General features: G+C 42.9%; 2 protein-coding genes across 10 annotated transcripts; both read right to left on the reverse strand.

Annotated features, from left to right (window-relative positions):
- Positions 1–203: 203 nt before the first annotated feature.
- Positions 204–29391, reverse strand: ZNF667 (zinc finger protein 667). Of its 9 annotated transcripts, none has more exons than XM_082436469.1 (8): positions 28450–28574; positions 22993–23245; positions 22493–22653; positions 21679–22069; positions 17567–17658; positions 15922–16048; positions 14524–14616; positions 204–2085 (listed from the first exon to the last, which is right to left on the reverse strand). In XM_082436469.1, exons 4-8 carry the CDS (start codon positions 21698–21700, stop codon positions 2069–2071), a joined length of 351 nt encoding a protein of 116 aa, XP_082292595.1. In that variant the 5' UTR covers positions 21701–22069; positions 22493–22653; positions 22993–23245; positions 28450–28574; the 3' UTR covers positions 204–2068. The 9 variants fall into 9 exon arrangements, with proteins under 9 accessions (XP_082292595.1, XP_082292588.1, XP_082292594.1 ...); XM_082436462.1 differs by lacking the exons at positions 204–2085; positions 28450–28574 and adding exons at positions 3732–6596; positions 29073–29391; XM_082436468.1 differs by lacking the exons at positions 204–2085; positions 21679–22069 and adding exons at positions 3732–6596; positions 21078–21186 and having other exon boundaries at positions 28450–28572.
- Positions 29392–32188: 2797 nt separating this feature from the next.
- Positions 32189–56902, reverse strand: LOC309648320 (sulfotransferase 2A1-like). Its single transcript, XM_082436823.1, is given in 7 exon segments — positions 32189–37170; positions 38933–39110; positions 40928–41022; positions 46211–46337; positions 50787–50849; positions 50853–50995; positions 55835–56902. Coding segments are annotated over 7 exon segments (849 nt in total). The 5' UTR covers positions 55965–56902; the 3' UTR covers positions 32189–37057.
- Positions 56903–70082: the final 13180 nt, after the last annotated feature.

The following is a 70082-nucleotide window of genomic DNA, read 5'->3' on the forward strand; positions in this document are numbered from 1 at the left end:
CTCACCTTTTGGGATCTTAAATAATGAAGCAGGCGAGGTAGATGAGCTTTTGTCTGTCAACAAAAAGAAGATCATTAACTTTAAATTCATAGTCAAGAAATGTCAAAAGCAGAATTAATGACCATGGAACATAAACTGAAAAACTTGTATATTGCAAACGAATTTGAGGAAATATACAAAATAGGATTGAGTGTACAGTCTACCTTGGCTTTTTCCAAATAGCTCCTTGTTCTCTTCTAAATGACTCAAAGTTCATTCCATTTTTCGGCAACGTGGCAGGAGTACTGGGAATCAAACATACTGGGGCAGTAAGAAATGACCGAGGCGAACTCAGCACAAGGTCATCAAGCAGATACCCACAGGATGTAGGTTCTGTGTCATATGGTGCCAGCGGTGGAGGAAAAGGTGGGCTTGCTCCTCGAGGTGGCGGGGCCCGAGGGGGGTGGCCCGAGATGCAGCCAGAGCAGTGGAGGGGTCTGCACTTTAAGAAGTTAAATTACATGTCAAGTTCTTGACTTTAAAATCAGGTGGGAAATTGGGGGCTTTCTCATTTCTAACCTGTTACATCTGCCTGAATTGCCTGAATTTCTGCATATGTATCTGAGAAAGAAGAAACTGCTGAAGAAAAACCCACACGTTTGAAGATTAAATTACTTGATGCTTATTAGCCAATTTCTGAATTCTTATGTATTTCCAGGAGTGTGTGACATATCAGAAAACGGCACAGAAACTATCACATAATGGTTCTTTCCCATCATGATTTAAATCCCAGCATTTTCAGTTACTTCTGTGATTCCTCTGTACTCATTACAGTTGACCCCGAATCACTTGGGTCTGAACTGCATGGGTCCACTTATTCAATAGTAAATTTAATTCTGTATCTATTAAAAAAGTGGAATTTGTAATTTAAACCTTCCAAATATTTTCAGATACCATGCTGTTATTGCCAGTTTAGTTCTGTATGAACAGGGAATATACTTTATATAACTAAATTTAAAAAATTTATTAAGATTTGTTTTACAGTCTCTCTTGGTGAAATGTTCCATGTGTACTTGGAAAGAAAGTATTCTACTCTTGTGGAGTGGAATATTTTATAAATGTCAACTCATTAATTTGGTTGATCATGTTGTTCAGTTCTATATTCTTACAGATTTTCTACTTGTTCTATCAGTGACTGAGAGAGAAGAGGTGAAGTTTCTAATGATTATTGTAGACTATTTACACTTTTTTTTTTTTCCTTTGTGAAATTTGCACCTCTGTAGTTTGATGCATATACGTTTAGGATTGTTATGTTTACCTGGAAAATTCATTGTTACGTAGTGTTTGTCTTCTTCCCTGATTATATTCCTTACTCTGAAGTCTACTTCATGATATTAAAAGTGAACTCAGCTTCCTTTTTACCAATGCTTGCATGATCTATCTCTCCCCACTACTTAACTTTTACCTATGCCTTTAAAGTGACTTTCTGCTAGACAGCATATAGCTGTGTCCTGCTTTTTCATTCAATCTTATAATCTGTCTTTTAACTGGTGTGTTTTGACCATTTATATTTGATGCAATTTTTTATATATTTGGATTAAAACCCATCCATCCTCTTAACTATTTTCTAATTGTTCTGCCTATTCTTTGGTTTTTGTTCTCTTTCTGCCTTCTATTGGGTTAACTGAGGATTTTTAATTATTCCATTTTATTCTATTAACTGCTTACATCTCTTTAAAATGTTTTAGAGGTTACTGTAAGGTTACAATATGTCTTTAATTAACCAGAATATATCTCAAGTAATGTAACATTAACAAGTAAAGATATTACACAATGTATTTCTTAATTTCTCCCTCACATCCTTTGTGCTTCTGTCATCTATTTACACTGATATATGCTATAGCATACTGTTTTAGACAGCTTTTAGGTATTTAGATGTTAAAAAAAAAAAACTGTCTTACCTTTATTCCATTTCCAGATCTCTTTCTAAGTGCATCTCCTTCTGTTTAAAGAACTTCATTTAACAGTTCTTTTAGAGTAGGGTCTTCTGGCAATGTATTTTATGCTTTTTCCTTCTCTGAGAAAGTCTTCATTTCTCTATCAATTCTGAAAGACATTTTCATGAAAAATTTCATAAAGACAGTTTTTCCCCCTTTTGTTCCTATGTAACGTCTTTTTAAAAAAATCTTTCCTTGTACTCTTTGAGCTTTATAGATTTTTGTTCTGGTGTCATTATCCATTGTTTATTCAAGTATTTCTTCTCACCCAATTTCTCTATTCCTTCCAGGAATCCAATTCTGCATGTGTTGGACCAACAGATCTTTTCCCACAGCTCTTGGACGATCTGTTCTTTTCTGTCACCCCTGCCCTCCTCTGTGTTTCAGTTTGGCTATTCTTATTGACTTACCTTCAAGTTCACTTATTCTTTCCTTGGCTATGTCAAGTATACCTATGAGCCTGTTGAAGGTATTGTTCCCATCTCTTTACTGTGTTCATTTCAGTATTTCCGTTTGATTCTCATAGTTTCATCTCTGATCAAATGACCCATCTAATTTGCCTGTTGTACACTTTTTTCATTAGAGCCTTTAACATATTATTTAAAATTCTGTGTGAGGTAGTCTGGGTCTAGTTCTTGACTGCTTTTTCTTTTGGTGGGTGGTGATTTTTCTTGTCTTGTAAATGTTTATTTTTTGGCCCAAACCCAGGTATCTTGTGTAGGACAGTAAAAACAGAGGTAAACAGATTTAAGCCCTAGAAGCGGTCATGTCATTTCTTCTGTTATGCCTTTCATGTAGGAGGTTTTCATTAATATAGTTAAAAATTGGACTAGGTTTAAGGTTGCTCCTTGCTGTGGTTACCCTAAGTTCATCACAGCCTTCAAAATTCACTAGTGATTCCTTAGAGTGAGGGCATGTTTTCCATGGGTTAATCTCAATATCTGGGTGACCTTCAAATTTCAGTGTTCTCTTTAGATTATGCCTCAGAGACAGGCCAGCTAAACTAAGATATTTTCATTCATTCATTTAATATTATTGAGTGCTTACCACTTCCTATGTGCCAGTCACTGTACTAAATGCTGGAACTTGTAACTCCCCTAATACTCCACAACCCTCTGCCTTTAGTTTGTACCTCTGTACTTTCTCTCTTGCCTTCAATAGCCTCCCAACTTTTGTGTGCCTAGTAAATATCTATTCTCCCTTTAATACTATCGCTGTCTCCAAAAGTGATCCATCACCATGGAGTTCATCATCCTCTATATTACCTGTGTACCTTATATGCTTCCATATTTAAATATCCTGTATTCCCTAAAATGTAAATGCCTGCAGACAAGAACAGTGTCTTATTAGTACATATTAGGTTTGTGACCATTGATTTGGAACCAACCTCTATGGCAGATTGACAGAGGACTTAACTAAGTAGAGGGATGTGTGTATAGAAGGATAGGGAGAAAAGACATGCCCCTCCACGAGCCTTCTCTATGCTGTTTGCTCATCCATTTGCTTGAAGTGTTGATTTTTTATGCTGATCTTGCAGACTGATATGACAAGTTTAAATGGAAAATTGTTCTATTATCCTACATGCATGCTCCCTTCACAAATCCAGTTGTTGTCTTCTCAGCTGTGGTCAAAGTTAGAGGGACCTAATCCATGTGGTCAAACATTTCACAAAGTTGTCTTAGATACAGGTGCTTTCAAAAGTAGCTTTTGCAATAGAAAAACGCACACAGAAGACTCCAACTGTATATAACCCAATTCCAAAAAAGAATTCTGATTTTATTTCTTACACATTTTGCACAAACTGGAAAGAAGCACTGAAAACTATTATATATATGGTGAACAGCTGACATGAAAGAGCCTGGCGCATAAATGCAGGGTTTTTCCCAAGTATTAGTCAGTTTAGGTTGCCATAACAAAATACCATAGACTGGGTAATGTAAACAAAATTTATTTCTCACAGTTTTGGAGGCTGAAAGTCTGAGATCAGGATGCCACAAGGTTGGATACTGGTGAGGGCTAGTTTCTCGGCTTGCAGATAGCCACCTTCTTGCTGTGTGCTCACATGGCAGAAGTCTCTGGTGTTTCTTCTTTAAAAACACTAATCCTATTATGAGGGCCCCACCCTCATGACCTCATCTAACCCTTATCTCCCAAAGGCCTCAATTCCAAATACAATCACATTGGGGGTTAGGGTTTTAACAAATGAAATTTTGGGAGGACACATTCAGTCCATGACTTCCCATTCTCCACCAATCATTTGTTGCACACCAGTGTTTTCACATGAAAATACCAATGTTTATTCATATAAATATAAATTCATTTTCAAACAAAACAGTAACAAATGATTTCTCCTTGTTCTGCAGCTCCTCATTCTTCAGTACATCCTGGTTTTTTTCCCCCCCATTAGCTTGTCCCAGGCTTGTTAGATTTTTCACACCATTAAGATCATATGTCTTCATATCCATAGAGACAGTATGGTAATGACTCTATTGCTCCACACAATTATGAGTGCTATCTTTACTCAATCTTCTTTATTCTCAACCAGAAGTTTCTGTCAGCTGAAAATGGCACCCTGGTTTGTGAGGAAATCTCGTCTGTGTGATACTTTTAGTTCTAAGGGACAAACTCAAACTCTTTCTTCACATGACCTTAAATCAGGCTCACAGCTCCATCCAGAAAAATGGATTTACAATTCACTTTGTTGTACATAACCAATGAAATAGCTTTAAAATTACATTGGAAATGAAGTACCAGTTATTTTTATCAAATGAAGAATACTCTTCATTAAAAATGACTGATCCAATCATCTGAGCTTGCTATTTTGAAACAAAGAACTATGATAAAGTCACTGCGTCAGTTGATTTCTAATCCTCAGGTCAAAATCACCAATGACTTTTGCTCTTTGGCTTTCAAAGTGGGACACATCATTAAACGGTCCCATTTTTACACAATTTATGTTATAGACAAATGCATTTTCCCATGCCTCTGTCTCTGCTACTTTGCTAGCCTCCCTCTTAGCTTTTACATATTTAAAACAATCTTAAGCCTTTTCCTCAGAATGTGTATTCTGATGTCGAATCAAGGATGAGCTCCGACTATATGCCTTCCCACATTTACTACACTCATAGGGTTTCTCTGAAGAATGACTTCTCTGATGCCGAATAAGATCTGAGCCACTGCTAAATGCCTTCCCACATTCATTACATTCATAGGGTTTCTCTCCAGTATGACTTCTTTCATGTAGGATAAGGGATGTGCGTTGGCTAAAGGCCTTCCCACACGTTTTGCATGTATATGGTTTCTCTCCAGTGTGAATTCTTTCATGTTGGGCTAGGTGTGCACTCTGACTGAAGGCCTTCCCACACTGATCACATTCATAGGGTCTATCTTCAGTATGAATTCTCTTATGTCGAGTAAGAGATATTCGGTGACTGAAGGCTTTCCCGCATTCCTCACACTGATAGGGTTTTTCTCCAGTATGGATTCTCTGATGTTCAATAAGAAATGATTGGCGGCCAAAAACTTTACTACATTTATTGCATTTGAAAGGTTTCTCTTCAGAATGAATGTTTTGATGTATTTTAAGGTTGGCAGTTCCAGAAAACATCTTCCCACACTCCTTACATTCAAACAGTTTCTTTTTCTTTGTATGAACTTTCTGATGTTGAATAAGGGACGAATGCCGGTTGCAGACCTTCTCACATTTATTACATCTGTATAGTTTCTCTCTATTATGAATTCTTAGATGTAGAGTAAGGGTTGAAAGCCGCATGAAGATCTTCTCACATTTATCACATTTGTAGGGTTTCTTTGAAGCGTGAATTCTCTGATGAAGCATAATGGATGAAATCCTATTAAAGGATTTCCCACATTTTCTGCATTTATAAGGATTCTCTATACGGTGACTTCTCTGCTGTAAACTCTGACTTAAGGCCTTCTCACTTTCATGAGTCTTCTCTCCAGTATGAATTCTTTTATGTATAACAAGGACTGATTTCTTACCGAACCCTCTCCCACATTTATTGCATTTATGTATTTTCTTTCCATTGTGAATTTTCTTATGAAGTAAAAAAGATGACATTCGAATGAAGGCTTTCTCACATTTTCTGCACTGGTAGACATTTTGGACAAGGTGGATTTTCTGATGTATACTGAGAGATTGGCATTGACTCAAGGCCTTCCCACAGTCAAAGATTTCCTTTTCATCATGACTTTTCCCATGTAAAATAAGGGTTGTTCTTTGAATGAAGCTTTCCCCACATTTATCACATTCATAGCTTCTCCTTCCATTGTGAATTTTTTGATGAAGAATAAGGGATGAGATCTGTCTGAAAGCTTTTCTACAATTACTGCATTCATAAGGCTTCTCTCCAGTATGAGAGTTCTGATGAAGTTTAAGAGCTAAGCTTTGACTAAAGAATTTCCCACAGTAGTTACATTTTAGAGATTTCTTCTTTGAATGCACTTTCTTGGGTTTTATTAGGACTGAATTTTTCTTGCAGCCTCTCTTTCCTGTGGGAACTTTTTGTGGTGCAGAAACTGGTTTCTGATAGATGCTTTGCCCAGATTTGTTGCACTGATATGGAGATAACTTCTTGGTCTCACATTTAGACCCTAAGTCTGAAAGACATCAAGAAATTCAATTTGTTTTCCTGTGCTAGAAAAATAAAGCTATTTGCAATCATTATCATAATAACGATGATAATCAGAATAACTTTTTAGTGTCTTATTACGGTTTTAACACAGTAAGGGCTTTATAGAAACATTTAATAACTGAAATTCAGGGAAGCACAATTGGAAATTAATAAATAAAGGTTTTATCTAGAGAATAAATGTATACCATATACCACATTAAACTCCATAAATTGTTCAGTAGATGAATGTAGTTTTATTATAGGAAATGTCCAGAAAAGGCAGAAGGTAAAATACAGACAGAAGGTAAATTACTGGTTGCCTGTGGCTGAAGGTGGGAATGGGGATTATCTGTAAATGGGCACGAGGGATCTTACTGAGGTGACAAAACTGTTCTAAAACTGGTTTATGGTGATGGTGGTACAACTTGGTAAATTTAGCAAGAACTACTGAATTATACACTTAATATGGATGAATTTTACAGTATGTGGCTCAATAAAGTTGTAAATTTTTTAAATGTATTCTTAAAATCGAATCTTAAAAAAAACCAAACTTGACTTCTGGTTTCTGGCTCCTCATGTATAAGTTTGGAAGTCACCATTTTGTCCTACAACTCTTCTTAGATCCATTATAGAGGGGAGGGCACAGGGCGAACCACTTCCTCCAAGACTGGAGAGACAAACTGAAGCTTACTGGAGCAGAGACTCACAAGCACAACCACCACGGGAACCTGTGCTGGGGCAGGAAAACCTGAACTATAATTAATGAATTGTTGGAGGCTCAGTGCCAACAACTCTGAGAGTTAAAAACTCCAGGGGGACCTAGTCAAAGCAGCCCACACAATATGGCGAGATTTACCTTTAGGAGTTTGATCAGATTCTCACCTTAAATATAGGAGAAAAATTCTCTTGGGCTGCCTCCAGGGGGTGGGGAAAAGGAATCATTTTGAAATATGCCAGATCAGTCTGTTCCTCTTAACAAGGCCTGCCCTCAGGGGACACTAGGTAGGTAACCAGAGCCTACTAGGCTGAGGTATTATCAGAGCTTAATTGACCTGGGGAAGGAAAATATCCAACTCCACCTGGCTCTAGCCAGCTTGTCCCACCTAATGTGGGAGGGAAAAACAGAATCACTTGTGATGTTCACAATCCAGAGAAGTCTCACTAAAAGACTGAAAACCTAATCATAAGACTAAAGACTTCTCCTCTCCCCCACCTCACCATCACATCACTAAAGGCCTATTTAGAGCAGTTCCTTTTAAATGGTATATCATGGCTGACTATCAAGAAATAATTAGAAGACATACCAAAAGGCAGAAAACACAACCTGAAGAGACAAAGCAAGCATCAAAACCAGATTCAAATATGGCAGGGATGTTTGACTTATCAGGTCAGAAATTTTAAACAAGTATGTTTAATATGCTAAGGGCTCTAGTGGATAAAGTATACAGCATATTAGAAGAGATGGGCAATGTAAGCAGAAAGATGGAAATCCTAAGGAAGAACCAAAATGAAATGTTAAGAGATCAAAAACACTGCAGCAGAAATGAAGAATGCCTTTGATGGGCTTTTTGGTAGAGCTGACACAGCTGAGGGAAGATTCTGCGAGTTAAAGAATTTATCAATAAAATCCTCAAAACCTGGAAAGCATAGAGAACAAAGACTGAAACAACAGAACAAAATATCCAAAGACTGGAACAATTACAAAAGAAATAACGTATCTGTAATAGAAATACCAGAGGAGAAGAAAGAGAAAAAAGAACAATGACTGAAAACTTCCCCAAATTAATGTCAGACACTAAATTACATATCTAAGCTGCTCAAAGAACACAAAACAGGATAAATGTTAGGAAACCTATACCTAGGCATATCATTTTTAAACTGCAGAGTATCAAAGAAAAATTCCTGAAAGAAGCCAGAGGGAAAAAAGATCCCACCTACAGAGGAACAAAGATTAGATTTACATTCAACCTCTCAGAAACCATGCAAGCAAGAAGAGAGTGGCATGAAATATTTAAATTGCTGAGGAAAAAACCCCACCAATCTAGTAGTCTGTACCTTGTGAAAATTTCCTGCAAAAGTGAAAGAGAAAGACTTTCTCATATAAACAAATATTGTGAGAACTTGTTGCCAGTACACGTGCCTTGCAAGAAATGTTAAAGAGGTCCTTTGGAGAGAAGGAAAATAATGTAAGTCAGAAACTCAGATCTACATAGAGAAAGGAAGAGCACTGAAGAAGGAATAAATGAAGGCAAAAAAAAACCCTTTTATTATTTTTTCTTTATTTATTTATTTATTCGTTTTTGGCTGTGTTGGGTCTTCGTTTCTGTGCGTGGGCTTTCTCTAGTTGCGGCAAGCAGGGGCCACTCTTCATCACGGTGCGCGGGCCTCTCACTATCGCGGCCTCTCTTGTTGTGGAGCACAGGCTCCAGACGCGCAGGCTCAGTAGCTGTGGCGCACGGGCTTAGTTGCTCCGCGGCATGTGGGATCTTCCCAGACCAGGGCTCGAACCCGTGTCCCCTGCATTGGCAGGCGGATTCTCAACCACTGCACCACCAGGGAAGCCCCTTTTATTATTTTTGATTAGTCTAACAGATAACAGTTTATTCAAAATAATGATAGCAACAATGTATTTGATTACATATGCTTATGTATTTATCTTATGTGTGTGTGTATGCTAATGTATACTTATATATAAGTGAAGTAAATGACAGCAATGATAGAGGGGATGGGAGGAAGGAGTTAGCATTATTTTAAGGTACTCATGCTAGCCATAAAGTGGTACAGTGTTATTTAAAAGTGGACATGGATTAACTGTAAATGTGTATTGTAAGCTCTAAGGCAACCACTAAAAAGAGTTTAAGAAGTATAAAAAAAAAAGTATAAAAAAAGAAAGTATGCTAAGGATAGAAAATGGAATCATATGAAATGTTCATTTAAAATCACAAAAGGCAGAAAAGAGTGGAAGACAAAAACAGAACAAAAAATAAAGGTAACAAATAGAATACAGTAACAAAATGGTAGATATAAATTCAACTACATCAATAATCACTTTAAATGTCAATGGTCTAAATGCATCAATTCAAAGAGATTTTTCAGAGTGCATAAAAAACATGACCCACCTGTATGCTGTCTATAAGAAACCCACTTTAGATATGGAGACACATATGGATTAAGAGTAAATGAATGGAGAAAAGTAGACCAAGCTGACACTAATCAAAAGACAACAGGGCTTCCCTGGTGGCGCAGTGGTTGAGAATCTGCCTGCCAATGCAGGGGACACGGGTTCGAGCCCTGGTCTGGGAAGATCCCACATGCCGCGGAGCGACTAGGCCCGTGAGCCACAACTACTGAGCCTGCACGTCTGGAGCCTGTGCTCCGCAACAAGAGAGGCCGCGATAGAGAGAGGCCCGCGCACCGCGATGAAGAGTGGCCCCCACTTGCTGCAACTGGAGAAAGCCCTCGCACAGAAACGAAGACCCAACACAGCCATAAATAAATAAATAAATAAATAAAATAAAAGACAACAGAAGTAGCTATATTAATTCTAGACAGAGCAGGCTTAAAAACATGGAAAGTTATCATGGATAAAGAGGGGTATTACATAATGATAAAGGGGTCAATTCTTCAGGAAGACATAATAATTCTTAACATGTATGTACCTAACAACAGAGCATCAAACTACATGAGACAAAAAGTGATAGAACCACAAGGAGAAATAGATGAATCCACTATCAGAGTTGGAGACTTCAACACCCTCCTCTCATAAATGGACATATCCAGCAGACAGAAAATCAGTAAGGACATAATGGAACTCAACCACACCATCATTCAACTGGATATAATTGACACCTATAGTGTATTTCATCCAACAGCAGAATTAACATTATTCTCAAGCTCACATGGAACATGCACCAAGACAGACCATATTCTGGGTCATAAAACACACCTTAACAAGTTTAAAAGAATAGAAATCATACAATGTCTGCTCTCAAACCACAATGGAATTAAATTGGAAATCACTAACAAAAAGATGACTCGAAAATCCCCAAATACGTGGAGATTATACAGCACACTTCTAAATAACACATGGGTCAAAGAAGAAATCTCAAGAGAAATTTTAAAATACTTTGAATTAAATGAAAATGGAAACACAACTTATCAAAATGTGTGGGATGCACTTAAAGTAGTGCTTAGAGGGAAATTTATAGCACTGGATGCATATAATAGAAAAGAACAAAAACCTAAAGTCAAAAATGTAAGTTTCCCCCTTAGGAAACTAGAAAAAGAGCAAATTAAATCCAAAGTAAGAAGAAAAAAAAGTATTAGAGCAAATCATTGAAAATGAAAACGGGAAATTAATAGAGAAATACAATGAAATAAAAAGATGGTTCTTTGAAAACCAGTAAAATTGTTAAGTCTCTAGCTAGACTAACTAAGAAAGAGAGAGAAGACACAAATTAATATCAGAAATCAAAGAGGGGACATCACTACATATTCCATGGAAATTAAAAGTATAATAAAAGAAAACTGAACAATTCTATGCCCACAAATCTGATAATCTAGATGAAATTGATCAATTCCTTAAAAGACATAATTTGCCAAAACTCACACAAGAAAAAGATGATGTGAATAGGCATATATCTATTTAAAAAACTGAATCAGTAATTAATAAACTTCAAAAACAAAAAGTACCAGGCCCATTATGTGTTCACTAGTGAATCCTACCAAACATTTAAGGAAGAAATCATTCCGATTCTCCATAATCTCTTTCAGAGGACAGAAGCAGAGGGAATACTTACTAACTCATTGTATAAGGCCATCATTACCTTAATGCCAAAACCAGAGACATCACAACAAAGTAAAACTACAGACCAATATCCCTGGATAAATACTGATGCAAAAATCCTAAACAAAATACTAGCAAACCAGATTCAACAGCACATTAAAAGGATCATACACATGAGCCAGTGGGATTTATACCTGGAATGCAAGGATAGTTCAATATGGGAAAATAAATGTAGTCTATCACATTAACAAATTAAAGGACAAAAACCACATGATCACCTCAACTGATGCAGAAAAAGCTTTTGACAAAATTTAACATGATAAAAACACTCAAAAAAATAGGAATAGAAGGAACTACCTCAATTCCACACCAAAAACTGTTTGAACCAATCAATGAATTCAGTAAAGTGGCAGGATACAAAATCAACACCCGAAAATCAGTTGTGTTTCTATACACTAACCATGACCACTCCGTAAAGGAAACTGAGAAAACAATCCTATTTATTATAGCATCAAAAGAATAAAATATTTAGGAACAAGTTTAACTAAAGAGATGAAAGACTTGTACACTGAAAGCTACAAACATTGCTAAAAGAAATCAAAAGATACAAATAAATGGAAAGGCATTCTGTGCTTCTGGATTGGAAGACTTAATATTGTAAAACTGTCCATACCACTCAAAGTTATCTACAGATTCAATGCAATCCCTATCAAAATCTCAATAACATTTTTTTGCAGAAATAGAAAAAAGTCCTAAAATTCATATGGAATCTCAAGGGACCCTGAACAGCCAAAACAATCTTGCAAGAGAGGAATGAAGTAGGAGGGCTCAGACTTCCTGATAATTAAGATGGTGTGGTAGTAGCATAAAGATAGATATGTAGACCAATGGAAGAGAACAGAGAGCCCAGAAATAAACTCTTGCAAATCTGGTCAAATGATTTTCAACAAGGGTGCCAAGACTATACAATGGGGAAAGAACAGTTTCTTCCACAAATGGTGTTGGGAAAACTGGGTATCTACATGAAAAAAATGAACTTGGACCCCTACCATACACCATATACAAAAATTAACTCAAAACAGATTAAAGACCTAAGTGTAAGACCTAAAACTATTAAACTCCTAGAAGAAAACATAGGGGAAAAGCTTCAGGACATTGGATTTGGCAATGATTTCTTAGATATGGCATCAAAAGCACATGCTACAAAATGAAAAAACTGACAAATGAGACTACATCAAACTTAACTTTTGCATGTCAAAGAAAACAACAGGGAAAAGGCAACCTATGGGTATTGTAAATCATATATCTGATAAGGGATTAACATGCAAAATATATAAAGAACTCCTACAACTTAAAAACAAAGGACAAATAACCCTGTTAAAAAATGGGCAAAGGACTTGAACAGACATTTCTCCAAGACAGACAAATGGCCAATAAACACATAAAAAGATCCTCAACATCACTAATCATTAGGGAAGTGCAAATTGAACCCACAATATCACCTCACACCATAAGGATAGCCACTATCAAAAAAACCCAGAGGACTTCCCTGGTAGTCCAGTGGTTAAAACACCATGCTCCCAATGCAGGGGGGCCCGATTCAATCCCTGGTCAGGGAACTAGATCCCACATGCCTTAACTAAGAGCCTGCATGCTGCAACTGAAGAACCCACATGCTGCAACTAAAAAGAACCCACATGCCACAAATAAGACCTGCGTGCTGCTACAAAGATCCCACAAACGGCAACGAAGATCCCGTGTGCCACAACTAAGACCTGGCGCAGCCAAATAAATAAATATTTAAAAAAAAAAAATAACAAGTGCTAGTGAGGATGAGCAGAAGTTGGAATCCTTGTGTACTACTGGTGGAAATGAAAAATCATGCAGCCACTGTGGAAAATGGTATGGAGGTTATTCAGAAAATTAAAAACATAACTACCATATGATCCAGCAATCCTACCTCTGGGTACCTACCCAAAGGAATTGAAATCAGGATCTCGAAGAGATATCTGTACTCCCATGTTCACTGCAGCATGATTCACAATAGCTAAGAGGGGAAGCAACCCAAATGTCTATTGACAGATGAATGGATAAAGAAAATGTGGTATATACATACAATGGAATATTATATAGCCTTAAAAAGAAGAAAATCCTGTCACATACTACAACATGGATGAAACCTTGATGACATTATGCTAAGCAGAAAAAAGCCAGTCACAAAAAGTCAAATACTGCATGATTCCATTCATATGAAGTATCCATAGTAGTCAAAATCATACCAAGGGCTGAATGGAGAGGTAGGAAGAACTAGTATTTAGTGGGTACAGAGTTTCAGTATTGCAAATTAAAGTTCTAGATAACTCTTGGTCAACAATGTGAATATACTTAACAGAACATTTAAAAATGGTTACGATGGTAAATTTAACGTTATGTGCTTTTTACCACAAAAAATAAACTCATAAATCTGTAAAAAAAAAAAAAAAAAAACCACACAAAATTTTAGAAACCCATAACTTGACCAACCAAAGAGGAATCTACAAGAAAAGGGAATGAGTTCTTGAAAAGCAGTCAAAATACACAGTTATGGAAAAGATTTTTAATTTTTTTTTTTAAGGATTGAAGAAAATGATGCAAGTTTGATCATTTGAAATGCTATCATTAGAGAAATCAGAACACACTTTCTCTGAAGGGAAATATGAAAGCCGAGGCAGGGGACTGGATAGGTGGGGATGAGGCTATTAAAAGCTGACCTTCTGGAACTGGAAGCTGGGGTTCAAACTCCAACTCTGCTGCCACTTCCTAGCTGGGTGACCTTGGGCAAGTCACCGAACCTCTCTGGCCCTCAGTTTCCTCATCTATAAAATAGAAATAATAATACTACCTACCTTATAGGGTTGTTGGGAGGAAACTGTACTTAAAAGAGTACCTAATAAGGAGCTTGTTAAATGTTGGTTATTCTCCCTCTTGGGGCTCATACTGAAGAGACTTGCGTTTTCTGCACAAGCCTGGGGCCTCTGAGGTGGAGAAAGTGTCTCTCAACTATTATCTTAAAGATGCTGCCCTCTCATGATGGAGGGCACCCTTACAGAGAATGCCAGCTTCTAAGCCTTGGTTCTCTGTCACTCACCCAAGCCTCCACGTCTTTTCACTGGCTCCACCATCCAGGGTGCTTTCCCTTTTTCCAATAAGGTGATCACATTTGGCCTCCGAAAGGAAAGTCCTGCACACAGGAAAAACACTGGAACTGAGCATGATGTGGGCACCACAGCTGTTAGAGCCAAGCTTTGTGTCAACAAAAATGGGGTTTATTAGTGCAAGAGGAGCACAGAGGATGTAAAGGATAGACGGAGAAGAAGAAGGATGAAAGTTCAGTCATAGCCAGCAGAGTTATACATTTCTAACTCTACAAAGCCAACTATTTTCATGAAAAGTTGGACCAGAAACTCCTGAGGCTGGTTATTCAGCTACTGCCTTTCTGCTCCCAAGCCCACCGTTCTCTGATCTGCTGTAATCCACACTTCTGTGCCAGTTGCTCCGTGTCAGCATCCACCAATAGGGGTACTGGCGGTTTCAATTTATGCTTTTCTTTTTTTCCCTGCACTTCCAGAACTAGCCTCATCTTGCGCCCTCAGGAGGATAAACCAGGCAGTGCACCCCTCTCCTTCAGAAGTCTGAGTCCCTTCCTCAAAGTCCTAAAAACTCTAAACTCTTCCCTCTGTCCTCCCAGCCCTAGGATGGTGGCTGTGTCCTGCAGTTACCATGTGTGTCTAATATTCACCTTTTAATAGTACCTGTTAAGTCAATACTTTAAATTTTTTCTCTTAAAAAGCACCCAGGTGTCCTCAAAAGGTTACATATATAGTTACCATATGACCAGCATATACCACTCCTAGGTATATACCCAAGAGAAATGAAAATATGCATCCACACAAAAATTTGTATGTGAACATTCATAGCAGCAGATTCGTAACAGCCATACAGTGGAAATAAGCCAAATGCCCACCAACTGGTGAATGGATAAACAAAATGTGGAATATTATTTCGCCATAAAAAGGAATGAGGTGTTGATACACGCTACCATGTAGATGAACATCAAAAATATTACCTTAAGTGAACGAAGCCAGACACAAAGGACAACATATTTGATTTCATGTTTATGGAATGCCAAGAATAGGCAAATTCATAGAGACAGAAAGTGGATTAGTGTTTGCCTAATCTGGGGGGATTAGTGGGCAGGGGGAAATAAAAAGTGACTGATGATGGGTATAGGCTTTCCTTTGGGGATAATGAAAATGTTCTAAAATTGACTAGGGTAATGGATGCACAACTCTGTAAATACATTAAAAAAATCACTGAATTGCATACTGCATATGGGTGAATTGTATAATATGTAAATTATACCTAAATAAAGCCATTAAAACAACAACAACAAAAAACTGGAGTGGCTTCTGTTTCCTTGACTAGACTGATTGATTCATGCCCCACGATGGGCCAGCTGTGGATTACGGGAGCAGGAGAGCCTTACCGAGAGAAACCAGGTTCTGGTAGTTTTCCAACATGACATCTTCATACAGATCCTTCTGAATGGGGCTCAGCCATTCCCACTCCTCCTGGGAGAAGTAGATGGCCAAATCCCCAAATGTGACTGGTGCCTGAAATGGAAAATCACATGTCCTTTCACCGTGGGCTTGTGCTTCCACATGGCTGGAGAAAACGTTGGACTTCCAAACGTGGGAGATACATGGTGCCAGGATTCTATTAAGGAAATATTTGCGGTTCTGAGATCAAAAGGGGCAGGTGTATTAAACAAAACACAATGCAACATGATAAAGATTTTGTTGCACAAAAAGCATGTCAACTTGGATTTACGGGGCATTGACAAAGACAAGGCATTTTTCTAAGTACTCTGCATGTACTGGCTCATGTTAGCCAGTGACTGGGGACCACAGCAACGTTACAGATGAGGAAACTGAGGCCCAGAGACGTGAGGTGACTTACTGAAGATCTAAGAGCTTGTAAATGAAGGAGCTGGGGTTCAATTTGGGCAGTCTGGCTTCTGATTCATGTCCCCAACCACATGGGACTGCGTTATACATGGCAAAAGTTTATTTGCAGATGTAATCAAGGTTACTCATCAGTTGACCTTAAAATAGGGAGAGTAGCCTGCATTATCCAGGTGGACCCGATGTCATCACAGGAGCCCCTAAGAGCAAAGAATTTTCTCCAGCTGGTGGAAGAGGAGAGCAGAAAGGGAAGTCTGGGAGATGTGAAGGATGAACGGGGTGTGACCTGTTGTTGCTGGTTTGAAGACGGGATGAAGGGAGCCACATGAAAAGCGGGAGGGGGAACTAATTTTGCCAATAACCGATGAGTTCAGAAGAGGACCCTGAGCTTCAGATGAGACCACAGCTGCTGACCCCCTGATTTCACCCTTGTGAGACCCAAAGCAGAGGATCCAGCTAAGCCAGGCTGTGTCTGAACTCCAACCCACAAACGGTGTGGCAATAAATGTGTGCTGTTTTGAATGGCCAAGTCTGTGGCAATAGGGAATGAATACACATAACTTAGAGGGCAAAAGTGTCTATTATGAGAAACTGCACTGAAGAGGCTTATTGTAGAAAATCACTTGATCATCTAAAGTCTTGAAACGTGCTTATTTCAGGGGGCGGGCTCACTGGCCTGGCTCCGACTAACTCAACCTGAACACAGGGTTATGGGGAGTCTCTTAGAGAGATGTCCTCCTGGTGAAAATGGGGGGTACATGTAAAGACAAAGCAACATCAAGAGATTAACTCTGGAGCACAGCATCCAATCCTCCTCTGCCCCAGCAGGTCCCACCTGGGCACTCATGTGCACCTCGAGAAACCATGGTGGCTCTGGTCTCCTCTCTGGGGAGAGTATTCCTCCCAGCACAGGCAGAGACCCTGGAGATGCTGAATGAATAGATGAACGGTCATGTGCACACTGAGAAAAAAGGACAGGGGGCCGCTGAGTGGCTACCTTGGTCACTGGAGCCCTTCTCACGCTCCCACGCCCGGTGGTGGTGATGGAAGGAAACCAGGGACTATGTCTTGGTTGGGTCTCTGTGGGGTAGGATGTTCCCATGGGAGGAAATCAAATGGTTTCTTACAAGATGGAACTTTCCCAAAGGACGAGGAACCACTACTTACCTTGGACTTGGATTTCCCGCGTGCAGCAGGCATCCTTTCCTCCCCCTTGAGGGTTTCAATTTGGAGAGGGGCAGAGTGCTGAGAAGGTGGGGCTGGGAGAGAAGAGAAGTCATGAGTCGACTGGGCCTTCTGGGTGGTCCCAGGGTCTCTAGGATAAGAATCCCCTGGCCCCACACCCTGGTCACACACACGTGCACAGACATGCACATTGCGGGAGGTCAGAACATCTTCTGAAGCATTCCTGCCCCTTCTCAGGATCAGGGAGGGACCACAGCCAACACTATCTGTTCTTAAGACCACAGGAGGCTCCAGATCAGGAGGCAAATGAGACAGGCAGACACCTGTTCTTCCATCTGACAAGGAATTGTGGAGTGCTCACCAGGTGCCAGGCACCGTCCCCGGTGCTGGGGAGAGAGCAGAGTTAGAGCAGAGAGCTACCGGCTCCCAGGTACCTTACATTCCAGCAGGGAAGACAAGTCCATATAGAACACAGTGTTAAAAAAAACAACAACAACAAAAAAAAACACAGTGTTAGCTGAGATCACTGCTATGCAGAAAAAAAAGGACCCGAGCAGGGGATGGAGTGACGGGGTGGCAGGGAAAGGCCTCTCAGAGGCAACATTGAGCCGAGGTGTGAATACAGTGTGAGCCACCTGGGCACTGGGAGAAGGGCATTCTGGGTAGAGGTACAACAGGTGCAAGGGCCCTGCGGCAGGCACATGCTTGGCATGTGGAGGGAAGTGAGAAGGCAGGTGAGCTGAAGCAGAGTGAGCGAGCCGGGCAGTGGTGGACTAGGAGGTGTCTGAGGTCAGGAGGGGCCGGATCACGAAGGGGTGAGCAGCAGTTTGGAATTCATCCTAAGCGTGATAAGGCATCATGGGGGGCTGGTGGCTGAGCAGAGGAATGATGTGGCTGACCTAACATTTCACACACTTTTTCTCGGCGGCTTTGTGGCAAATGAACTGGGTGTGTGTGGTGGGGGAGGGGCGGGGGGAAGCAACAGCTGGAGAAGGGACTCATTAGATAGCTATGCAGAACTCTAGAAGGGTAATCTCAATGGTGTGCATTAGTGGGAGAGGAAAAGGTGAGATGTCAAGTACCACCTCCACAGGAGGCCCTCTATCACCCTGGGTCACTCTATACCTGTGCTGCCCAACACATGCCAGCAGCCACTTGAGACATGGAGTTCTGGAAATAAGAAACTGTTTAATTTTGTTTCAATTTGTTTATTATTAAAATCATAATAAATGATAAATAATAAAATCACTGAATTAAAATTTATTATTAATCTAAAATTAAGAATTGATCCTTAATTCAGTTACTGTAAAACTTTTAAGTATGTTTGGAACAACTTGGGTGTGTGAATCTACTTTTCCAATGGTAAATTTTACGAAATTTAAATACAGATCAATTAAGTGTCTGGATTGAGGTGCACTATACATGTAGAAGACACACCTGACTTTAAAGACTCAGTTAAAAAAGAAAAAAAGAATGTAAAAAAATCTCACTGGTAATTGTTTATATTGATTATGAATTAAAATGGTAATATTTCAGATATACCGTATTGAGTTAAACAAAATGTATTATTAAAATTAATAATTAATTTGTTTACTTTTTTCAATATGGCTTCTGGAAAATTAAAAATTCTGCCTGCATTATGTTTCTACGGGACAGCACTGCTTCCTACTGTAGAGTCTACGCCATTCTACTGCTCCATTTTCCGTGCAGTACCCCCGGCTTCCTGAAAATGGCTTGTTTACGCAGGTACCATCTCCCCCATGGGACTTGGGCTCCATGAGAGCAGACACCTTAACTGTTTTGTTCACTCTCTCCTCCCGTGTCTGAGACCATGCCCTGTGCAGAGCGGTGCTCAGTAAAAGTTACTGACTGACTTAGTAACCAGTCCAGAATGCTTCCTGGCATGCTGAAAGTGGGGCGGAGTGCAACCATTTTATGTTGAAACCACAGCACAGACAACAGTTCTGACAGCAGTCATTCCAAGCCCTCTTGTCTTTGGAAAAGGGCAGGGTCTAAAAAAGGCCAAAATGGGAACTTTGCAGATATGATGAATTGAAGGATGCTGAGGTGGGGAGATGATCCTGGATTATCCAGGTGGGCTCAATGTGGTCACAAGGCCCTTACGAGAGGGAGGCAGGAGGTCAGAGACAGAGAAGATGATGGAAGCTGAGTCAGAGAGAAAAAGGTCTGGATACACTGTGCCACCAGTTTTGAAGATGCAGGAAGGGAATGCAGGTGGCATCTAGAAGCTGTAAAGGGCAAGGTCACACATTCTCCCCAGAGCCTCCAGAAGGAACATGGCCCTGCCTAGACCATTTCAGACATCTGAACTTCAGAACCATAGGAGAATGAAGGTGTGTTGTTGGAAGCCACTAAGTTGGTGGTAATTTGTCACCAAAGCAATGGGAAACAAATACAGTGACCCTTCCATTTGTTCCTTCCCATTCATGTGCCCTATAAGTGGGCTTTTCTTCTCTTCTGTCAATGACCTGGTGCTAAAAAAATGCATAATTCAGAGGAATCTCAGGGATGCGCTAAGGCCAGATGAAAGGGGCTGGTTGGAGATCACTGAGGTTAGCCTATGAGGTCACTCCAACAGGGCAGAAAGGAGCCGTGGGACACCAGCCCTGCCTAACTCAAACTCACAGGTCCAGAAGGAGCTTGGAGCCCTGCCCTGTCTTCACCTGGGTTACAGGGAAGGGCTGGGTGGCCTGGTGTGTGTTAAACACCTCACTCTGAAGTTGGACCACCTGGGCTTGACGACTATTTTTATTAGCTGTGTTACCTTGGGCAAATTACTTAGCCTCTCTGTGCCAGTTTCCTCCCCTGTTAAATGGGGACAACACAGAACTACTTCTGGAGTTGTTGTGAGGATTAGGTAAGAGTCTACATGTAATATTTGGCCTTATTTTCCCTCCCATGAGCTATGAATTCAGGTCTTACAATTCTCCCCTTCCTCACACTGGCCTCCTTGCCAATCCCTGAATGAGCTGCCACAGTCCTGCCTCAGGACTCAGCCTGCAATGCTCTTTCCCCTGTCTCAGTTCCTCATTCCCTTCAATCTTTGTTCTAACCTCACCTTCTCTGTGAGGCTCACCCTAACCATTCTATTTATTACTGCAACCTACCTCTGACCCTCCTATCCGCCACCCCCCACCTCGCCCTTTCCCAGCTCTGACTTCTCTTTTCTCCACAGTTCTCCTCACTAACACACTATGCAATTTGCTTCTGGTGCTTACAGTCTGTCCCAGCCACGTGAGCATAAGCCCCATGTGCCCTGGACCAGGACCTGGCACGTGGAAGGGGCTGGCTAACTATTCGCTACCTGAGTGACTAAATGGCCCAGTAGTAAATACTTCCTTTACCATCACTTCTTCAAAGAGCCCTCCCTGGCCCCCTTAGCTGGGGTAGGGGCCTCTTGGACATGCAGTAGGTGCCACTTCATTACATGGGGAACTAATTCTATTGTTACTACATCCGCCTTTGCCTTCACCTCCTGTTCTCCACTGCACGCTGTGAGTTGACCAACATTCCTGTGTGTAGCTGTGTGACCTTGGGCAAGACACTGAACCTTACTGGGTCTTTACCTTGATCCTTTACATCTGCAAAAGGAAGGTGAAGGGCTGCTGCTGTGAGGAGCAGACAAGACAGTTATCATGGTAGCTGTATTTATCATTATTGTTGTTATTAGTGTGGCATGTGGCCAGTGCTGTGGGCTGTGAGTCTTCTGTTCTGAACAGTCTACTGTCCCTCTGTTCACATGCTCTGGGGAAGCCCTCAGGTGTGTGCATGTTAAATGTGCTCAACCCCTGGTGACAACAATGCCTCCCAGTTAATAATAAGTATGAGATAATAAGGACTTACTGTATAGCACAGGGAACTCTACTCAATACTCTGTAATGACCTATATGGGAAAAGAATCTGAAAAAGAGTGGATATATGTATATGTATAACTGATTCACTTTGCTGTACACCTGAAACTATCACAACATTGTAAATCAACTATACCCCAATAAAAATTTAAAAATTAAAAAAAATAGTAAGTATGAGACTGAGAGCTGTACTGGATATTTATATGCATTATATGATTTTACCTTTAGAGCAAACTGACCACATGGGTTCCAGTTTCCATTTTGAGGATGAAAGAGGGAAGACCTGCCCAATATCTCAGAGCTTTAAGTGATGAAGCCTGGGTTTAAGCCCCATCCACATGCAGCACAGTCTGCCCTCTTGGAGCAGGATAAGGGTCTACACGGCAAATACTCCCACTGTCTTCTCTGGCAGGGTTCGGGAGATGTCAATGTGGCACCACAGTTACGAGATATTCACCTTTGTTATATCAGAGTGCCACAGCAATTGGGGAGCTTTGGAGCAGACCACATTAAGGTTGAGGAGTTGTGGCTCAGTGACAAACCAAGTGGCCTGGCCTTCAATTCTCTGTGCTGAGCAAGGCTTCCCTTGTGTAGAAAATGGTGACAAAGAATCCTGGATGCCTGAATTCTCTCTGTATTCAACCTTGGGACAGTGATGTGCTGGGTAATTTGCAGTGTCTGCCAATTTCCATGGTGTACATACTCCCACCAGGGCCCACTGTAATATATCAAACTGATGTCACTGAACATGGAACTGGGGAGAGGTGTGCACAGCGGGTTCACGTGAGGCAGGGCAAGCCAGCTCCAGCACTTCACTGACACGTGGCCTCTGAGAACTTTTGACTAATGTCCCTGCACAGTAGAGGAGGGTTAATGGCTAGCTCTGTGGCCTGAGAACATCCCACTGCAGCTGCCCCATAACATAAAACTCTTGGAATCTTCTGTTTTGTTCTGAAACATCCATATAACTTTTGCATCCTACATCATGATCAATCTGAGTCTGTGTTAATATAAAACCATGTTTTAAATCCTTTACCAGAGTCTTCCCTTCTGATTCCTCAAGTAAAATGGATTGCTCCAGGAAGTGGCAACGCATCCATCCTGTGGTTTCTCATGGCGGTTTGCCCTTGGCACACACCCCAAGGTGAAGGAGCACGATTCTTGTCCACAAAATAATTTTCTCCAAGGAACTCAGCACTGCAGGGGAGGAAAGAACAGCAGTTTGATATTAGATAATTCTGGATTCAAAGCTTGCTTCTGCCAATTATTGGCTGTGGGAGAGCTACACAAAGCCTGTCTGCTCACCTGTGCGATGGGGTAAACAAAACCTGCTTCACCCTCAGCTGTTAAAAGTTTACATGAGATATCTTCAGCAACAGGCACACGGTTAATTCTTGCCTTCCTTTTCCTTTCTAATTCAGTATACACCACGCATCACCAAGGAAGCCTGACACTAAGAGGGCTGAAGTAAGAATTCTCACACAGTGTTGGTTGGAGAGAAATTAACAATATCTTTAAGACTGAAGGTGCACATACCCTTTAACCCAGTAACCTCATTTCTGGTATTTGTCTTCAGACGTCCTCGTATGTGTGTAAAATGACAGGGTTTGTAGGAAGAGGCAGTACAGTCCTACAGTGAAGGGCATCCATCTGGAGCCAGGCTGTCTGGGTTCAGCTTCCAACTCTGCCGCCCCCTACCTGTGTGACCTCAGACATGCTCCCTGTCTTCTTTGGGCCTGAGCTTCCTCAACAGTCAAATGAGGCAAATAACAACGATGACTCCACAGGGCTGTTGTGAAAATTAAATGAATGAAAACATGTAACACGCTTAGAGCAGTGCCAGTGCTAAACAAATGTTAGTTTTTTTATTATCATTATGTTACTGAGTCCAATCTCATAGTGCTCGCCCTACGACAGGCCAGTCAATCGAGAGACGAGTTGTTGGGGCAAGGAACAGTGACTTTATTTTGGAAAGCCAGCAGACGGAGATGACGATGACTCACGTCCCAAAGAATCATCTTTCCTGAGCTAGAATTCAAGATTTTTTTATACTAAAAGGGAGGGAAAAAAGTCAAACATTTCAGAGGGGATGTGTTAATTTCTTCCTTCCTGCAGTCATTCACAGGTGGGTTTGGTCAGGATGTTTCCTACGGGCTAAACAAAGGTATTTTAGCTTAATGCTCATTACCTGGGAGGCAGGGTTTCCCAGAGAACCCCATTATGTGTAATTCAAGCTTGTAGGCAACATCCCTTTAGTGATTAACTTGTAATAGAATACAAAGGTTCTGGGACTTCCCTGGCAGTCCAGTGGTTAGGACTCTGCACTTCCACTGCGAGGGGCACAGGTTCAACCCCTGGTCGGGGAACTAAGATGCCACATGCCTCGCAGTGCAGCCAAAAAAAAAAAAAAAAAGAATACAAAGGTTCTTCCCTATTACAATTACTACTCCTATCAAGAGATTGGAAACAACTGCCCATCAATAAGAAAATCAGTGAATGTTACACGCACATATGGGACACTGTGTAGTCCTTAAAAGGAACAAGGCAGCACTACCTCAGAGGTTCTTTATTGGGGGCAATTTTGCCCCCGGGGGACACTTGCAATGTCTGGGACATCTGTGGTTGTCCCAACTTGGGGGTGGGGAGTGCTCCTGGGATCTAATGGGTGGAGGCCAGGGATACTTCTAAACATCCTATAATGCACAGGACAGCACCCAGAACAAAGGACAATCTGGCCCAAAATGTCAACTGTGCTGAGGTTGAGAAACCTGCTCTACATGTACTGTGTGAAATGATCTCCACGATATGGTGTAATGAGGAGAATAAAGGTATAGAGAAAATGCTTAGAAAAAACAAAATACAGGATACAAATACATGAGTTTGAAAAGGAACAGAGAAGTTCTGGAAGGGAAATAAAGAAGTTGGTAGCAGTGATTGTCCCTGAAGAAGGGAACTGGGTCACTAGGCTTGGAAACTCAAAACTCACTTTTCCCTATCTACACTTTGGCGTTCTGTATCATATATATAATTACCTTTTCAAAACACCATCACCACCACAAATAAAGAGGCTGGATCCCACACCACCTCAGGGCAGTGCTGTAAGCCTGGCCTCTCTTCCGAGTCCCAGACCTTAGGGTGGGAAGGGGCTTTGCAATTTAGCACAAAGCTAAATTCCTGCTCCTAAGGTAAGGATGGCTAGAAGCTGGATGAGAACAAGCTTAAAGAGTTACTGGAGGGACTTTCCTGGTGGCACAATGGTTAGGAATCCGCCTGCCAGTGCAGGGGACACGGGTTCGAGCCCTGGTCCGGGAGGATCCCACATGCCGTGGAGCAACTGGGCCCGTGCGCCACAACTGCTGAGCCTGCACTCTAGAGACCGCTGCTACAACTGCTGAGGTCCTCGCGCCTGGAGCCCGGTGCTCCGCAACAGGAAAGGCCACAGCGATGAGGGGCCCGTGCACCACAATGAAGAGTGGCCCCCGATCGCCGCAGCTAGAGAAAGCCCGTGTGCAGCAACGAAGACCCAATGCAGCCAAAAAATAATAATACTAATAAATAAATTAAAATAAAAAGAGTTACTGGACAGTGGCCATGCCTCCCCTCGGGGCACAGCACCCCTGTGATCCTGGGGGCCTGTGCTGGGTGTTGAGTTGGGGGTGGGTCCTGACATACCTGAAAGCCAGCCATTAATGCACCCACACATTGCTTCCGTTCAGCCAGTTTGTTTTTGCTATACCACCTATCTAGTATTTTAAGATCACCTCTATCCTGAACCTGCCAGCCCCAGAGGCCGGGGATATAGAAAGGTACTTTCTCCAAAGACCCAAGCCCAGCTATAGCAGAAAACATAGGCTTTGCATCTGAATGTCAGACCTGCCCTTTCTCCGCTGGCACGGGAACAGATCTGATTTCCTCACTTGTAGGATGGGGCTAGGAATGTCCCTATTGCAGGGAAGTGCAGCTGTCGGGACTGCCTTTGATTAAGATATTGAAAACACTCAGAACTAATTTCTTTCATTCTGAGAAGCCCCAGAGGAGCCCAAAACCTCTCACAGCTGTAGCTCTCAACCCTGTTTGTACACAGGAATCTCTTGGGAGCTTTTTAATAAATACTGATGGCTGGGTCCCATGCCAGAACCATTAAGTCAGAATCTCTGGGGATGGAGTCCAGGCATGTCTTATTTTTATCTTTTAAGATTTCTAAATTATATGCAAGGCCATAGTTTAGAACTAACGCCCCAGTCTACAAACCTCAGTCGCGGGCTGGAGATCTGACCTCTCCCTGTTAAGAGTCCAGACCTCAGCACTGGGGAGGAGAAAAGTCTTTGATAAGCTCAAAGCCAAATGCTTATAGATTCCCTGATCAGAGGATTCCAAGGAGTCACTGATGGTGGCCATTCTTGGCTTTGGAGTTGACTGAGATGCCCATGGGAAGCCTGGGTGTCGACACTGAAAACAGCACCCACTGTCACCCTGTAATCCCTTCACCCTGCTTTCCTTTTCAAAATAATTACTGCCACCTGTTAAAAATTTAATTTCATCGCTCTACTAAATGCTAGCTCCAATGAGTAGAAACCTAGCCCATCCTGACTAGCAAGGTGCTTGGCCCATGGCAGGCATCTGACTGCTGAATGAATGAGTGCCTCTCAGAGCCTACCCAGGTTGCAGGCCTTGGACACCCTTTCTTCTCATCTCAGAAACATTATCCCTTTATCACCTCTCTCATCCAGCCCTCTTGCTCTCCTCCCCACCCTCACGCCCTGAAAATGTTCATGGTGTGCCCTCATCATGGTCCTGTACACCAGTGGTTCTCAACTGGGGTGATTTTGTTCTCCAGGGGATACCAGGCTGTGTCTGGAGACACTTCTGCTTGTTAAAATTGGGGCAGCAGGGGTATGCTACTGGCATCTGGGGGGTAGAGAACAGGAATAATTCTAAACATCCAACAACATATAGAACAGCTCTCCCCCGTCTCTCAATTATCTGCCCCAAAGCATCCAAAGTGCCAAGGCTGGGGCTTCCCTGGTGGCGCAGTGGTTAAGAATCCGCCTGCCAATGCAGGGGACACGGGTTCGAGCCCTGATCCGGGAAGGTCCCACACGCCGCGGAGTAACTAAGCCTGTGCACCACAACTACTGAGCCTGCGCTCTAGAGCCCGCAAGCCACAACTACTGAAGCCTGTGTGCCACAACTACTGAAAGCCCACGCGCCTAGAGCCCGTGCTCCGCAACGAGAAGTCACTGCAATGAGAAAAGCCCGCGCACTGCAACAAACAGAAGCCCCAGCTCGCCGCAACTAGAGAAAGTCCACGCACAGCAACGAAGACCCAACGCAGCCAAAAATAATAAATAAATAAATAATAAATTAATTAAAAAACAAAACAAAACAAAACAAAGTGCCAAGGCTGAGAAACCCTGGTCTAGACACGGAGATGTCTCCAGATCGCTGTGTTATCAGGAGATACTCCTCCTCAGTCTCTACCACTGGGTCTTAACCAGTGGGCTTCTCAGAATGAAAGAAATTAACTCTGAGTGCTTGGGTCTTGACCCCACAGGCTCCCTAGGGATATCTCCATCTAGGAAGACCCTCTGTTCGTGCCCTCCTAGGACCCCGACTAGAAAATTCTGAACCTAAGCTCAATTTAGCCTTTAGGATTACTTTATCTCTTAACCTGCAACTTTTTCTCTGAGGCTCCACTTCTTGCTTTTCTTCCTGTGGATTTTATTCTCTGGGTGTGGAATCCTTGGGGTTATTAGGTTAATAATAAAGCAATTAGCATTTATTCGTTGCTTACTTGTGTCTGGCACTGTTCTACTTAACGCTCACCACAGGCCTAAGACTGGTACTATTATTATCCCCATTTTGCAAGTGAAACTGAGGGTCAGCAATTTAAGCGACCTCTCCCAAAGTCACACAACTACTGAGTGATGGAACCAGAAGTCCCAGAGTCCCCCAAGCTACACTGGTTAGGAAGCAGACACACAACCATACGCAGCCTCAGGTCCCAGAGACCAGGGCAGACACTGCCCTCCCTTCAAATGCACGAACGCAATAACAGACAACAAGGCGCAGCTGGGCTACTGGGGCACCGCTTCTCAGCTAGAAGAGGTCAGATCCCCAGCTCTGAGGAGGACTGCTCAGTCTCAAGTTCAGAGATGCAAATTTCTCCAGCGTTCACCACCGCGCTCCTACCTCTGCACGGGGACAAGGAAAAACGACCACCAGCACTCCAACAAACACCCAGCACCTACACAGGGCTTGGTGAGTGCCAAGCTCGGTACGGGGTATTTCACTACGTTACCCCATTTATATAATTTTCCCAAAACTGACGCGGGTGTTGTTATCCTGTTTTACCGAGAAGGAAAGCCTCCCACAGCCGCACACATACCTCCTTGCAGGAGCCTGTACGCCCGTAAAGCCGCTCAGAATCCTCCCCACAGGGATCCTCCTTCCACGCTTACAGGGAGAGATACACCTCGACAGCGCAGTCGCACACTGCCACACACTCACAACCGCAAAGCCACTGAAGCTCAGTCATACAGCCACCCGGTCAAACCACGCAGCCACTCCAGACGGCGATAAACGGCCACCTACATCAGTCGGTCACACACACACACACACACACACACACACACACACACACGAACGCGCTTCAACAACATAAATTCTCTCAGCCACACTCACATACCCACTCCCGGCCCCCCTCCCACAGGCGCAATCACCTCTTCCTCACATAAACACCACAGACCTTGCGGTGAAATGCGAACATGGTCCTGAGGCACGTCCCCGTCACCACACGGCTGGCTCCGTCACAGACACACGCAGAAACGCCACAACCCGCTCTCCTCTCACAACACAGCGACGCCACCACACGCTTCAAACACAGTCCCTCACCTCACACTCCGTCACCACACAACCAGACAAAAACCCCACAGGAGGTCACGGGCGCAAAATTCCAGGCAGCCGTGGGCGCACACCCACAGCCACACTCACCCTGTCCTCCAGGGTCGCGTCCCGACGGCGCCCACCCCGGCAGCTGCGCAGGCACGGCGCGCTCCCCGCGCTCCCCGCGCCTGCGCACTCCCCTCTCCGGCCCTTGGTCGGCACTGGATGGCCCCGCCCCCTCACGCGCGAGACACGTCGGCGAGCCGCGGCCCCGCCCCCAGGCGTCCACGAGAGCGCGAGGCCCCGCCCCTAAATAAAGCCACGCGGTGCGCAGGCGCTTACTCACCTCTCCCGGGACCTTTTCACAGGCACAGACCTGAGGCCCCACCCACTCACACGCCGGCGTACGCAGGCGCGCTCGCGCACTCGGAGCCGCTCTTGGGGGCATCGCCGCTCGCTTGCCCGCCCGAGGCCCCGCCCTTGCGCCAGCCCTCGGAACACGCTGCGCCGCGCGCACGCGCAAGGGCCGCCTAGCGCTTCCCAGGGCCTCACTTGTTGCTGTCCTTATAAAATCACGTAGGTGTTTTCAGGTGCTGAGGCCCTTCCTTGATCCCTGCAACCAAACCCAGCCTCCCCAGCATCCACACCTACACGTTCCCGTCCGGGGGGTTCTAGCCCCAACACCCTCCCCTTTGCCCCTGGCGCTCAGAGGGGTTTGGAGCCAGGCTCACCGGCGGACCGTAACGCACGCGCTCGCGCATGCGCACTGCGAGCTCAGGCTGCACTTCCCAGAAGCCTCCGGAATGTGGCGCCGTTCAGGACGGCCACGCCCGGATCGTGAGGTTGAGGGATTCCGGCCCGCGCTGGCTCCGATCTGTCCGGCCCGGACACGAATGGACCCAGAATAGGGGCGAAGGGATGTTGCTCCAGGCCAGGGGTGGGATATCGCTTGCGCCTTCTCTGAACGAACAGCCCCAGAGTCCTTTGCGCGGCGACTTTCCAGGCCCCAGACTACATCTCCTAGGAGCCCCTGCGGCCCGTTTCAGCCTCGTGTAGCGACGCGGCTGCGCGTCGGCCGGGCGGGTACGCGAGCGACCTCCTGTGGCGGTGCGTGAGGTGATCGCGAGTCTGAGAGAAGACGGGAGGTTTGAGCCCGCCCCTGAGGTCTGGGCGAGCGGGTCCCGGGTGGTCATTGTGCATTTATGTGTGTGAGGTCCAGGTTGTGTTATTGTGTGTATGTGTGAGAATGAACCTTTGTGAACGCGTGTGACCGGATTTTTGTGGTTGTGTACCCTTGTGTTTTGCGTGTGTGAGAAACCCAGTTTTTGTGGTTGTGTACGTGTGTGTGTAAATTCATTTTGCATGTGTGTGCTCGTGCACCTCGATGTGTCATGTATGGCTGTTTTTGCGCAATGCAGAGCTGAGCAGTTGCCACAGAAATTGGCCCACAGAGCTTAAAATACCGACTCTGTAGATCCCATTTTTTGTGATTGCGTAGTTGTCTGTGGACCCGCAGATAGTGAACGTGTGTAGAAGCTACCATTTCTGGAAGTGTGCGTTTGTACACGTGTGCGTGTGGCCCACTTTTTGTGGTTGTGTATGAGCGTATGGGAAACCAGTGTGTGTGTGTGTGTGTGTGTTTGTGTGTAGTGATCCAGTTTTGCGTTTTTAGAGGTGTGTGTGTATGTATAATTCTGATTTCAATTCCGGTGTGTGGATTTTTTTCCCCCCACCATCAAGCAATTTTCTGAAAGCAGCTGGGAGTCCTAACAATTCAACTCAACTCTGACACTGTCTAGCTGGTGATAGAGGCAGATTCCCATAGGTTAATTAAAGGCTGGGTCCCCAAGATGCCCCCACCCCCCACAGGTGCCAGTCACAAGTCCAGGTATCACCTGTGCTCTGACTGACCCTCTATAGATCGGAGGTTCCAATGACTGCCGCGCCTCCCCCTTGGGTTTGATTAGTTTGCTAGAGCAGCTCACAGAACTCAGAGAAGTGTTCACTTACTTTACTTACTAGATCACCCACCAATTTTTATACAAGGATATAACTCGGGAATGGAAAGATGGAAGAGATACATAGGGCAAGATATGTGTGGGAAGGGGCACGGAGCTTCCACGCTTACCACTCTTCCAGTGTGTCCATGTGTTCACCAACCCGGAAGCTCTCTGAACTCCATCCTTTTGAGTTTTTGTGGAGGCTTCATTACTTAGGCATGATTGCTTAAATCATTGGCCGTTAGTGATTGAACTCAGTCTCTAGCCCCTCTTCCCTCTCTGGAGGTCTAGGGGTGGAACTGAAAAGTTCTAACTACTGAGTAATTGGGTTGGTTCCCGTGGCAACCAACCCCCTACTAGTCATTCATTAACATAACAAAAGACACCTTGATCTGGCTCCTCACAAAGGAAATTCCAAGAGTTTGGGGAGCTCTGTGCCAGGAACTGGTGATGAACGTATTTCTTATTATAAATCAGAATATCAGGGTATGTGTAGGGGGAACCCAGGGCTTGTGGTTGTGTGTATGACCCTGTGAGTGTGTGAGTTTCTGGGAGTAGGTATCAAGAGTGAATGTGTGAAGAACTAGTTTTGGTTTCCTAATTCTGTGACTAGGTAGTGACAATCAAAATAGCAGCTAACCGTACTATAATTAGGACTTTTACTATTTCTACCACCACCACTTCTACTAGCAGTTAGCACTTAAGTGATTGCTGTCCCTGGTCAAAAGTATATTGTCAACTGAAAAAACCTAAAAGTTGAGAATTATGGTTTATTTGGCAGACTGATATGGCAAGCAGCATTTTTCATTCACAATGGCATATTGATTATTTTGAAGGAAAGTTACATAAGAAATAGCTGGTGAAAGAGGGATGCTTTGACCCACCTCTGTTTCCCTGAAAGCAGGAAATCTCCTGTGTGAAAGGCGCTTTTCCTGTACCAGAAGGTAGCGAGACATCCTTATCAACAGAGATGGAATTTAGAGCCAAGAGACCTGTATAAACAAACCTTACTACTTCTTTAATTTACCAGCCAAACCTAATTCTGTTTAGATTCTTCACTAACTGAGCACTCAAAACCTAAAATTCTTTGTCCTGTCATTTCCTCACAAATTTATTGTTTCCTTGTCTAAAAAGTATAAACGCTGCCTGCGTTGGCCACTTCTTAGGTCTCATTTCTTTGAATTAAAGTTAGTTTCTTTTTCTCCTGTTACTCTGTCTTGAGTCAATTGTATTATTAGTCCAGCCACAAGAACTCAAGAGGGGGAGGGGAGAAATTTCCCTCCCCTCCCCCCCACAGTCTCCAGAGTCATGGAGGTCACAGTCAAATAAATGACCCTTACAGTAAACAAGCAAAAAGAAATACAGTACAACATTCATAAACTATAACACACTGTGATGTAAGAATATTCTGATCATTCATCCACTACATCACAAAAGATGGGTTGAGAGAGTTTTGTGCAATTTAGACAATGTGTTTTGTATCACGTGATTTAAACTATAAGAAGAGTACAGGGCTTCCCTGGTGGCGCAGTGGTTGAGAATCTGCCTGCTAATGCAGGGGACACGGGTTCGAGCCCTGGTCTGGGAAGATCCCACATGCCACGGAGCAACTGGGCCCGTGAGCCACAACTGCTGAGCCTGCGCGTCTGGAGCCTGTGCCCCGCAACGGGAGGGGCCGCGATAGTGAAAGGCCCGCGCACCGCGATGAAGAGCGGTCCCCGCACCGCGATGAAGAGTGGCCCCCGCTCGCCGCAACTAGAGAAAGCCCTCGCACGAACCGAAGACCCAACACAGCCAAAAATAAAATAAATAAATAAATAAATAAAGTAGCTATAAAAAAAAAAAAAAAAAAAGAGTACAGATTCACATTTATATCTCTAGGGATATTCAAAGTTAGAACCTTCCTTTGGAGCTCCTGAAATTATGCATCACAGGACTGTGGGGCAGTTGATTGGGAAAGACATGCGCTACATAGATGTCATGATTAGAGGAGTTCCCATTGGGTTTCAAATGTAAACACCAAACCCATATTTCCTCTGAATTTTAAGTGCTGATTTGTAACTGAGCTGCTTTCCACGTGGACAACTCAATGTTGGGCACTTTACACTAGGGGGCAACAGAGATTTATTACTTAGCTAAGGAAGACAAAGTGTTCTCTGGAGCAATACCGAGGAAATTATCTAAGATACAAACATGCCACTTTGAACAATGTTTTCTGATATGCTCACTTTGAATCAAGTTTTAATCTGTCCCACAAACAGAGTACAACCAGAGATGTGATCCAAACTGACCTTGCATTATTAGCTCACCTTGGCCTTGGAATTGAAGAATGACTTGGGAAAGAGTTGAATGGGGAGGGGAGGTTTAGAAACATGGTTATTTCTCATGCCTTACTTGTCCTTGCCTAGATTTATTTCCTGTCTATGGTGATTGATCCCAGTTGATGATTGTTCCCTTCTTGCTGACGTCAATCCAAACTTTTCATTTTAAAAAATCTGCTGTTTTCCTAACATGCTTTTGAGATGCAATTGTTTCTATATTGTTCACCTTATGGTTGTTAACAGATCGTTTTTATACTAATTTTAAATGTCAAAACTCACCTCTGTTTTTTCAAGTTAAGCTTTATAATTGTGGACCTTGAAGTTGAATAGAAAATTAATCTTCAATAAACAAAATTGTAAAGGAAAAAAAATCTGCTGTTTTCCTGATTCCGTTTTATTGCCTATCTCTGTTCTCCTGTAGCTCACGGAGCTTCTTTAAGACGATGACTTTGAATTCTCCAGCAGGCTGTTGGTAGATCTCCATTTCTCTGGGATCGGTCACTAGGGCTTATTTCCTTCATTCGATGATGTCCTGTTTCCCTGATTCCTCGTGATCTTTGTAGCCTTGCGTTGATGTCTGCACTTTGAGAAGCAGCTGCCTCTTCCAGTCTTTATGGACTGGCTTCAGGAGGGAAGGACCTCCAGCAGACAGCCCGGCTGGAGATTCTGGGGGTCCCTCCCGGAGGGGATGTTTAGGATTGTGTGTCTTCCCTCTATGCCACAGTGATCTCGGGTGGCCTCAGCCTGCAGCAGCTTCACGCAGGATTTCGGTTCCCGGCCAGAGGCTGAAGTCAGGCCATGGCAGAGAGAGCACTGAATCCTAACCACTAGACCAGTGCCCAGTGACGAGGCCCTGGCCCATATGGCTTTGGAGAAAATGAATTTCCACAAAGAAACGGAAAGTAGTGAAGCAAGTAAAGTGTTTATTAGGAGGAAAAAGAGTACGTGTGAATAGGCACACACGGGTGGGCTCACAGAGAGAGTCGCGCCCTCGTGGTAGTTTGAATCACTTACATGGGGCATTTCTTCCGAGCTTCCTCTGGCCAGTCATCTTGCTTTGCCTGGTTCTGAGTCCGTACTTGGTTTATCTCAAGGTCCTCCCATGTGTGCATGTGCATCTCTCAGCCAAGGTGGACTCTTGCGAAGAGGCCTCTGGGTAGGCTGACATCACTCCCTTTTTGACCTCGAAGGAGCCTTTCTGCGCATGTGTAGTCGGGAAGGTCTCCCTGACCTCGAGAATGAGAAACATGTGGTGTCTTCTCTGGGCAGGGCTCAGCTCCTCGTCCTCTTCATCTTGGAGTATCTGCCCACAGGGGACAAACTCCAGCTGTTCCGCCTGGGGCCCATCTATCTCCTGCCTCAACAGGGCTGTGTCAGGTGTGGAGCGCTGCCAGCCTTTCCCCAGGGCACTGCCCCAAAGTGCTGGGGCGATGGGTACCCGCTTTACCTCTTTCCCTCCTCCTGATGGCCCAGCCTCAGGACCGGGTGTCTCCCTCGGTTCTGCAGGGTCAAGCCAGTCCGTGAAGTCTGTGCCATCCGTGGGGGCGCCCAGGTGGTCCCTGAGACCCTCGAGCGGGTTTGCTGCCATCCTTACCCCGTTTCTTTGATCTTCGCTGCCCCCAGGCCACAGCCACGTGGGTTTCCACACATTCCGTGTGTGAGGAGAAGGAAGCAGGTCTGTCGGAGCAGCGGGTCTCAAAGGCTGGAGAAGCCAGCCCCTCACTTTGCTTTCTCTTTCCCCACCGGGTGAGAAGGGCTGGGGGTAGGGGGCTCGGCACTGAGATGCGGCAGCTTTGGAAGCGGTGATGCGGGCAGGGTGAGGCTGTTCTCGTCCTGTCCGACGTGGCTGAGCTTGGATTCCGTGGTCCCTGTGGCGACTGGAACTACTCTGCTGGCTTCCAGAGCCCTGACATCATTATCATCCGGGGACAGGGCCTCCTGTCTCACCGTCTTGCTGACATCACTCCCACACTGTCCTTTATGCTGTAGCAGAAGCTAGTTGAGGCACCCCCATTATGTCAGCCCTTATTCAGCCCTTATTCTTGCCACCCATCCAACTGGTCTCCTGTAGACTTTTTTTTTTTTTTTTAATAAATTTGTTTATTTATTTTAGGCTGCGTTGGGTCTTCGTTGCTGTGCGCGGGCTTTCTCTAGTTGCGGCGAGTAGGAACGGGGTGGGGGGGCTGCTCTTCGTTGTGGTGTGCGGGCTTCTCATTGCGGTGGCTTCTCATTGTAGAGCATGGGCTCTTGGGGCGCAGGCTTCCGTAATTGTGGCACGCGGGCTCAGTAGTTGTGGCTCGTGGGCTCTAGGGTGCAGGCTCAGTAGTTGTGGCGCTCGGGCTTCTCACTGTGGTGGCTTATCTTGTTGCAGAGCACAGGCTCTAGGCACGCAGGGTTCAGTAGTTGTGGCACACGGGCTTAGTTGCTCCACGGTGTATGGGATCTTCCGGGACCAGGGCTCGATATCCAGCCAGGGAAGCCCCTGTAGACGTTTTTTATTTTTCCCTTCTCTTTCTTGCTTAACTGCACTCTGATAGTGACTGCCCTCTAGCTAAAGTTGTACTATGCACTTGATGTTTACTCCTCCAAGACAGTACTCCCTAGCACTCCTTTCCTTTGTGAGCATTCTTCATTCCAGAAAGAACGTCATGGAACGATAACCTCGAGGACCACCAGAACCCGTTCCGGAACCACCTGACGCCAGCCCTAATAATCCCAATGTCTCCAGGAGGAAAGAAGAATGCAAGACTACATCAGCCCCGATCCTCATCTACAGCCCTGTTTTCCACCCTGAAACTATAAGACCCCTTCCTATTGCCCAGGAATCAAGGCACAGTTTTGAGGGCGTTAGCCTGTTGTGGCCCCCTTTGCCTGTCAAAGTAATAAAGCTACTCTTTTCTACTCCTCCAGGTTCTGTCTCTGTGTTTCTATTCGGCACCAGTGAACAGAGGCCAGGTTTTTGGTGACATTTACAACCCTGATGAATCCATCTGAGGTCATTGTCTCCACTGCTTTTTGCGTTAGTGGCACTTTTCAAAAGGCACCTAATTCCACAGTCCTAAGAGTTACTGTTCCCCCTGTAACAATCACATTCCAGAGATACTGCACATGACAGGTCAGCCCTTTCCACCTGTATCCCAACACAGTAGTGAAAACCTTAGCAGGGCACTTGCCTGGCGGTCCGGTGGTTAGGACTCCGCGCTTCCACTGCAGGGGGCACGGGTTCGATCCCTGGTCAGGGAAGTAAGATCCTGCATGCCGCGTGGTGCGCCAAAAAACACAAACAAAAAAACCCTTAGGATTTGCCCTGGGATAATATGCCAGGGTCTGTGTGTATGTTCCCCTCTGCTAGTATTGGGGTCCTCATTGTTGTCTGGCTGGTAAGTGATCAATTCCAGAATCCCATCCTCGCAGTTTAATTTATTCCTAGCATGGCTTCTGGGGTTAAGTTTCTTGAGTTGGGTTTCTTAGAAACAGAGCTTGAAATGGGTGCTTTTGTATAAATGATTCAATGAATGAGTGTGCTCTGAAGGCCAGCACAACACGGCGGGGGTGAGTGGTGGGTCTTGGGGAAGAAGCCAAACACAGATGTGGTTTGTTCTCGTCCCCCAGAGAGCTTGACAACAAAGCACACCACGAATCTGCTCCTTTCCTAGCGCAGGGTGTTAGTCTTTAGTATTTATCTCTGCAAGTCATTTGCTGGGGGCTGTTTGTTTTTCGGGAAGCATAATCTTCCAGGAAAGATGTCTCTCGTTTTGCTCAGAGCAATGTTGCAGATAAGAGGGCACCTGCAAGCCCTCAGCAGGCTCCCTCACAGCGGCTGGAGCATAAGTGCGTAGGTGTGGTGATCTGAACAAGGCATCCCCTACAGAAACGTACACACTAAATTCTGAGTAGCTATTAATTATGAGATGCCAAAGATACAGAGGGAAAATATGATTGGGGAATGGCTACAGAAGAAGAGGTAAGTATATTAATATATGTAACGTTCTGTGGTGGACTTTCATATACTCACAAATATGGGAAAGTATTAACTTATTTTTTAACAGGTTAGAATTCATATGAGGTTTAAAATATTGTTTTCTTTCTTATTCTGTGTGTTTGAAATATTATATAACTTTTTGAAGCTGGCATGGCTTACAGTTAAGAAGGAACATGATTCTTTTTATTGTGTGTGTGCATGTATGTGTGTTCCATTAAAACTTTATTTATGGCACTGAAATTTAAATTTTATATGACTTCCACCTATTATGAAATAGTATTCTTAGAACATGGTTATTTTCAATGAAGCATATAATTGAGTTGTAGGATTAAAATTTGCTTCCTATGAGCGTGCTCAAACACAAGAACATCAGGAAATTCAGCATTTATATCTGATCCAGGAATATAAGGCCATTATTCCCATGGGAATAGGTCTTGAGCGAGCCCAGCCATCTTCTCCTGGTAAATTTTATCAAAAGCTTCACTCTGGGCCACTGTAAAGTGACTTTTCCAGTCCCCAATGATTCCTGTCAAATATACAAAAAAAAAGTCCAGATCAGGTTTATAAATAAGGTCTCAAGACTTCACTTGAGCATCGTCTGTGTCTGTCGCCACTGCCAATCTGTCACGAACACTGAACTGAAAATTGCAGGCAATATAACCGAGTGGTTAAAATTTTCTTGTCCAGAGACCGACGGCCACTGGTTTGGTAGTATATTTGAGTCTCCAGTTTGCAATCTGTTTATATTGTGAGGCTTGAATAATCACAAAAGGCAACCACAACAGCAATAACACCTAACCTACATGAAGTAATTTCTCATATGCCAGGCATTGTGTTAGGATATTACACGTATACCTCATTTAACCAGCAACACATTTCTTTAGGACAGTGGAGGTTCTTTTCTCCCACGCTGCTCTTACCCTGGGTCATGTAGGCAGATATGGTGTACTTGTGATTGATTGCTACTCCCAAGTCATGCCTTCTCTTTCCTTTCCTTTTATTTTATTTTTTATTTTTAGATGTGGACCATTTTTTAAAAGTCTTTATTGACTTTCTTACAATACTGCTTCTGTTTTATGTTTTGGTTTTTTGGCCACGAGGCATGTGGGATCTTAGATCCCCAGCCAGGGATCGAACCCGCACCGCCTGCACTGGACCACCAGGGAAGTCCCTTTCCTTTTATCTTTAACTCTCCACCCTTGAGTATCACCGCAAACAGCACTACCCAGTGTTTTGTACCTTGCAGTTTTTTCTACCTAGAATGCTCTTCCCTTGGGTAACCGAGCAAGGAGTCACATGTCACCTTTTCCTTGAGGTCTCCCCAGCCCCCCTCTTGTAAACTGCAGGTTGAAAATGGAAACTACCCACTACATGCCGAAAACACCCTCATTCCTTCTGTGTAGTGAACATCTTTGGTCTTTAGTATAGGGTCTCAACGGAAGGTTTTGGCCTGGAGCTAAGTCACATGTCTTTCCCCTCATTTTTCTTTTCCCAGGGTTTCTATTTGCCAGCTCCTTTTGGTGGAACAGATACTCCCATTGTCAATACTTGTAAAGGGAGGGTCACTCCACGGGGCAAGGGACCACACCAGTGCTGTGAGGGGCAACTCTCTAACCAGGTAGATACGTCATTCATAGGCAGTGCTTCATCTTCACAAGTTTTCTTTATGACCTTATAAATATCCCAAATCATTCCTTAAACTCTCCAAGTCAGGCGCCACTTTTGTGATTTTAGAGACTCAAATATTTTCCTCGCCCCATATCTTAGTGTATCCACAGAAGCAGGGGAATTCTCTGTCCATTTCTTCCAGGTCTTAAAATTACAAACGCTCAGGCATTAAAAAAAAGAATGAAATTCTGCCACTTGCAACAACATGGATGGACTTGGAGGTATTATGCTCAGTGAAATAAGTCAGACAGAGAAAGACAAACACTGTATTTTATCACTTATGTGTGGAATCTAAAAACTAATACAAATGAATGGATATAACAAAACAGAAACAGACTCACAGATATAGAGAACTAGTGGTTACCAGTGGGATGAGGAAAGGGGGGAGGGGCAAGATAAGAGTAGGGGATTAAGAGGTACAAACTACCATGTATAAAATAAATAAGCAACAAGGATATATTGTACAGCACAGGGAATGTAGCCATTGTTTTGTAATAATGTTAAATGCAGTATAATCTATAAAAGTACTGAATCACTATGCTGCACCTGCAACTAATCACCTGCAACTAATATAATATTGTAAATCAAATATACTTCAGTTTTAAAAAATGCTCTCTTACCTTTTCTCATGAAACCTTTGCTTTGATCCATAAAGATATCAGGTGATAGGGAACAATTGCTCACTTTATTATCTTTCATGGTCTTGAAGGATACATTCTTGAGGAATGCATTCAGTTCTTCTGGGCTTAGCTTCTTGCCCAAGAAGTGGCTGAGGGTCTCTACACTGGCTTGTATGTCCTAGGATGAGAACCACAGAGTGGAAAGAAAATGACAATCGGGAAAAAGAGAGCAAACAGAGACAGCAGAGAGTGAGGACCAGGAGGAGACAGAAAATAAGCCAAAGCAAAAAGAGGATGAGCTCGTCATGCTCGTCTGGAAATGTGCAGTCCAAGTAGGGACAGAGGAGTGTTTATAAGAAACAGTCTAGGGCTTCCCTGCTGGCGCAGTGGTTGAGAATCCGCCTGCCAATGCAGGGGACACGGGTTTGAGCCCTGGTCTGGGAAGATCCCACATGCCGCGGAGCAACTGGGCCCGTGAGCCACAACTACTGAGCCTGCGCGTCTGGAGCCTGTGCTCCACAAGAGAGGCCGCGACAGTGAGAGGCCCGCGACCGCGATGAAGAGTGGCCCCCACTCGCCACAACCAAAGAAGGCCCTCACACAGAAACGAGGACCCAGCACAGCCAAAAATAAATTAATTAATTAATTAATTAAAAAAAAAAAGAAACAGTCTATTTATTTTTTACTTTACTCTTTAAATTTTATTTATTTATTCATTCATTCATTTATTTATTTATTTATTTATTTATTTATTTATTTATGGCTGCGCTGGGTCTTCGTTGCTGCGTGCAGGCTTCTCATTGCAGTGGCTTCTCTTTGTTGCGGACAACAGGCTCTAGGCGCATGGGCTTCAGTAGTTGTGGCTCAGGGAAGTCCTGAGACAGTCTATTTAAATTTACGTTGGCCACGGGCTTCCCTGGTGGCGCAGTGGTTAAGAATCCGCCTGCCAATGCAGGGGAGACGGGTTCGAGCCCTGGTCCCGGAAGATCCCACATGCCGCGGAGCAACTCAGCCCATGAGCCACAGCTACTGAGCCTGCGCTCTAGAGCCCACGAGCCACGACTACTGAGCCCATGTGCCGCAGCTACTGAAGCCTGCATGCCTAGAGCCCGTGCTCCACAACAGGAGAAGCCACTGCAGTGAGATGCACATGCACCACAATGCAGAGTAGCCCCCAATCACCGCAACTAGAGAAAGCCCACGCGCAGCAACGAAGACCCAACGCAGCCAAAAATAATTTAAAAAAAATTTATGTCGGCCACTTTCTCTGGAGGTCAGCGAATGCTTCCTATGAATACTGACATATTCAATTCCTGTCAGTCGGTCTGGGAATATGTAAATACTTTTGCCTCTATCCTGACCCTGCCAAGCCCCATCTGCCTTCCATACCCACCGGACACTGCCCCTGGGTGCCCAGATTGCTTCAGATTTTTGACATGAAATCACTGATAGCCCTCAGTATGTGCTAAACTTACTAAACAAAATATGTTGCTAAACTCTTCGTCAGTGCCTGCATTAAATGTTGTAAAAAGAAATAAATGAGAAAATTGAAGAAAGAATGTGTACAACCTAAGGAGGTCAAAGAAGAAATGACCCTACTTGATTTCCTCCCAGGGATAATATCCGATTGAAAGGGTAGACTAGAAATATTAAAGAACGGGTGAGTGAGAGAGTGGCATGGACTTCTATATACGACCAAATGTAAAATAGATAGCTAGTGGGAAGCAGCCGCACAGCACAGGGAGATCAGCTTGTTGCTTTGTGACCACCTAGAGGGGTGGGATAGGGAGGGTGGGAGGGAGATGCAAGAGGGAGGAGATATGGGGATATATGTATATGAATAGCTGATTCACTTTGTTATACAGCAGAAACTCACACACCATTGTAAAGCAATTATACTCCAATAAAGATGTTAAAATATATATTAATTAAATTTACAAAAAAGAATGGATGGAAGATAGACAGCCATGAGATGGAGCTAGAGAGAATGGTTACCTGTTGCAGCTCCTCGTACGATATCACCAGGAAATTCTCTTTTCCTTTCATCTGCAGCCAGTTGTGAACATGGTCAAACCACGATCCATACAGCACTGCAAGAGAAGCGGGGAGAGAAGTACCTGGTTCACTCTCGTGGACCCCACCGCCCCGGGAATGCTGCCCGCTTGATGCACACCCTATGTGTCTGATGAGCAAGTGAGCTAAGTGGGGGGAATACTTGTCCTTTCTTCTTCGTTGACATGAGAAACAGAATTTCTGCCTTTACTGCCTGGATGGCCACCAGGTGGGTGCCATATACAATGCAGTATTTAAGATGGGCATCTATTTAAAATGGATAACCAACAAGGACCTAGTATAGCACGGAGAACGCTGCTCAATATTATGTAACAACCTAAATGGAAAAAGAATTTGAAAAAGAATAGATACATGTATATGCATAACTGAATCACTTTCCTGTACACCTGAAACTATCACAACATTGTTAATCAACTGTACTCCAACATAAAATAAAAAGTTAAAAAAAATGTGTCACATCTACCTGTGATGAGATTTCTGAACTGTAAAGAGAATTCAGTTAGCAAATGAAAGAGCTAAATTTAAACCCCTTCTAATTTGGAGTCCGTGTCTTTGTTCTTTCTGCTATGAATACAGTTTCTTTCCCCTATACCAGAAACACATGTCTTTTGTAGGTCCTTCACCCATCCCAAACCTTTGGAACAGCACATTGTGTGGAAATTTTTTTTTTTTTCCTTTCACAATGTGCATTTGAGGAGTCGTAGGTCAAGTGATACTGTCACTTAGACATTGTTGAATAAGGCATTAGACACATGCAAACCTGTGTCTCTTCCCCTGCGATTTTTGGTCTTCATATCAAGAGTAAACTTTCCGGAGGAAAAAACAAGAGGAAACTTTCTGTCTCTCCTTGTATAACTGCACAATACTATATAAGTTCCCCAATTCAGGAATGGTCAGCTCTCTTTCATATCATGTGAACCAAAATAGCAGAAACCTATGTTGAGACAAAGAAAATGAAAAAATTTTTTTCATGTTCTTTTCCATTGTGGTTTTTTACAAAATATTAAATATAATTCCCTGTGCTATATAGTAGGACCTTGTTGTTTATTTTATACAGAGTAGTTGTATCTGCTAATCCCAAACTCCTAATTTATCCCCCCAACTTTCCCCTTTGGTAACCGTAAGTTTGTTTTCTATGTCTGTGAGTCTATTTTTGTTTTGTAAATAAGTTCATTTGTATCATATTTTAGATTCTACATATAAGTGATATCATATGGTATTTGTCTTTCTCTGTCTGGCTTACTTCACTTCGTATGATCATCTCTAGGTCTACCCATGTTGCTGCAAATGGCATTATTTCATTCTTTTTTATGGCTGAGTAGTATTTCATTGTGTGTGTGTGTGTGTGTGTGTATCACATCTTTTTTTTTTGTTCAGACAATGAAAATTTCAAGCAGAAAAGTGCAGAGATATAAGATCTTCTGTTTAATCCCATGGTTCCAGCTATTCCTACAGGAATATAGCTCATTGAATTCTTATGTTGGATTCACTGAGACATGCTTGAATTATTTATCCTGTTTAATTATAATTGCTTGGACTTCCCTGGTGGTCCAGTGGCTAAGACTCCACGCTCCCAATGGAGGGGACCTGGGTTCCATCCCTGGTCAGGGAGCTAGATCCCACATGCCGCAACTAAGAGTTCCAATGCCGCAAATAAAAAGAACCCACATGCGGCAACTAAGACCCGGCAAAGCCAAATAAATAAATAAATAAATATTTAATTATTATTGCTTGATCTGTTTTTTATGTTTAAGGTTGTTTGCAACTAAGGGTTTGGTACAATTAAACAGGAGAGATAGTTGTGTTTGACATAATTAGATGATAAACTCCAAGAAGTTAAAAAACCAAAAGGCAAGATTTTTTTCTACCTGGCAATAAAGACACCTAATTCTTTCTCTTACAGGTGTGGAGCAGGTTTCAGCACAGTCTCAATTATTACACTCCCAAATCCAATAGGGAAACTGAAGCTTCTAGAACTTAGGTCCTCCTTCTGCTAGTAAAATGTTGAACATTCACTGTCTGAACACGGACACTGGGAACTCTTTTTTTTTTTTTTTTTGGCCGTGCAGCTTGTGGGATCTTAGTTCCCCGACCAAGGATCGAACCCATACCCCCTGCAGTGGAAGCACAGAGTCCTAACCACTGGACCACCAGGGAAGTCCCCACTGGAAACTCTTTTTTTAAAAATATAATTTATTTATTTATTTATTTATTTAGGCTGCATTGGGTCTCCGTTGCTGCGTGCGGGCTTTCTCTAGTTGCAGCGAGCGGGGGCCACTCTTTGTTGGGGTGCGTGGGCTTCTCATTGGGGTGGCTTCTCCTGTTGTGGAGCACGGGCTCTAGGCACACGGGCCCCAGTAGTTGTGGCTCGTGGGCTCTAGAGCGCAGGCTCGTAGTTGTGGTGCACGGGCCTAGCTGCTCCGCGGCATGTGGGATCTTCCCGGACCAGGGCTCGAACCCGTGTCCCCTGCATTGGCAGACAGATTCTTAACCACTGTGCCACCAGGGAAGCCCCCTGGAAACTCTTAAAGGAGAGCATTTCATCCAGGAACATCCAAGATTATGGCCAGGAGGAGCATGTGTGTGATAGGAAAAATTGTAATAATTGTTAAAAATATGTTTCCTCTGTGGCTCTACAAGGGGATCAAATAGGATTCCAGAGCATTGGACAAGCTGACACAACTAAAACAGGTGTTTACATTTTTTTGGCATTATAGCCCTTTAAAAATATCTTTTATGGAAATCCAGATCCAAAATTTTAGAGTTTTCGTCAGAAATAGTATTTTTTTATTATTTTTTTTTTAATTTAATTAATTTATTTATTTATTTTTGGCTGTGTTGGGTCTTCGTTTCTGTGCGAGAGCTTTCTCTAGTTGCGGCAAGCGGGGGCCTCTCACTGTCGCGGCCTCTCTTGTTGCGGAGCACAGGCTCCAGACGCGCAGGCTCAGTAGTTGTGGCTCACGGGCCTAGTTGCTCCGCGGCATGTGGGATCTTCCCAGACCAGGGCTCGAACCCGTGTCCCCTGCATTGGCAGACAGATTCTCAACCACTGCGCCACCAGGGAGCCCAGAAATAATATTTTTTTTTAATCAAAATACTGCATAAGTTAAATTCCAAGCTCTGGGGAATTCCCTGGTGGTCCAGTGGTTAGGCCTCCACACTTTCACTGCTGAGAGCATCCCTGGTCGATCCCTGGTCGGGAAACTAAGATCCCACAAGCTATGTGGAGCAGCCAAAAAACAAACACCAAGCTCTTTCATACAATATTTAAGGTTGTCTCTGATGGTGACCAGGCAGATATTAGTTGCTTCTTTTTTATATATATATGTATCTTTATTGGAGTATAATTGCTTTACAATGTTGCATTAGTTTCTGATGTACAACAAATTGAATCAGCTATATGTATACATACATCCCCATAACCCTTCCCTCTTGGCCTCCCTCCCACCCTCCCTATCCCACCCCTCTAGGTGGTCACAAAGCATCAAGCTGATCTCCCTGTGCTATGCAGTTGCTTCCCACTAGCTATCTATTTTACATTTGGTAGTGTATATATGTCAATGGTACTCTCTCACTTCATCCCAGCTTCCCCTTCCCCCCGCTGTGTCCTCAGGTCCGTTCTCTATGTCAGCATCTTTATTCCTGCCCTGCCACTAGGTTCATCAGTACGTTTTTTTTAGATTCCGTATATGTGCGTTAGCATACTGTATTTGTTTTTCTCTTTCTGACTTACTTCACTCTGTATGACAGACTCTAGGTCCGTCCACCTCATTTAGTTGCTTCTTTCTTATCACACCCAACTCTCCAAATTTTACCAAACTTCTCTCCTCATGCCCTTTCCTGTACTTGTCCTCCGTCGTTGTTCATTGGTAGCCTACGCTACAAACTTCTCTCCACATCTCAATTTTTAAAATAGTTAGCAGTGGATTCTAGAGGTCACTCTGTAATAGAATGGCAACATTCCATCTTTCTTTTTTTTTTTTTAAGTTGAGTAGCATTTCATTATATATTTGGTGGCAACTTTATTTTTTGCTATTACAAATAAGGATCATTTGAATAGTCTAGTAAATCCCTCTTCTCCTTCTTCCCGCAGCAACTTTTTTGTGTGTGTGTGTATTTTTGCTAGTGTATTTTTTTCCACTGGAGAAAGGGGAGTTAAACATGAAAGCGTAAATGCTAGAATGCTAGAATTTGCAAGATGACCCTACATGGGTTAGTACTGTTATCTATGCCGCCAGCAACATATGAGCGTGTTGGTCTACCCAGAGTCTCACCGCCACAGCGTGAGTCAAATGTTTTGAATGCTAGCTGTGCTAGAGCAGAATGATGGCCACACAAAAGTGTCCACAGCCTGATCCCCAAGTCTCTGAATATGTTACTTTTCATGACAAAATGGACTTTGAAGATGCAATTAAATTCAGGATCTTCAAAGGGAGAGATTATCTTGGATTATCAAGGTAGAAACAACGTAATCGCAGGTCCTTATATGAGAGCGGAAGGAGTGTCAGAGTCAGAGAAGGAGATGTGATGACAGCAGAGTGTGGAAGGATGTGGTCCACGTGCCAAGAAACGTGGGCAGCCTCTAAAAGCTGGAAAAGGCAAGAAGTGAATTCTCTCCTTGAGCCTCAAGAACAGAATGTAGCCACGCCCGCACATTAATTTTAGCCCATACGGCATATTTTGGATTTCTGAACTCCAGAATGTAAGATACTTTTTTGTTTTATTTATTTATTTTATTTTAGGCCACGTCAGGCGGCTTGTGGGATCCTAGTTCCCTGACCAGGGATTGAACCCGGGCCCTCAGCAGTGAAAGTCCTAACCACTGGACCACCAGGGAATTCCCAATTTTTTGTTGTTTTAAAGCATTAAATTTGTGGTAATTTGTTACAGCAATGAGAGGAAAGGCATACACTTTCCACTATGACAGATGAGAAACTGTATATCATTGTAGTTTGAATTCATACCTCTCTTATTTTGAGTGTGGTGAATTATCTTTTTATATGTTTATCATATTTAGAAAAAATTGGGGGGAACACAAAGCACATTGGCTAAGATTTCTGTTGTTAACAGGAGGGACTACAGATTTAGCGACATCTAGGTTTCGATTACAATGTGGTTGTTTAAATCATGGGACAGTAAGACCTGGGGATGAGACACAGAAACTTTCCCATTCCACCTGGCATCCACATTTTGAGTCAAGCTCACCATTTCCTTGAAGGAACCATTCTGAATATTCTTCAAATGATTCCGGCTCTCTGATAATCTTTACCATTTTCCAGAAATGATAACTGGAAGTAATAACATCTCTGGGATTTCTCATTATATAAATACACTTAAATTAAAAAAAGAGAGAAAATGAGAATAAATGTATCCATTTCCCTTGCTCCAGGTTTTTCACAAATGGAGAAAATGCCAATGCCCATTAAAGTGTCTGGCTATAATTTAGTCTTTAATTCATTTATTTAACAAAATATATTTAGAACCCACAACGTGCCAGACATTGAGTTAGATTCTATAGAAGGAGCAGCGTATAAGATACGGATTGTTTCTGCCCTTAAGAACCTTATGATACATGGAATGATGGTCTTTAAAGGTTTGAGAGGCAGATGATGTTATTACATTTTGAAGAAGTCTGAGTTTTAGTGGAACTCTGCCCTATTCATTGCTATTCCTGGAATTTCATGTTCCAGGCCTCACTATCTTTTCCTAGGAATTTCTACGATATCAGTATTTCTCAGGGACTAATCAGACAGATGTGAATGGCCAACTGTATATAAGGGTTCGTTTATAAAATTCAAAATGATGGCATGAATAAACTCATGCTGCTGTAGATGGTGAAACCTCAAGAGGAAACAAACTTTCAGGGTTCTCAAAACAAACTTTTTTAAAAAAAAGGAACTAGTTTTATGTCAGTAAACCTGGGCTAGGACATGCTGGATCAAGTGTTATATCAGGTCATTTCCAATTCTGATCACTGCTTTACTCCACTGCAGTCATAATCTGAGCTGGGTATCACTTACATGTGGAATCTAAAATATGACACAAATGAACATATTTACAGAACAGAAACAGACTCACAGACTTAGAAAACAAACTTACGGTTACCAAAGAGGAAGGCAGGGAGGGATAAATTAGGGGTATGGGATTAGCAAAGACAAACTACTATATATAAAATAGATAAACAACAATAAGCGGATTCTTAATCTACTTATATTTCTTAAAATAGATATTATTCATTGAGTATGCATTAGGCTCTGATCTAAGCTAGGCTGTCAGTAAAAAATGTGGTCGCTACGGAAAGTAAAAAATTTTGTCTGTTATTGGTCTTTTTTCAAATGATCTATACATTCCTTTCGGATGTGGCTTGAAGTCATCTTAATCATCACATTCCTCCCAGTCCTTAGCACAGATGAATAAATCCTGCTGGTTTAAGCACACAAAAATGGAGCTTCAACGACATTGCACTATTTGTTCATAGACAAAATCTAGAGAACTGAGGTTCAAACCAGAATTTTCTGGCGTAAAGTCATAATCGTTTTACAGAGTGTGGTCTTGGGCTATTTTTTTATTTTTTTGGTTTGTTTTCCTGTTTCATGTATTCTTTCATTCATTCAATATTTTCTTTCTTATTTTATTTTACTTAGGTATAATGGACATACAACATTATATTCGTTTCAGGTGTAAAGCATAATGATTCCAAATGATGACCACAATAAGTCTAGTTAACACTGGTCACCAGACATAGTTACAGAATTTTTTTTTTCTGGTCATGAGAATGCTTAAGATTTACTCTTTCAGCAACTTTCAAATATGCAGCGCAGCATTATTAACTATTGTTACCAGGCTGTACATCACATCCCCGTAATTTATTTATTTTATAACTAGAAGGTTGTACCTTTTGAGCTCCTTTACCCATTTTGCCCACCACCCACCCTGGCAACTACCCACCCACCTCTGGCAACTACCAATCTGTTCTCTGTATCTATGAGCTTTTTTTTTTTTAATTTTGGATTCCACATATAAATGAGATCAAGTGGTATTTATCTTTCTCTATCTGACTTATTTCACTAAGCATGAATGCCCCCAAGGTCTATCCATGTTGTCACAAATGGCTTGATTTCATTCTTTTTCATGGCTGAGTAATATTCCATTGTGCAGTCGACCCTTGAACAACATAGGGGTTGAGGGTACTGCCCCCTACACGGTGGAAAACCCAAGTACTGCTATCTCTGCTTCAAAAGCAAAGGAACTGATACTCACCCAAGGGCAGGAAGTGGAAACAGTTTGGATAGAATCAGGACTCAAACCCTAATTCTTTTGATTCCACATATTGTGCTCTCTAATCGAACACCAACTTTTCCCCACACTTAGTTAATTTAAAAAGCAATAAAACGGGGCTTCCCTGGTGGTGCAGTGGTTGAGAATCCGCCTGTCAATGCAGGGGACACGGGTTCGATCCTTGGCCTGGGAAGATCCCATTTGCCGTGGAGCAACTAAGCCTATGCACCACAACTACTGAACCTGCACTCTAGAGCCCATGAGCCACAACTACTGAGCCGCGTGTCACAACTACTGAAGCCCATGTGCCTAGAGCCCGTGCTCAGCAACAAGAGAAGCCGCCACAATGAGAAGCCTGCGTACCGCAACGAAGAGTAGCCTCCGCTCACCACAACTAGAGAAAGCCCGCGCACAGCAACGAAGACCCAACGCAGCCAAAAATAAAAAAATAAAATAAATAAATTTATTAAAAAATTAAAAAATAAAAAGCAATAAAATGAAAATACAGTACTATATTTATTGAAAAAAATCTTTGTATAAATGAAACTCACAGTTCAAACTCATGTTGTTCAAAGGTCAACTGTATGTATGTATGTATACGTTTATATATATATATCTCACATCTTCTTTATCCATTCATCCATCAATGGATACTTATGTTGCTTCCATATCTTGGTAATCGTAAATAAGGCTGCATTGAACATGCGGGTGCATCTATCTTTTCAAATTAGTGTTTTCATTTTCTTTAGATAGATACCCAGAAGTGGAATTGCTGAATCAAATGGTAGTTCTATTTTTAATTTTTTGAGGAACCTCCATGCTGTTTTCCATACTGGTTGCACCAATTTACATGCCCACCATCCAATATTTTCTTAAATCTCTATATTGTTTTAAGCATTCTGGTAGGTTGGTGTAAAATGGTAAAAAAAAAAAAAAAAGTTAAAAAATAAACCTGGGCTTCATAATCATGGTGATCACAGTAAGATAAATATACCTGACAATAAACAAGCAAACAAATAGAAACATAGCACAATATTAATATTATGAAAGACACTGTGATGTTAGAATATTTTGATCATACTTCCACTACCACGTCACATACGATTGTTTGGGGGAGTTTCATACATTTTTTCATTCTTCCTTTTATGTATTTATTCATTTTTGGTTGCACTGCAAAGTGATTCATATATATATATATATATATATATATATATATATATATATATATATATATATATATACTTTTTCAGATTCTTTTCCATTATAGGTTATTACAAGATATTGAGTATAGTTCCCTGTGCTATACAGTAGGGCCTTGTTGTTTATCTGTTTTACATACAGTCGTGTGTATCTGTTAATCCCAAATTCCTAATTCATCCTCCCCTTTCCCCTTTGGTAACCACAAGTTTGTTTTCTATGTCTGAGAGTGTATTTCTGTTTTGTAAATAAGTTCAGTTTCACACAGTTTTGCTAATACCTTCAGTGTCACGTTTTAAACTATAATCTAAGATGAGTGAAGATCACATTTACAGCACAGGGTCACTCAATGTTAGGGCCCTCCTTTAGGGGTCCTGAGATTATACCTCAGAGGTCAGTGGATCTATTAAGTGGGAAAGACATGCCCTAAATGATTTCACGATTAGAAAAACCCAGTGGGATTTCAAACATGTGTGCCAATCCTACATTTCTTCTGAAATATAGATGCTGATTTACAGTTGAGACACCTCCCATATGGTCATATCAATGTTGGGTACCTAGGGGTTGGGGGTGCCACCAGGATTTATTTAATTAAGGACCGAGTATTCTCTGGAGCAGCACCAGGGAGATTGTCTGGTACGTGCCACCATAGCTTGGAACAAGCTTTTCTAATATGCTCACTTCACTGAATCACATTTTTTAAAATTTATTTTTTTAATTGGAGTATAGTTAATTTACAATGCTGTGTTAGTTTTAAGTGTATAGCAAAGTGATTCAGTTATACATACATGTATATCTATTTTTTTCAGCTTCTTTTCCCTTATAGGTTATTACAAAATATTGAGTATCATTCCCTGTGCTATACTTGTTGTTTACTTATTTTATGTATAGTAGTGTGTAACTGTTAATCCCAAACTCCTAATTTATCTCCCCCACCCTTACCCCTTTGGTAACCATAAGTTGGTTTTCTATGTCTGTGAGTCTACTTCTGTTTTGTAAGTAAGTTCATTTCATTTGTGTCATTTTTTAAGATTCCACATATAAGTAATATCATATGACGTCTGTCTTTGTCTGACTTAACTTCACTTAGGATGATCATCTCTAGGTCCATCCATGTTGCTGCAAATGGTATGATTTCATTCTCTTTTTTTTGGCTGAGTAATATTCCATTGTATATATGTACCACATCTTCTTTATCCATTCACCTGTCGATGGACCTGAGTCACATTTTAACTCTGTCCCTAAAACACAGGCCTTCAGGATAACCAAAGAAGTGACCCAAACTGACCTTGCATCATTAACTCACCTTGGCCTTGGAATTGAAGAATGACCTGGGGAACAACTGAATGGGGAGATGGGAGACATAGAATCATGGGTCTTTCTGATCCTTTATACGTTGAAGCCCAGCTTTAGTTTCTAACCACATCGAAGGCTCACTGCTGACAACAGATTGGACCCAGGCAGGATCCCCCTTGTTGCAGATCAGGTTGACGATCTCTGTCACCCACAAGGTTCCTGCACAACGAAAAAGAGAGTGTTACCCACTTCAGCCTGACGATTAACCGCACCACCACATCTTACAGACACTGTGTTATTTCAGCCATGAAGCCCCTGCCCATAACTCCAACGGATGCTTTCATTTCCCACCTTACTGTTTCCCTTTCTTAAAAAAATATTTATTGACATAGCTTATTTTAAATTTTTCATTATTTTGAAAAGGTGTTAACTATAATAAAATTACTACAGCTCAGAAAATAAAGTTTTAATTTTTGTATGCAGAATTTCTCAAAACGTAGAATGCAAAATAGTTTCTATGGGAATAATCTAGGAATCTTATATTATGTATCTATATATCATCTTACTGTTTCCCTTAAATGTATCTCACTGATTCTTCATTCTTTTTTATTTTTGAGCAGAGTTAGCTCTTTATTGTATTTTTATTAACAAAAGACAACAGATTGATCATAAGGGGATCAGTTCTTTTTAGAAACACATTTTTTTTGTTATTTTGCAAATGGTTTAAATCAGGGCTCAGCAGCTTTTTCCTATATTGGAGTATAGTTGATTTACAATGTTGTGTTAGTTTCAGGTATACAGCAAAGTGAATCAGTTATACATACACATATATCCACTTTTTTTTTTAGGTTCTTTCCCCATATAGGCCATTAGAGTATTGAGTAGAGTTCCCTGTGCTATACAGTAGGTCCTTATTAGTTATCTATTTTATATATAGTATCATATATATGTCAATAGGTAAGCATTTTAAAGCTTCAAGCAGTAGATGTCCAAATTTGGGCTAATTGTTAAATCTTTGAGGGAGAAGACAAAGTAAAGGATTATTTTTTATCCATTTGGAGGTATTGGAGTAATTTTTTTAAAAAAATCAGAAGAATGAAGCAGCATCTAGCAGTTGAGTGGGAAAGAAGGCTCCCAGGTGCTAAGGAGTGTAAGAGAAGACCTTGCCATCATTTCCCCTTTCCCTGTTCTCACCATACTCTTTTTGGCAACCACTAAGCTCACCGAAAAGAGCAGCTCCCTTTTCACTGCTCTCCAGGCTACTGGGTGTTGAGGTCACTCATGCTCCAGGCTCACCCTGAAAGTCATGCTTGCTCTTGCCCGTATGCCCCCCACCGGCCTTCCCCCACCCCCAATATTATCTGTCTCCTTCCACTTGATAGAACTGTGAGTCTTCATTCTTCAAATACTCTGCTAATGAGAAGCTGCTGTATAGCACAGGGAACTCTACTCAATGGTCTGTGGTAACCTAAATGGGAAGGAAATCCAAAAAAGAGGGGATATATGTATACGCATAGCTGATTGACTTTGCCGTACCGTAGAAACTAACACAACATTGTAAAGCAACTATACTCCAATAAAAATTAATTTAAAAAAAAGAAAGAAAGACTCTGTTCCTTGGGCTCCCCTGAGACCATCTCCACCTTTTCCCTACTACTCTTTTTTTAAGTTTTTAAAAACATCTTTAATAGTGATAAAATACACATCACTTACAATCTGTTGTCTTAATCAATTGTATGTGATCCGTTCGGTAATGTCAAGTGCATTCCCATGGTCGTTAAGTGCATTCAAATCTCCAGCACTCTTTTCATTTTGCAAAACTGAAACTCTGTCCCCATGAAGCAACAGTTTGCCATTCCTCCCCCTCCCCCGGCCCCTGGCAATGACCATTCTACTTTCTGTCTCTATGACTTGAACGACTCTAGGTACGTTATATAGGTGGAATCCTACAGTATTTGTCCTTTTGTGTCTGGCTTGTTTCACTTTGCATACTCTCCTCAGGGTTCATCCATGTTGTGGCACGTGTCAGAATGTCCTTCTTTTCGGGGCTGAATCATATTCCATGGTATGTGTAGACCACTTATCATCTCTCTATTAGTCCATTAATGGACATTTAGGTAAATTCCATCTTTTGGCTATTGTGACTCATGCTGCTATGAACAAAAGTGCACAAATATCTCTTTTTAGTTCCTGCTTTCAATTCTTCTGGGTATAGATCCAGAAGTGGCTGGGGCCCATTTACTCTGCTTTCTACTCTCAATCTCCTTTGCCCCCTCCTCATCAAATGTACAACATTGGACGCCCCCCACCCCAAGAATGATTTATTCCATCCCATACATATAGCTTGACTCCCATAGGTACCAGTAGGCAAGGCAGAGGGAAAACAATTAAGACAGAAACCTTCGACAGACATCCAAAACTCCACTAAAAGAGAGACTTCTCTGGTGGCGCTGTGGTTAGGAATCTGCCTTCCAAAGCAGGGGACATGGGTTCGATCCCTGGTCAGGGAACTAGATCCCACATGCATGCCACAACTAAGGAGCCCGTGAGCCGCAACTAAGGAGCCCATCTGCCACAACTAACACCCGGTGCAACCGAAATAAATAAATAAAATTTAAAAAATAAATTTTAAAAAATGATTGAGTCTTTAAAAAACAAAACTCCACTTAAAGAGTGAGCGCTTGCATCTTCCAAGCTCGGGACGCTCCACCGGATCAGGGCACATAGACAATGCTAGTACAGAAAAGTAGACACCCAGACTTTCAGTGAAGCAGACATTATTTCCGACTTGACAATAGGCAAATGCTAATTTTTCCCTACTCAAATGAAGCGAGGGCTCCCCATGTGACTGGACACCTAGAAACACCACCTAAGAGAGAGTTTTCTGGGAAGTTTCAAAAGACGAAGCATGTATCTTGCTCTGACAGAAGAAAGACCTACAGAGGGAAAGACTCAGCCATCTGCAACCATCTGCTTTGTGCTTCTGAATGAGCCGATAGGACTTACTTCCCACAACTAACGCCACCCTCTTGCAGCCAAGAGGGTGCAAATTCGTCTTGTCCCAAATATTGTTAGGCAACAGACTGATTGTACCATTGACCACCCTGCACAAACGCACTTTCTTAGTATTTATGTACATTTTCCAGTGATATTCCCTCATCTCTCATTTCCACTGGTCCAAACTGTAATGTCTCCACACCCTAAAAATTCTCGTGTCCAGCCCAAAAATGTCAGTAGTGCAGTATTTCAGAAATGCTGCCTAATCCAAACAATTACCAAATCACTTTGAACCCACAACCTAAATATTGCTTGGTTCCCATTTCCTCTGTCACATCCAAGTCCTAATCAAAGCCGTCAACTGCCTAACCAACTCAGGTAGCCTTTTCCGACCTGATATTGATCTCTGCTCTCTACTTATCCAGTGCTCTTAAAACTCCTTTAATGTAGAGAGGCCCCTCGTGATCTTTAAACATATACTCCTTTCACTTTGCCATTTAAATGCTTTCCATGGATTTACATTGCTTTTGGATCATTTCCAAATTCCTTAGCATGATTTTTAGGTTCCGTATTAATTTCCCATTTAAAACACATCCTGGAGATTATCATACTAAGTGAAATAATTCAGACAGAGAAAGACAAATATCATATGGGGAATCTAAAAAAAATGATATAGATCAACTGATTTACAAAACAGAAACAGACTCACAGACTTAGAGAACAAACTTATGGTTACCAGGGGGGAAGGGTTGGGGGTAAGGGATAGATTGGGATTTAGGGATTGACATGTACACACTATTATATTTAAAATGGATAACCAGCAAGGACCTGCTGTATAGCACAGGGAACTCTGCTCAATATTCTGTTAATAACCTAAATGGGAAAAGAATTTGAAAAAGAATAGATACATGTCTATGTATAACTGAATCACTTTGCTGTACACCTGAAACTAACACAACATTGTTAATCAGCTATACTCCAATATAAAATAAAAATTTTAAAAAAAACACATGTATCATCCATATGATACAACTCAGGGAATATAGCCCATATTTTACAATAACTATAAATGGAGTATAACCTTTAAAATTTGTGAATCACTATATTGCACACCTGTAACTTATACAATATTGTACAGCAACTATACTTCAATAAAAACACACATCCAGCCTCACCTCCTGCTCCTGCCCTGTTCCCACTCTCCACGATGATTTTTCAGGTTCTGGAATATCCCTCAGTGTCTTTCAAATCTGGACCATTCCATATGCAACCTGCCCTGCTCTGCTCTCTCTTCACCTCTGACAAAGACTCTCTCCTTGGCCAAATTTAGTGAGGCTCTTCAAGACCTCTTCTCTATGAGGCTACAACCTTGACCCTCTGTGCCCCATCCTTGCTGAGCCTAGTTTTAACAAGAATCCCGCAAAGTCAGTTACTGAGAATCCTCCCACACTTGATACTTGGTCAAGGTTCCCATCCCTTACCCTTGACTTCTAAGTCCTTTTCCCGTCTTCAGCACAGATTCTATTAGGCTAGTTTAGCAAAAATCTCCCTACCCTTGATGTCTAATCAAGTTCTTCTTAGTAATTTTCCCTGATGTCTAATCAAATCCTCTTAGTAATTTTCCATCCACTGACTCCTTCACTCTGCTTGTCCCCAGCTCACTGCTGTATTAGGAGTTGAACTCAGTCTCTTTTCCATACACACTGTCTTGAATAAAAGCTTTCTTGCCATTTTAACAAGTGTCAGAATAATTTTTCTTTCACAGCTAACAACCTCACATTTGCTCTTGACTTCTCAGGATAGATGTTTCTCTTTCTTCCCAGAAATTCTTCAGTAACCTCTCCCCTTTCACCACCCCACACAATTCCCTAAATCTGCCTTAGTGTTCCCTCATGTAAGTCTCTCTCTATATCTCTACAATGCCCTGGCAGTCACATCCTTTTGAATTATAATTCCTGTATGAATCCCTCTCTCTGAGTATAATGTCCTTTGAGACACCACACTAGTCACCAAAGTCACCAATGCAGGTAACCTCCTCAATTTCTGATCCCACCTTCTTACCTGACTTTGGGTAAGAAAGTATAATGACGTCTTCATCCCTCACCACAAATTCATCTCTCAAAGAGCTCAAGTTTTCAATAATGAATCTGTGGAAAGGAATCCCCTCAATCCACAAATAATCTCCAGCCATCTTGAAAAACAAAAACAAAACAAAAACAAAACAAAACGAAAAAACCCAGCCTTCCAAGCCTGGTCTGGTTGCTCTGGTCTTAGCAATCTTAGATTCCTGATTCTGAACCAGGTCCTGTTATAAAGGGCAGAGAGACAGACAGAGCTATCCAATTTGCCTGCATGACAGCTATAAAAATGGGGAGTGTCACGGTCAGCCTGAGTGATCATTAGCTGACTCAGAATACTTCTGAGGTTTCAGCCGTTCAATCCACAGGAGAAGGTTGGTAAACAAGAGCAGATCCAAGAAATGTGAATGACTTTTTCATGGAAGGAAAACAAAATTTTCAGGGAAAGTAAACCTGATGCTCTTTTCCTGCCGTATCATTATTCTCATTCTCTGGACACTTTTTTCCCAGGTTACATAGCTAATAATCGACTACACGGAAAAACACCTCCCATTAAAATGGTGTATCAACAGCCCATAAAAATGGCCACTCTACTAATAGAAGTAGGTTAGCTTCATATAATATTTGGTCTGGAAAAAAACATGTAAGCCATGTTAACACATGACTTGCAGTATTTCTAAATGTCCACGAATTGGTGAAATTGGTAGAATTTTTAACATCCAACTAAATGACATGACCTGATATTTATTTACTTGCACATTTTTTTTTCCTGTCAAGAGTTTCTATGTTTGTGGACACTGAGATTCAGATGGGTCAGCTAAGTCTCCATAAGCCCAAATGACTTTGCCAGCTGCATATACAATAGCTTTCATCCTCTGTATATCAGAAGGACTTAAAATTTTGGAGGGGCTAATAAATAACTCCAGAAAATGAATTTTGTGTCCTCTTTAAAATTTCTCTATGTTTTAAGAATAAGAATTATTTTGTGTTTGTGTGAATATTTAACATTGACGTATACAGAGTAAAAAGTCTATACAGATAGGAAAAATAAACCTTTACTTTTGTAATTACATATTTATTTATTGAGGGTGTGTTACGCCTGCAGCATATAGTTTGAAATCTGTGAGGCTCTTGTAGGCAGCATATAGATGGGTCTTATTTTTGTATCCATTCAGCCATTTTATGTCTTTTGATTGGAGAAATTAGTCCATTTACATTTATAGTAATTATTGGTAGGTACGGACTTATTGCCATTTTATTCATTGTTTTCTAGCTGTTTTATAATTCCTTCATTGCTTTCTCCTTCTCTTGCTCTCTTCCTTTCTGATTTGATGATTTTATTTAGTGAAATGCTTAGATTCCTTTCTCTTTACCTTGTGTGTATCTACTGTAGGTTTTTGCCTGTTGGTTACCACGAGGCTCACATAAAGCATCTTATGACACAGTCTACTTTAAGCTGATAACTTACCTTCCAAAGCATACTAATGTAATGGAAAGTGGGGTCCAGCTGCTCGCCGCTCAAAAGCCAATAAAGAGGCAAAATTGGTGGAAAAGAAAGTTTGCTTTATTTTGGATGCTGGCAACTGGGGGAGGAGGGGGGCCTTCTGTCCAAAGGCCGACTCCCCCCCACCCCACTGACAGTCCAGTGGGCATGAGCATTTATAAACGGAGGGAGGGGGCTACATGCAGAAGCAGCACAGTCAGCTCTGACAGTCATCTTGAACTTGGTCATCAGTGGTCTGACCAGTGTCATCTTGATTGTTTTGAGTACATTTAGTCTTCAGTTCCAGGGTTGGTTTGTTTCCATTTCCTTGAGGTCAATTCTCAGAATGGTGGCAGCTTATGTCATGGCTACAGTCTGGTCATCATGTAGTTAACTTCTTCCACCTGGTGGAGTTTTCAGTAACTATACGACAGCTCACAGGATATGGCTCAGAATATTATCTATAGCCCTTGAGAAGGAACTAAAGGTCCTTGACTCTGCTTAATGACTAAACTATTATTATTTAGTCTTGTTGGACAGTTTTCCTTTGTTTCTGCATTTTCTCATTTCTCTGATTAAACTTATTCTTTGGATAAAGTTTTTCCACAGACAAAAGGCAGGCTAAGGACATGAGGGGGCAAGGACCATAGGGTCCTGCTCTGTTTCACTAAAACTCTACATTTTACTCTTCTCTTCCACATTTTATGTTTTTGATGTCACAATTTACATCTTTTAACATTGTGTATTGGGACTTCCCTGGTGGCGCAGTGGTTAAGAATCCACCTGCCAATGCAGGGGACATGGGTTCGAGCCCTGGGCTGGAAAGATCCCACATGCCACGGAGCAACTAAGCCCATGTGCCATAACTACTGAGCCTGCGCTCTAGAGCCCGCAAGCCACAACTACTGAAGCCCGTGTGCCACAACTACTGAAGCCCGTGTGCCTAGAGCCCATGCTCCACAACAAGAGAAGCCATCACAATGAGAAGCCTGTGCACCGCAACGAAGAGTAGTGCCCGCTCGCCGCAACTAGAGAAAGCCCGCGTGCAGCAACAAAGACCCAACACGCCAAAAATAAATAAAAAACAAAACAAACAAAAGACCTTGTGTATTCATTAACTAATTGTAGTCATAGTGATTTTTAATACTTTTGTCTTTTAACCTTCATGCTAGATTTATATGTGACTTATCTATCTGTCACAATTATTACATTAGAGTTTTCTGAACTTATCTATATATTCTGAATTTATCTGTACATTCACTTTTATCAGTGAGATTTATAACTTCATATGCTTTCCTGTTACTAATTAGCGTCTTTCATTTAAGCTTGAAGAAGTCTCTTTAACATTTTTTAAGTCCAGTCTAGTGGTGATGAATTCCATCAGCTATTGCTTGCCTGGAAAACTCTTTACCAACTTTGCTGGGTGAAGTAGTCTTGGTTAGAAGTGTTTTCCTTTCAGCACTTTGAATATATCCTGCCACTCCCTTCTGGACTGCAAAGTTTCTGCTGAAAATTCTGCTGATAGCCATATGGGGGTTCCTTTGTAGGTAACACTTTGTTTTTCTCTTGCTGCTTTCAAGAGCGCACATTGCTCCAGATTCTCTTGCCAGAGAAGCAGGGATGGGAAGGGACCAGGTGGAGATCGGGCAGCAAGCCAGTGGTGGAGGGGAGATCCCAGCCAGGGCTCCTGGTTTCCTAGGTGCACAGAGGGACCCACTCAGGAGGCTTCAAGAACCTCAGAGAGGCCCCCAGCAGCGTATGAATGTTCTGACTTCTCTGTATCCTCACCAACAGTTATTTTTATCTGACTTTCTTATTCTAGCCATCCTAGAGGGATGTGAAGCGGTACCACATTGTATGTTTTTTTTTAATTGAAGTATAGTTGATTTACAATATTATATTAGTTTCAGGTGTACAGCATAGTGATTCACTGTTTTATATTTAAGTTAATATCTTGTTAGTTCATTTCTACTTGTCCCATCTGTTCTGATTCATCCCCCACCCCCTCACCATTCCATTCATCTCTGCTATGGGCTCAATAGTAATACCTGTTTCTTTTTATTTTTTTTTAATAAAAATAGGCTAACCCATCTCTATCTAGGCTTAGCCCCTGACTCTTGACCAGAATATATTAAAACAGTGAGAAGTTCCCCAACCATGGCGAGGCCAGCCGTTGCTTCCCTCTCACTCCCGGTGGCCATGCATCCATTTATTTAGTCATTTCGGTTGTTGAACTAGAGATATTACCATCCTGCTGCAGACTTTCCTGTACTTGGACAATGAACCAGTATTTCTCTACATATGGACGACAAACATTGACCAGAGGCTGTGCTTTGTGCCCTCTGGCTTACCCAGTATCTCTTTCTCTGAGCTTTTCTTCCAGCCACTTTCTGTGTCACACCAAATCCCAAGACACATTTTGAGCTTTGCTTACTGTGCTAAAAATCATGGGACATTATTACAATTCCAAAATCTCTGCAAAATATGTTTATGTAACAGCAAAGGGCACAGGGAGACTGAAAAGAATCAGGAATAGTGGATATGCTTGGAATTCCCAATAAGAAAGAGATTTCTCTCTCTCCCTCTCTCTGGTAACTTATGTTACCAAAGGGGAAAAGTGGAGGGAGGGATAAATTAGGATTTGGGGATTAACATATACACACTACTATATATAAAATAGATAACCAACAAGGATCTACTGTATAGCACAGGGAACTATACTCAATATTTTATAATAACCTATAAGGGAAAAGAATCTGAAAAGGAATGTATATATAAAAGAATATATATATGTAACTGAATCACTTTGTTGTACACCTGAAACTAACACAACATTGTAAATCAACTCTACTTCAATTTAAAAAAATAGAAGTACCTATGACTTGCCAAATTCTTTCTATTGCCCTCAACCAGGAAAAAGGATTGTGAGGTCTTTAATCTATGTAGGACAAGCAATTATTTCAGAGCATGTTGTATATTTGAGGGCTTAGTTTTTGTTTTCTGGGTCTTGAGAGCAAGGAAGAAGCTATATTCATCCAGGTGTTACAGAAACACTGGGGAGTTTGCCCCCAGACTGATCTATATTAAAACAATTGTTAGACCTATACTTGCTGAAAGAACTTGGAGTAAATATTTAAGCTCCCTGAACAAAAATGTTCCTGGGTGTTCCATGACAGCAAAACCAACTTGAAAGAGATTACAAGGGCTTTAAAAACACACATGTGACCTCCTTGGCACACAATCAATGCTCCAAAATTGGATCTTTGATTGTAATTATATTTCTCCATTGACTATATGAACCCTATTTTTTTGGCTGAGTTGCGTGGCATGCGGGATCTTAGCTCCCCGACCAGGGATGGAAGCTGCGCCCCCTGCAGTGGAAGCAAGGAGTCTTAACCGCTGGACCACCGGGGAAGTCCTCTTTGAGCTCTTTATAGAACTGAAACCCCCAACAAATGGAAGATGTTAGCATTCTTCATTCCAGAGAAGACCACGTGAGGCCAGATGAAAGGAGTGCAAGCCCTGCACACACCCTAATCCTTACCAGCAGCCCCACCCTTGAACCATGGCTATAAAGCTCCTCACCAAATCCTCCTGAGTTGGGACACACAGTTTTGAGGGGCACAAGCCTGCTGCGTCCCCCTTTGCCTGGCAAAGCAATAAAGCTATTCTTTTCTATTTCACCCAAAACTCTGTCTCCGAGATTCGATTTGGCACCAGTGCACAGAGGCCAAGTTTTCGGCATCCACTACAGTGACTCACCTGCCTACACGGTCTGTACCAACAGTATGGCTTATGCCGAACACCTGCTTTCCTTCTGGGAGTCTGGGATTTGGGTAGGTGCTAGGCAGAGGGAGCCTTTGTGACCAGCCCCCAGTAAAAACCCTTTGGCCCTAAGTCTCTAATGAGCTTCCCTGGCGGACACCTCACAGGTGTTGATGAAAAGATTAATCAATAGTTGATCTAAGAAAGAAATGGAATTTTTTTTTTTTTTTTTTGGCTGTGCCGCATGGCTAGTGGGATCTTAGTTCCCGGACCAGGGATTGAACCGGGCCCTTGGCAGTGGGAGTGCCGAGTCCTAACCACTGGACCACCAGGGCATTCCCAGAAGTGGAAAATTTTATTCGAGCCAACCTGAGGGTTATAACCCAGGAGACAGTCTTTCAGAAAGCTCTGAAGACTGTTCCACCCATTAGAGGTCAAAGCACAGTTATATAAGTTTTTCAGACAAAGGGTTACGGTCAGATGACGTATTGACAGTTTACACAATCCAGATATACACGTACACGAACAAACTGAGTAGTGGTCTATGCAGATAGGGCAGGGGGTGTCCAGAGAAAGGGAACCAGGCATGGCTTTCTTGACACAGAGAAGCCATCTTTGGCCTGAGCCACTCTGTGATCTGAGCTTTCCCGCAGTGCTTATCCTTTAACAGGTCTCACTAATTAATGATCTTGAGGGAACAGAAGAATGCAGGAACAAAGAACTGTTATCAGGCAAGTGAAGTGACAACAGCAAAGATAATAAATCAGTTGTAAAGACTCCCAGTTCTGTTTCGACATTAGCCTGAAGCACATCCTTGAGCTGTTTTGCAGAATTTAAGCCCTCCTCAAGGGCCCAACCGCCAGATGAACTGGATGATGTTGACCTTTTCTGACCCTCTTGACTTCAATGAACTAACACTTGGACTCAAGCTTGGCCCCAATTCTATGCTGAATTCTCCTCCCTTAGCTTAGAACTTCCCCAATTTTGCTGTTTGGGAAACTTGGTGTTCGCCTTCCTTGCTCCAAGTAATACATCCTTCTTAATCCCGATCTTTGGCTTGGTCGTGTCTTTTGGTTCGATGCCCACCAAGAGGGGCATCCAGTTTTGGGGTAACAGTGGGTCATGGGTCATTGTCGCCCCGACAAGATTAAGAAAGAAGTGTATCTCCTGAGGAGGTCTGGTTACTGCAGGTGCACAATACACATTAAAGGGGAGGGAAGAGGCTCAAACAGGCAGAGAAAATTCTTACATTTAAATTTTCTTGTCTTGACGTAAAATATGAATTGGATTTCATCACAGGTGTTGTCACAGCTCATCACTGGAGGAATTCAGTGTGATCAGCGTAGGGCCTTCCTGGGTGGTCCAGTGGCTAAGACTCCGCGCTCCCAATACAGGGGGCCCGGGTTCAATCCATGGTCATGGAACTAGATCCCACACGCATGCCGCAAAGAAGATCCTACATGCCGCAACTAAGACCCGGTCCGAGGAATAAAGACGCAGACGTAGAGAATGGACTTGAGGACACGGGGAGGGGGAAGGGTAAGGTGGGACAAAGTGAGAGAGTGGCATGGACATATATGCACTACCAAATGTAAAACAGCTAGCTAGTGGGAAGCAGCCACATAGAACAGGGAGATCAGCTTGATGCTTTGTGACCACCTAGAGGGGTGGGATAGGGATGGTGGGAGGAAGACGCAAGAGGGAGGGGATATGGGGATATATGTATACATATAGCTGATTCACTTTGTTATAAAGCAGCAACTAACACAACAATGTAAAGCAATTATACTCCAATAAATATGTTAAAAAAAAAAAGACCCGGTCCAGCCAAATAAATTTTAAAATATATATTTATTTATTTATTTACTTAAGTGTGATCAGTGTCACTCACAAGGAGAGGACTTGGAAGCTTGGGCCTGGTTTTCTGCAGACCCCACCCCACGTGCCTTTACCTTTGCTGATTTTGTCATGTATCCTTGGCTGCAACGAACCATAGCTAAGAGTACGACTCTACGCTGAGTCCTGTGAGGCTTCCTAGGGAATCATCCAACCCGGGGGTGGGCCTGGAGGCCCCCAACACACCCACATTCAGCCCCTTCTGCCTCCTCATCCTGCCAAGTCGGCCCCACATCTGTTGCCCCCCAGGCTGGGTTTGCCTTGATGCACCCTCCATCCCAGTACTTGCCACCGGTATCCAGGTGTATGGATATACTTTTTCAAGCTCATCTAGATTCCATACATACTTTTTATATTTTCTTCCAGTATTTTACATCTTTTTTTGAAACAACTAGCTATGTGATTTTGCCTGAATAACTATTATGAGATTCAGTTTCTTTATCTGGCAAATTAGGGGATTGGTCTAGTCTTATCCATGGTCCCTCTCAGACCTCAAATTCAAAAATACTGTGTGACCGCGTGTCAATTTTTAAAACCTATATATAAGAGGTGGAAAACTCAAATGTTTAGAGGTGTTAGACACACAGGATCAATGAGTGAAGTGTGGTAACTATGGTTGACAGTGAACCAGGCAACAAAAGACCATCCAAAGCTGTGTGACCAAGACAACCTACCATGTGGGAGAAAATATTTGCAAACGATGCGACTGACAAGGGCTTAAACTCCAAAATATACAAACAGCTCATACAACTCAATAACAAAAAAAACCCCAAACAACCCAATACAAAAATGGGCAGAAGACCTAAATAGACATTTCTCCAAAGAAGACATACAGATGGCCAACAGGCACATGAAAAGATGCTCAACATCACTAATTATTAGAGAAATGCAAATCAAAACTACCATGAGGTACCACCTCACACCAGTCAGAATGGCCATCATCAAAAAGTCTACAAATAACAAATGCTGGACAGGGTGTGGAGAAAAGGGAACCCTCTTGCACTGTTGGTGGGAATGTAAATTGGTGCAGCCACTATGGAAAACAGTGTGGAGGCTCCTCACAAAAGTAAAAATAGAACTACCATATGATCCAGCAATCCCATTCCCGGGCATATATCTAGAGAAAACCATAATCTGAAAGGATACTTGCACCCCAGTGTTCAATTGCAGCACTATTTACAACAGCCAAGACATGGAAGCAACCTATATGTCCATCGATAGGTGAATGGATAAAGAAGATGTTGTACATATATACAATGGAATATTACTCAGCCATAAAACGGAATGAAATAATGCCATTTGCAGCAACATGGATGGACCTGGAGATGGTCATACTAAGTGAAGTAAGTCAGACAGAGAAAGACAAATATCACATGATATCACTTACATGTGGAATCTAAAATACAACACAAATCAACATACCTACAAAAAAGAAACAGACTTGGAGAGAACAGACTGGTGGTTGCCAAGGGGAGGGAGGTGGGGGGGGGAAGCACTGGGAATTTGGGATTAGCAGAGGCAAACTAGTTTATATAGGATGGATAAACAACAAGGTCCTACTATATAGCACAGGGAACTATATTCAATATCCTGTGATAAACCATAACGGAAAAGAATTTGAAAAAGAATATATATATATGTATATAACTGAGTCACTTTGATATACAGCAGAAATTAAGACAACATTATAAATCAACTTTACTTCAAAAAATTAGAAAAAAAAAAGCTGTGTGACCTTGGGGAGGGCGCTCAGCTTCTCTGTGCCTGTCTCTCCATATGCAAAATGAGGATGACAGCAGAATCCACTTCAAAGGCTTGATGCAGAAACCCAATGAAGTCATTTGCATACTGCATTTAGCAAAACATCTAGCAGGAGACTAGAGCTTGACAAAAGTTAGCCAGTACTATTATTAATGATTTTAAAATTGAAATAATAAGAAACTACCCTTTAAGTTTCAGGGACAATGACATGAGAATAATGCAGGTAAAGCATAAGCACGTAAGAGACACTTAATAAAAAGTCACTGTATGAGTCAAGGTTCTCCAGAGAAACAGAACGAATAGGAGAGATATCGATACAGATATATACTATATATTTATTATGAAGAATTGTCTTATAATAATTGGTTCATGATTGGCAGAGAAGCCCCACAACTGGGGAGAATCAGGAAGGCCAGTGGTTCCAGACCAAGGGCAAGAGAAGACCAATGTCCCAGCTCAACAGTCAGAGAGAGAGAGAGAAGTCGCCCTCCCTCCACCTTTCTGCTCTGGCTTGGGTGACCCCTACCCACACTGGGAAGGACCATCTGCTTCACTCAGTCTACCGATTCAGACACTAACTCTTCCAGAAACATCCTCACAGACACACCCAGAAATAAACATCTGGGCACCCTGTGAGCCAGTCCGGTTGGCACATAAAATTAACCATCACCGTCCCGCAAAAAGAAGGTGAGGGAAGATTTATTTTGAAAATACCATAAGACCATACTATAAGACATCACAAAGTGGTGAGCCACGGGCTATAGCCAGCCTCCACGTGTGTTTGGCCAATATAGTGTTTGCAAAAAACATTTGATTAGTTCCCATCTCTGAAAATGGAGATGCTTTCCACACGCATTGGAATTTCTTGGCGGGAGGGGGTAGGATCACAATTTAAGAGAATTAATTCTAGGTCTGCATTCCACGTGGGGACGCTTTGCTGGAGATTTGGGATGGCTTCGCAGTAAGCAACAATCCCCATTGCCCCCTGCGTCTCACACCCAGACAGCTTCCCTCACTTGTCCCATTCGCCTGTCTCCCCCTAGGGAGCCGAGATTGAGATGCCCGGTAGAAGCAGCACCCCGAGTTCCGCGGAGCAATTGCGGGATGCGGCCACCAGGTGGCACCACGGCTGCGTGCTGTTCAACCACCAGGTGGCGCGCGAGTCATTCCCACAGGCCAGAGGCTCTAAGAAGAGCATCTCACGCCTACCAGAGGCCCTACTATGTACCAGCAGCCTCACGTGTTTCTTAAATCAATCCTCACACGTGCACAGAGGGAGTCATGCTTCCTACGTGGCAGCAGAGGCTCAGAGACAGAGGCTGTGACTCAGTGTCTCCATTTATAAGACAGGCGCTGCAGCAAGGATTCCATGAGATGGTGTGTCAAGTTGTTGGCAGAATTTCTGCTGCGTAGTCAGGGTCTTTCCAGCTACGGGGTGGAACCCTGACTTTCAGCTGGTCTGAGGGCAGCCTGATCAAGGCTACACGTCTCGGCCTCCCTTGCAGCTGGTGTTCTGGGCCATGGGACGTGGCATAAGTGGTGTACCCTCCTCATCGGCCTTCACCTCATCTCTCCTCCTTTACATGGCCCTGAGCTTCTTCCCAGAAATCGTCTCTGGGGTACCCCCTGCCCCGCCTCCCCTCCCCCAGCTTGGGTGAAGGAAGTACTTACTTGCTCATGATCTCCTGGGAGCCTGTACTTTCTTCCTCATAGCACTTTTCACATTCTTGTGGTTACCTATTCATTTGTCTTCCCGACCTCTGCCAACACCACCCCATCCCAAAGGTGTCTGCGAGGTGCAGCTGACAGCCTCGTGGCAGGGCAGGCACTCATGAGTGGCAGGAACGAATGAGGAGGTACTTTTGGACTAAAATGCCAGGCTCTCAACCTGGGCTGCACCTCCTGGAGAGCTTTTTTTTTTTTTTTGGCCCCAGCTTCATTGAGCTATAACAGACATATAACACTGTGTAAGTTTAAGATATAAAATGTGTTGATTTGATACATTTATATATTGCCATATGATTACTACCATAGCATTAGTTAACGCCTCCATCCTATGACATAATTACCATTTCTTTAAAAAAAACCATCCCAGGGGGCTTCCCTGGTGGCGCAGTGGTTGAGTCTGCCTGCCAGTGCAGGGGACACGGGTTCGAGCCCTGGTCTGGGAGGATCCCACATGCCGCGGAGCAGCTGGGCCCGTGAGCCACAACTACTGAGCCCGCGCGTCTGGAGCCTGTGCTCCGCAGCGGCAGAGGCCGCGATAGTGAGAGGCCTGCGCACCGCGATGAAGAGTGGCCCCCGCTTGCCACAACTAGAGAAAGCCCGCGCACAGAAACGAAGACCCAACACAGCCAAAAATAAATAAATAAACAAACAAACAAACATCCCAGCACCACCTGGAGCCAACTGAAGCCCAGTGTCTGCGACGGGGCCCCGCCATGGTGATTCCAAGGGGCAAGAGATTAAGTAAATGCTATAGGTTGCTGTGAAGCTTTGCAACTACGAAGGACCAGACCTTGCCATAATTGAGCGGTTATCAGGTTTCTATGACCCTTAAAGTACTGAGTAAGAATCTTAACTTTCTCATGTGTCTGTAAGGAGCCTAGCGCTCCTTAACTGACCCTTCAAGTGGTCAGAATATAAGCAGCTTTGGGCAGGAAAAAGCTGTTTGCAGGAAAGAGCTCTCTTCAAAAGGCATCCCTTTGTCTTGTCACTAATCTTAAACCAGCTGCCCCCATGCTCTACTTATCTCCGGCCCTAACACACCTTTCAGATCTTTTGATCACACAATACCTTGCCTAACCTGTTGGTTTTTCCGTAGATCAAAGATGTAGAAATGAAGAATAAGTAATTAACTGATGACCAGATCTCTTCCCTAGCTTCCCCTTCAGGAATCTCTCAAACAAAGTGTGTGGACAAGATAGCATCTAGAGAAAAATCACAAGAAGTCAACAAGCCTGCACACAGTGGGGGATGGTGACGACTCTGACCCCCCCATCTCAGTGATTAACCGACATGACTTCCCTGTTTCCCTTTAAAAGCTTTCATGACAGAGCAGAATCTTCAGAGGTGGTTTCTGGGGGACGCTGCGTCCACCATCTCCCCAGACTGCTTGCATCCTGATAAAAGGCAGCTTTCCATTCCACCAACATTTGAGAGTATTGATTCGGTAAGCGGCGAGCAGGAGTGATTCGAAAACAAGAAGCCACAAAGAAAAGTCTTGGAGTGCTTCCTCTTCCCTCCACCCCCAGTACAGGATGACCGTATCAGCCGGGTTTCCTAAGCATCCTAATTTTAGCCCTTCTCCACATCATTTTCAAACTCGAGCACATCAGAACCACCTGAAGGCCAGTTAAAACACGGAGTGCTGGCCACACTCCCTGTGTTTCTGGTTCCGTGGGTCTGGAGTGGGCCCCAAGGAATTTGCGTTTCTAACAATCTCCCAGAAGGTGCAAGTGTTGCTGGTCAGGGGACCCGCAATTTGAGAACCATTAGCCTGAGTACTTCTCTTTTTTTTTTTCTTTTTTTTTTTTTTTTTTTTTTGCCCGTGCTACACAGCTTGCAGGATCTTAGATCCCTGACCAGGGATGGAACCCTCGCCCTCGGCATTGAAAGCGCTGCGTCCTAACCACTGGACCGCCAGGGAATTCCCAGCCTGAGGACTTTTTAGATTTTAATTTTCATGAAATAGTAATGAGCTCGTACTCGGGCTGGCTCTCATCCACGTGAGGTAGATGCATCTGAGACTTCCCCTGCCCTGTGGGGTGGGCACCATGATGCAGGCGTGGAAAGGCATTGGGAAGGCAGGTGAGGCGGGCCCTGTATCACCACCAGACTCCCCCAAGGCTCAGAGGATCCCTCGGAGGTGCGTGGGCTGTCCTGGTCTTGCTCAGAGTCAAAAAGAAAGAGGGGGGGGGCCTTTCCTAGGGGCACAGAGGACCGAGGAATCCAGAAAAGGGTTACATGTTCTAATTCTGACACCAATTACAACGTGTGTTTTTTTCACACACCACCAAGCAATTCTCTGACACCAGCTGGGGGTCCAACAATTCAACTCAATTCTGACAATATCTACCCAGAGACAGCATCAGATCCCACAGGTTAAGGGCTCAGTCCCACAAGACTGCCCTGTCCCCTCCAACTCAGACACCAAACACACATCCAGGTTGTCACCTGTGCTTCTGACCCACTGGCTATGGATTTGAGGCTCCAACGACCCCCTCCTTGGGCTCAATTAACTGGTAAGAGTGGCTCACAGAACTCAGAGAAACATCTTACTTACCAGATGACCAGTTTTTTGTTTGTTTGTTTTTATTTTTGGACGCACCACATAGCATACAGGATCTTAGTTCCCCGACCAGGGATTGAACCTGGGCCCCCTGCAGTGGAAGCGTGGAGTCCTAACCACTTGACCACCAGGGAATTCCCACCACATGACCAGTTTATGATAAAAGAATGTAACTCAGGAATAGCCAGATGGACCAGATGCATAGGGCAAGGTGTGAAGAAAGGGCTTGGGGCTTCCATGCCCTCTGCGGTGCTCCGCTCTCCCAAATCTCCATGTGTCCACCCACCTGGAAGCTCTCAGAACCCCATCCTCCTTGGCTTTTATAAAGGCTTCATCACCTCGGCACGCTTGATGAAATCACTGACCGTGGACAATCACCAGTCGCCAGGCTGGCGCCCCTGGCAACCAGCCCAGAGTCCTTACGTGCTTGCCAAAAGCCATCTCACTAACATATCAAAAGCACCTTTATCAACTCTCATTACTTATGAAATTTCAAGGGTTTTAGGAGCTCTATGCCCTAAGAATGGGAACAAAGACCAAACATGTTTCTTACTATAAACCACCCTTGGATATTGCTATGAAATCGCTATAATATCAGAGGTGGCAAAACGTGTGGGTAAGGGCAGATCTTTTGACATTAAGGAGTTGTGCTGGATCTAGTTACTTGCTCTGTGTCCCTGTTCAAGTGAGGCAGCCTGCTTCAGGCTTGACTTTCTTCTTGGTGAAATGCGGCTTTTTGAGAGGAACTACATTCATGGGATTGCAGTGAAGGTTGAGTAATAGAAGCGTTTTATAACGCTTTGGCACACGATGAGTATTTGATACGTGGTAGCTGGCATGAGCTGATACGAATTCTATTAAACCTGTAATGTCTATCATTTTTCGAAAGCGATTTTGTGCCAGCCATTTTGCATTTATCATCATTAAAAAATAATTCTAAAACAATCATCAATGATTACTGAACTCTTGTGAGAAAGCATTCTTAAGAGCTGTGGGTGTGGTAGCCTAGTGTTTAACTCTCGTAACACGTCTCAG

The sequence above is a fragment of the Balaenoptera physalus genome (assembly GCF_965194825.1).
Source record: "Balaenoptera physalus genome assembly, chromosome: 19".
Lineage (NCBI taxonomy): Eukaryota > Metazoa > Chordata > Mammalia > Artiodactyla > Balaenopteridae > Balaenoptera > Balaenoptera physalus.

Coding starts and splice junctions, on each gene's coding strand:
- ZNF667 (XM_082436464.1), bottom strand. CDS start 21,700: ATGTGGTCAGTTTGCTCTAAAG. Junction 16,049..17,566: donor GCGGGAAATCCAAGTCCAAG/GTAAGTAGTGGT, acceptor TTTCCATTTCAG/GCACCAGTCACATTTGGGGA. Junction 14,617..15,921: donor CCAGAACCTGGTTTCTCTCG/GTAAGGCTCTCC, acceptor TCCTGTGTGCAG/GACTTTCCTTTCGGAGGCCA.